Raw genomic sequence first — 72,089 nt, 5'->3', positions numbered from 1 at the left:
TTTAGCTCCTGACACGGTTTTATTAAAGTTCTCAAACTTCTTGGACTAAGATTCCAAAGTGTAACTAGGCCAACCCTGAGCTGTAAAACTATGACAAGGCAACAATAACAGATATTTTCATGGCCCAAGCACTATAGCACTGTACTATTGAGTAGAGTGATCCAAATTAATTCAAACAGCTCAAGAGAGAAGCAGAAAAAGGTTAGAAAAGTGATGAAGAATCAACACCTTGCTTGTGTATGCCAGCAATTATGGTTCTGCAGTAAGTCCTAAGAGGCAGTATCCAAGTAGCAAGGGGAGGAAAGGACTAAGGACAAGACAGGGAGAAAAACTAGCATGGCACATATATGGAAGAGAAAAACTGAAAATGTCCTGTAATTAAAAAAAAAGATTTTTTCATTATTTTCTCATTCCAATCAAAAGAGACATCCATGAATGATTCTCCTCTAAGGCTTCCATAAAAGAGGTAAAACGAAAAAGAACATAAACATTGAAAGTTTGAAAATAAAACAAAAGTAAAAGAACTTGTGTACATTTCAGAGCAGGAACACTGAAAAATGCACTACATCTGGTCAAGATGAAACGTAGAGTGGGAAGCAGGAATTAGAATTAAGAGCTGCAAGAGATAGGCAGGTGAGCAGTGACAGGAACATGGCCAGGCCTGAGAGATAAGGCTGGATCTTTACAGGGACACAGAATGAGGTAAGAAAACATTTCAAATAAAGCAGCACCTTTCCTTTCTGCTCACCTCAGTAATCCCATCCTCTAATATCCCCCATTGAAGGACTAAAATAGAAGAGTTGTGGTATGTATGTCACTCACTTCCCATTTACTTTTAACCCTGCCTCCAAAGTCAGGAAATCCAAACTTTCTAACTTCCAAGAACAAAAATACAGCACCAGGTATAAGGAGGTCCTGAGGGCCAAATGACAAACTGCAGTAAGTGAGAGTAGAGAATATGGAGATGTCTCATTCAACATAGCAGAAGTGTGACGGCCCAAGCTAAGAAAGGAAAAGGCAACCATATCAGGTAAACAAGGTCTGCTTCTCATAACATTAAACTCATTTATATTATTATTTCCTTATAAAAGAAATACTTTATTTGGGCTTATAAACCAGAATATCAGAGTCAGTGATTGATGATATCAGAGCAAAGATATACAGGCAGAGGTTGCTGACCATAAGCGGAATGTGGAGAAAACTAGATTGAAATAGCTTCAATCCTTTGAAACTTCAAAGCCTACCCCGAACAACATACCTCCTGCAACAAGGACATACCACCAAGTGAGGTTACAATTTTTGGGCATTTACATTATTCTTAACTACACTTAGTCAAATCAATTCCCAGCTCAATCTTCATTTTGAATGAAGCTGATTTTCCTGCAAAGTGGCTCTACCATCTTCTCTTCCTAATATTGGCTTTCATCATGGGGATAATAGATGATTCTGGATGCATAGGGGATGTTTTTATTCCTATATATCACTCCATATACGTACTATATGTGTACTGACATTTCAATGAGTTTCATTTGGAGAAGGTATAAATGGTTGATCTTATATATACGGTTTCAACCTCTATTAACATCTTTTAGAAAATATCAAATATCCATTCTTGGTTAATAATTTCTTCTCTCATATGATAAAAAAATAAAATTTTACTCTAATCAAAATAATTCTCTATTATTTTAATATTGAAAGATACAGAAGAATATTAAGATAATGTGGAATATTAAATCAGCTGATCTGCATGTTCATTAATTAAGAACAACTAGAATCATTTGTATGTTTTTGGAACATAATATAGTAACAAATACAAAAGCATTGAATAAATAGTGGCAGAAGACGAGTGTCATCATCTAAAATGTACCTTACCTTCAGATCCAGTGTTTTCTTTCATGTAGCAAGAATTCAATTTACCTACTCTTCCTCAGTATTTTTCAAACTCTCATTGACTCTAATTTCAAAGCTGTATCCTATAACTAGCATGATTGTTAAATTTCAAACCAAGTACAGTGCATGTGTCAATCATTTTCCGCCTTTCCTTATTTGTGTTTTATTCTGTTCCCAAAGGCCATGTTGTGTTGAAGTTATGAAGAATTTCTTGCTCCTTTGATGAAAATTTTCTGAAAGCATAGATTATTCATATTTGTAAAATACTGTTGATATGTTTAATAGTACTGGATATTATAGTTAAAATCATCTGGATTAGGAATTTTTGCATGTATATCATAACACACTAAAATACTAAAGATTAAAAGTAGAAGAGCTAGAATTTATCACATGTTTTTACTCTTCTAGGGTTTGTAAATTTACAAAATCTGAAAAATGACTTCTTTCTGTGAAATTCACATTCATGAGCTATTAAATTCTAATCAAAGAGTGTGTCAGCACCAATTAAATTGGATTAAATTATAATTGCAATACAAAATGTTTGTAGTAAGTATATGGGCAAATAATTTGTCTGAATATACTAAATAAGCATGTAATATAATCATAGGTTTGCTCTTCATTAAATAAGTACTCCCATTTATAACTTAAAAAATACAGATATTAAAGTGAGTTTTGTTATATAACAGCTAATAATGGTCTTAGTAATGGATTAAATCACCAAACAATGAACAGTAAGTAGGAATGTCTAGTGAGTTAGAGGTTCTTTCAAGCATCTTCAAGGGGCTAAAATAAATTCCTTTATAATTCTCCTAAATCCACTTACCATGAAATATTCCACATCAGAGTAAATAACACCAACATCTTTTCTTTTGCTCAAAAAAAGACATTGGGTTTCTTTTCTTCCTGCCCACACCACACTCATTCTTCTACCAAACACAACAATTTCCAACATAGCTCTCTGATATGACTCTTTTTCATTATCACTGACAGTACTTCCAGATAGACTTCAAAAACATCCTTAAAATTATTCTCTGTATCATCTCATAATACATAAGTAACCAGAGTCCCTTCTATATACATTGTGAGTTAAACAAACTTATTTAAAACTGTTCAATGATTTCTAAGACATTTACAGTAAATAAAAATTATATGTCTAATACTGTTCCTATATTCCCATATGAGACATTGCCTAAGCTTCAGCTTTATTTGGACCGCTCTTCTATCTCTTAGTCAATACAAACTACTATCATATTTACTTTTTGGAAATGTCAAGCTCTTTGTCCTTTTATCATCCTTCTATTTACTGTGATTTTGCCCAAAATATAGATCAACTATATTTCATCTAATCTAACTTAAATGTCACTTCCTTATGACAATCTCCATGACCATATTTTTAAAATAGATTCTTCAAGTACTTGCATACTATCAACTGTAACAGACTGATTTATGGATTCATTTCTTTCTTTTTCTTGAACTATAATGCAATTTTTATAAAAGAAAGTTCATAATACATTTTATTCATTCCTAATCTATACCACTATTATGGACCTGATACAGTAATGGAGACTTATTATTTATTACATGATTCAGTAAGTTTCAAAAATAAACTTTATACTATTCTTCATTTTAATAAATATGCATCCCATTCATTGGTTAGTCCAACATGTAGTAATTATGTGAATTCTTCAATATATTACAATTCAATGACCTAGTTGACATTGCCTATATATTTTAATTTGTCACAGATAGTCTGTGTCATATTCAACACAATACTGTGTGCACTGAGCAATTATCTCATCTGGCAATATATTTGACATGAAAGAATGAGATCCCATGAGGAAATAGATGGACTTCCAGGAGTGCTGACACACTCAAGAGCACGGGAGAGACTTCTTCTTCTCAGAGGTAACTTCCTGGAGTGCTCAGAACCCACGAATGGAGGTGTAGTCTGTTACAGCATACTTTTGTTTCTATCTATTCCATATAGCTGAACCTGATCCACAGTTCTTGGTACACAAAAAACTCCTAACCCAAAACATCCGGAAAATCCCAGACAAAATGACAAGATAAAACCTAAGGATAATAGGTATAGTAGAGAATGAAGACTCCCACTTTGAAGGGTCAGTAAATATCTTCAACAAAATTATAGTAGAAACCTTCCCTAACCTAAAGAAAGAGACAACCTTACACGTACAAAATTCAAAGAGAACTCCCAAAAATTTGGAGCAGAAAATAAATTTCTTCCATCACATAATAGTTAAAATATAAAGTACACAAAACAAAGAAAAAATATTAAAACCAGTAAGGGAAAAAAGGTTGAGTTACATAAAAAGGGAGACCAATCAGTATTCCACACTTCTTAAAATAGACTATGAAAGCTATCAGGTCCTGGGCATATATCACACAGATCATAAATGAACAAAAATGTCATCCCAGGCTGCTATAAAACCTCTCAACTACCATAGATGGAGATTCCAAGATATGCCATGACAAGAGCAAATTTACACAATATCTTTCCACAAATCCAGTCCTACAAAAGATGAAAGGTGGAAAATTCCAGTACAAGGCAGGAAACTACACCCAGAAAAAGAAAGAACACAATCTACTTTTAAAACACAAAAGAAGATAATGTAGGTAGCCACAGAAACATAATTCGACATCTAACAAGAAAAATAATAGACAAATCCAATCATTTGTCTCTGATATCATTAAACATCAAAGGACTCAAATGCCCCTGAAACGACATACACTAGAAATCAACTGCCCTGGAATAGAAACACTTTATTCTTCCTCTGTCTGCAATGGAGGGGTCAGAGACATAGCTATCTGATGGAACGAAATCTAGAATTGACCTTGTGACTGAGGAGTGTCTCAAACAGTCAGCCTCTGCTGTAGTGTACCTGAGACTGAATCCTTGTGAACAAGAATCCATAGGAGACTCTCACTTTGTTCGTGGCTGACTCAGGTATACCATTCAACTAATAAAGACCAGAACTTGTTCCTCAAACCTTATTGCATAGCCAATACAACTTTGACCACCAAAAAATCTCCAAGAACAATGGATTGACGTCCCATGGCCAATGAATAAAAGTTCCACCCTGGATCCAAGGCCACTTATCTAAGATACTCACCAGAAAGGTCAATATCCCTCACACCCATACCTGTGCTGCTAATAGTAAGTTTAAAAAAGGATTAGAGACAGTGACTTCACACAAGATTTCAGAATAAACCTCAGATTGCTGTCACATCTGTAGTGGAGTCCTTGGAGATAAGAATTTTCTGGAGTTCTCTGAAAATGTAGAGGCCTGGAGTGATGGGATCATTGTTTTTTATAGAAGGTAATCATGGATAGTCCCCTACTATCAAACCGGATTAAGACTTTTCTCCTTTCAAAAACATTGATATTTTTATAGGCCTTAGAGTTACCCATTTGACAAAATGGTCTCTCAGAACCATCCCTTCTGCTTGGGGCCCATGGGATATTTTACCTCGGACCAAGGAGCATTGATCCCTCTGGTGAAGGTTCACTGAAATCCAAAAGGAGGGAGCAAATCCTGGAATCTTATGCTACTTCCTTGAGTAAAGTCACATGATATGTTGTGAAGTCATCAGTCTGGTGCTCATTTCGTTTTGGTTGAATATACTTTTAGGGGGCAATCATGCTTAGGACACCTCAACTTTTCATGAATCATGTAATCTATATTCAGGCTCTTGCATATTCAGCTAAAGATGTGGATATGCTAGACTGTGAGGTATCATTAGAAGATGATGCAATGCTAGGACCTCCTGAGCTATTGTAAGCAATTTAATTTTTTCTCAAATACAAGGGGAATATGAATACTCTAATCAATTCTCCTGTCACAGGGACAACAGCAACTCATCTTTACTTGGTGGTACTCATCCATTCTTTTTTTGATTAAGGAGGCATCATGTGTTATCCCTGAAGGAAAGATTACTTCAGATCATTCTAGTTTGTCCAAAGTAGGTTTAGATATTAATTTAGGGTGAGGAAACCCACACTAGTTCCTGATATTATGGACTGTGCCACAGATATGTTTCCTAATTTTTCCCAGGTTTCTCCTTCAGTTCAAGGTAAACTTGGGTTTCAATTGGGATGCAATGAAGAGCCCCTGAAAAACATATTCTGCAAAGTAAGATGAATATATTCTACTTTCTTTGAATAAGAAAATCTAGACATACCCTGTAAGTTGAAAGGGGCTTAATACAAATTATTTTGATGAAGAACATACAGAGAATCAAATGAAATGAAATCTCACACAGTTTTTTTTTTCTTAAGGAAACTTTAAATTAATATCCCCTGACAATGGTTTCTTCTGATCCATAGGATCTCAGTTCTATTCTTCTAAGAGGTCTTAATGTTTCCTTTCTTACCTGGGTGGCCAGGCATAGATAAATGTTTGAAGGAATGGAAGACCACGTGGACATGATGTCCTCAGACATGTCAGGGCAAATCTGAGCCCTAACCTAAGTTCTGCCTTTAAGGTTTTTCACATAAAATGGAGCAGTTTCATCTTTGTTGTCGATGATTATCCTGCTTCTGAACAGCTTGTGCAAAACATAAATCCAGAGATTACCACCCAATATGTAAGAGCAAATTCCCTAATTTCTGGCCAGCACGCCTCAGAGTACCCCGACACATAGTTATTCTGGACTGTGAAAACAGTTGCACTTGACTGCCTTCTTCCAGTACCCAAGGTAAACCTTTGCCTGAAGGATGCTGTGACCTTCTCACTCTTCCCAATCCTCCTAAAATGTTCTCTCTGAATAATGGGTCCTTGACTTTCCAACAAAGTAGTCGTATCCCTAACTGATTAAACATATTTTCAAAAGTGACTCCTTCTATAATCCAATGACTCTGCTCCACTCCGGTTTGAAGTCCCAGAGTCGTAGTTTAGAATCAGAGTATATAACCCTTGCAAACTGCAATAAGACAAATCAATAAAAATGTAATAATTTCAACATTTCTGCTTAGATCTTAACAGCTGAACAAACCAGAAGAATTAACCTAGCCAGAAAAAATTATCCAAAGCCTTTGGCAGAAGAAATATGTTCCTGTCTTTTCTCTCCTGCATTAACAGAAATTATGAATATATAAACCTCTGAATGAGAATTTGAAACTTATGATTACGGCTGGAAACTTTATCCACTGTATAAGGTACCAGGAAGCTTTTCTCTTGACAGAAGTGTGTATGACACCTATATACACTATGCCTGAAGAAGTTTCTCTTCATTTTCAATAGGGCTTTAGAGTTTTCCTCTCTTACATGGGGTTCACTTTACCCAGTGTTAACTTACTCCTTCTGATTATATTGTAGAGCATGTCAGTACTCGCCTAAGTATAGCATTGCCCTAGACCCTTTATGATAAAGGGGCTTAAAACCTGTTTGAAGCCTTACATGGGCCTTTTATTTTCCTATACCCATCAAGTGGTGTTGTCTTTTCTCCTTAAAGGTCTGCCAGATCTAGGGAGTGTTATACCTCGCATCCTACATGAAAGACCATCTAGCATTCGTTGTCTTTCCAGTAGGATTGTGGGCCAATTGTCTACTTCAATCCACTAAGTCGATTTTAGACCCTCAGCTTCTGCGAATGGGGGCTAGGGAAATGAAATTCTATTGAAAGGGCTCTAAAAATTATTCTCAGTGCACATCAATTGTCTCAGAACTCCTCCCTGTGTACTATGTGAATTTTGGAGTACCTGTGGAACTAAAGAATTACTAGAGCTGCCCTTCGGCCCATGCCACTCAACACCCCTATAAAGAAAGTTTGCTTAAAACTAACCTCTTTATTCAATGTATTCATACAACACATATGCAAACAATGGTATCTTATATTTCTCTGCTTCTAAATCCTAGTTCAGAAGACACAAAGCTAAATTGACTCTTATACCATGTGCCTTAAAGTAGGTCATCAAAATATTCCTATATTTTATTCACATATGTTTGCAGCTGAACACATCCTTGAAGAAACATCACCGCTTCCTGAACCACTTATACTTTTGTTGTGACCATTGCCTGGACTAAAAGATATATATGTATACATACAGGGAACATACTTAGAAGTTACTGAAACAGAGTCAGAACATTCCTCAAGGCCCAGTGTAGCCGATAACCTTCCCCTGCTGACCATGGGTGAAGTTGATAATTCTTTTCTTCAAAATATGACTAGGGTACTCCACATTGTGAACCAATACATTCAGGATTTCACTTTAGCTAAAGATCTTCTCAGAACTTCCCATTCTGTAAATCTGTTCTCAGAAATCTCCTGTTCTGAGATACATCCTAGACTCATTCCTCTTTGAAAAGGCCCTGAGAACTACCCTGAACGATGATGTGACTCCTTCCCCATCAGTGTGGCCTTGGATCTTGCTCACCTCTTGATGGTGTACACTGCCTTTGACCAAATGAAACTCACACATTGCTTTATTCACAAGGTGACATGAGACATGCTTTTTCAAATAATAGTGTGCCAAAGCTTGTATTCTAAAGCAGTCCCTCATGACTTTGAATTACCTCACATGGATATACTCTAAATAATAGAGAATCAAGGCTTTTTACCTTTTACCATGGTGGATAGGGAAATATCTTCTTCCATCGGGTTTGAGGTCCCAGGTCCTATATATAGAATCATTGATTGATTCCAATCAAGCCAATCACTAGAAATCAAGAGCACCCTTTGTTGCTACCCATATATGGACATATTAATACAAACTGAATGAGCAACAGATCCAGAGACAGTCATCCAAGCTGTTTAAAAAAGGCTTGGGTTGTTACCTAAACTTCCCCAGATTTAATACACGATGTAAAATTTCTACCAACTAAAGAAGTATAGAAATTGAAGGGCATTGTTGGAGAAAATCCTTCACCAAATCAGGTTACAATGACATCCATGTGTCACAGGATGTTTCATGCTACCAACCCCAACTCCAAGGGTTTTCTAACACATACCATTGCACAATCAGATCTCAAAGTTTTCTCTTTCTTAAAGGCGTCGAGATCTTCCTTTTTCCCTCAGTTACCTAAGTCATTGAACAGAATGTCAGACCTCCCTCCTACAACTGAGCCTACTCTACTCATTCCCTGGTTGCCTTATGTCTTCTCAAGTACTCATATAAAGGAAAGACCCCCAAATTTTGATTATTTGAAAGTGGGCAGAAGTCACTTCACTTCTGACTAAAGAGGCCCCATGGTCTCATGGCATACCTCTGTAGAAGCCAGAATCAGATTCAATAACATGCAGTTCAATGTAGTACAAAATGGGACCTTCAACCACAAAAACTATAGGCAGTCAGTTCATGGCCAAGGGTGTATATGCTATGGAATGATGCTCACGAGATATGTCAGGTTTGGCTCCTAAGGGCAAGTCTCATTGATTCCATCTATACTTGTGAGGAGTTTCAGTTGTAGCCTCTAGCTCTGGAAGTCCCAAGAGCATCACTTAATTACAAGGACATCTTATACCTGATTTAAACTCATTTTACTTAAGTGCCAATCTTGACCAAGATTACCAGGCAATCCTGATTGCGATTTCGCAGTGGGACATCATAAGATACTTGTTGTAGATCAGAGGGCAGAGTATAGAAAGCTAAAATTAACATATATGCAATCTTACTACAGATGGTTGTCAGAAATGCAATTTTTCCATCTCTCATTTATGGATGTGTACACATGTACACTTATACTTATATATATCATATGCACATATATACATCACACACACACACACACACACACACACATATATATATATATATACACACACATTATACATAATATATATACATCATATGTATACATTTATACATCTTATTTATACACATATGATATATATACATTTATACATCATATATATATATATATATATATATATATATATATATATATCGATGGAGCATCAGAGTTCAGATAATCACTTACCCTGATGGAAGAGCATGCTAATGGAAACTGGAAAGAATAATCGGAAGAAAATTAAGCAATACCATACTGTTTTCCCACCACCAAAGGTGAGCTAGAATTTTACCTTCTTCACAGTTAGGTGACTAGATCTTTGTAATTGGTTAAAAATGGCCAGGCACTTTCTTGTTTAGCAAAGCAGTTCAGGATGACTCCATAAGTTGCAGTTATGAACACAGGTTACTAAAACTGCACCTATTTCCTAGCCATCTCAACACCATCCCCTTTAGATGAAGGGGAATCAGCACTTCACTTTGATTGGTGGCCTTCAGGTCTTTATTTTTTGACAAATAATACTTTACACCATCCCCTTCTGTATAAGATCTGTTATAAGAAGGACTGGAGTTTACTATTGAGATCTCAGATTTTTTTTTTTTTTGCCCAAGAGGACCAAGATTAAAGAGTCCTTAGAGCATACTCAATCTTCTAATAGGGAGCTTTAGATCAAGTATAACCCTCTAATAGGGAGCTTTAGATCATGTTCATCTAATAATGGCCACTAAATAAATATAGGTTTGGCCAAAGGTACTTCACCTAATTATGATCTGTGTTAGCAAATCGTGAAACTTTCATTATCTCTCCTATATACCATCCTTCATGCTTATACCCATGTCGTTGATGATTAGCTTCAAGAGGACTTAGAGACTGAAAATCATGACTGCTGAATAATACTAATGCTTGGACCCCGGTTAGAGCCTACCATGGTGTAATTGAAGATGTGAATATGTAAAGTAGCCCTAGCTTTCCTGCTCAATTTAGGCTTGAAAACTCCCTGATCCTAAAATAGGTTTGTCACTTTAAGCAGATTCTACGTCTTCTTTAATATTCTACTCTTAAACATCATTACTTTAAATCACCAATTTATGTCCACTATATATCAAATGTATATTCTGTATATAAGTGTCTGCTATCTGTCTTATAAGACTGACAGTTCCTGAGATCATCTCTGGCACCCAGGTCTAAAACTCCACTTCTAGTCAAAAAGGTCCTCAGTAGCTAACCTATTTGACAAAGAATGATTCTGAACCATTCTACTTTTGGTGAAAGATGGCACAAAATTTACACTTAACTGTGTCTCATATTCAAAACTTCCTCTAGGAAGGACATCAGAATGATACCTTTTGCTCCAGTTGTTCTCAAATTCACATCTTCTGTCCATGGGGTCTGTAAATGTCATCATTTCAAAGAAGAGATTCAGTGTCTCTCCTTTTCCCTATGGGAGTATCAACACTCCACAACTACTCAAAGTATTTCAAGTTTTTTCTCTGTATAGTGGGCAAGAACACTTTCACCAAAGGACAACATTGGCCTGAAATATCTTCTTTTGCCCAAGGGGTACTCATGCCTGCACTCTCTATTGGCCATCTTCAGCACTTCTTCTCTTGATTTTGTGAGCCTGCTACATCCCAACTGTCTAGGACTACATACAAACTTCTTCCTGCTAAAGGTATTCTGAGACATTCCTCCATGGAAGAAAGGGGTTTTGATCTTTTCTTGTCTGACAAAAGTCTTCAAAGCCCAAAGACAACTGTTGGAATAAAATGCAACCTATAGGACTGATGCAAGAATTACTACCTGGACTTTCAAATGGCATGAAAATATATGGACATTCTAAATACTGATAAAGAATAGGAAGCTGATCAAGCAATACTGGATCTTCCTCTGCTCCACGAGGTACTTACATTTTCTCCAGCATGAAATGGTCTTTCTTATTATTTTAAAATAATTTTACAGAGATTTTACAGTTCTAACAAACAGGTATAGAATATCTCCTTTGCACATTTTCTCAGAAATCCCGGTGATGTCCACGGTGCAATAACAAATTTTTCCCATGAAGTCTTGCATATTACCTTTTTGAGGACTGACACAACAGTCCTACTTCTGTTCAAGTTCCCTACCTCCACCATCTTACCCAGTAAGATTTAGACTTATACAATTAAGAAGACTCCAGGAGGCCAAGGAATTACCACAGATTCCCCATATGCCAAATGTATTTCCTCTCTTAAATTTCTAAGTTTATTGTCCTGGGAAACACTGTTCTGACCGAAGAGATCTCAGAGAAATCTGGACTGAGTTCTCAAACAAGAGTCTAAAAGCAAGCACAAATCCGACTACTGTCTTCATTGTGTTCCCTTACACAGAGGTGTCCTTTCACATGCAGAGGAATGTGTAGATGGACATATATTTGAATAAGACACTGAACCCAACACTACTCCATTAGAGCCTTGTACAAGACTTCTAAGACTGTTGACTGCCTACCATGGACATTCAAATGTGTATTCTTTACTGTGATTTCCAGTTTGGAGTTGCTGAAGTAGTGTTTGGCTGGAATGTTCTATAATTTTCAAGGTATCAATCAACCTTCAACTTCTGCTCAGTAGTGCTCCAGACATAAGAGGAAGAGAAGCTATGCACATTCCATACAGTCTAGGGGAGATCCTTTTTCACCCTTCTACTTTAGAACATCAAAAATCTATTACATTTTCCTAGAGGGACAGCAACAATTCCTCTCCTGCACACAAGGAAATTAGATATGCTTCCACCTATTCAAAGGAATCTGAGTATCCTCTTTTCATTTATTTGATTTTTTAATTTAAATTTCAAATATACCCTTTCTTGGTTTCCTACTCATAAGACATCTATCTGCTCTCCCTCCCCTTCTTCGATAATGGAGTTCCCATCCACATCATCCACCCGTCTAGTCTTTCTGACCTTCCTTACACTGGGAGTCCAAATTTGGAAGGACTAAGAGTTTTTCCTCCCCTTTGTGCCCAAAAAGGCCATCCTGTGCTACATATACATCTACAGCCATGAGTCAATCCTTGTATATACTTTGGGTGATGCTTTACTCCCTGGGACCTATCGTTGTTGGGCATTGCTGTCCTATGAGGCTGCAAGCCCCTTCAGGTCTTTCAATCGCTTCTGTAATTCCTCCAACAGGTGTTCCAATGTCAGATTAATGTTTTGCTGCTAGCATTCAAATATGAATTTGACCTCTTCTGGCTGTGTCTCTCAGGAGACAGCTATATCCAGTTCCAGTCAGCATGCACTTCTTAACTTCAACAATCTTATATAATTTGGTGACTGTATAAATGTATATGGGCACAGGTGGGGCATGAATTCCTTCAGTCTCTGCTTCTACCTGTGCCTCCACATACCCTCCTGTGAATGTTTTTTGTTCCCCCTTTTAAGAAGGAGTGAAGCTTCCATACTTTGATTATTCTTCTTGAACATCATGTGGTCTGTGGATTATATCTTGAGGAATTCGAACTTTTGGGCTAAAATCCACTTATCAGAGAGTGCATACTATGTGACCTTTTCTGTGATTGGGTTACCTCACTCAGGGTGACGCTTTCTAGGTCAATCCATTTGCCTATGAGTTTCATGAATTCATTGTTTTTAATGCGGAGTAGTAGAACATTGTACAGATGTATCACATTTTATGTATCCATTCATCAGTTGAAGACCATCTGGATTCTTTCCAGTTCCTGGCTACTATAAATAATACTGCTATGAGCATAGTGTTGCATGAGTCTTTGTTGAATGTTGCACCATCTTTTGGGTCTATGCAGAGTACAGGTAGAGCTGGGTCCTCAGTTAGGGCATTATCCAATTTTCCCAGGAAACTTCAGAATGATTTCCAGAGTTATCGTACAGGTTTGCAATCCCTCCAATAATGGAACAGTGTATTTCTTTCTCCATAACCTCACCAACATCTGTTGTCACCTGAGTTTTTGATCTTAGCCATTCTGACTGGTGTGAGGTGGAACCTCAGGAGTGTTTTTATTTTTATTTCCTTGATGACTAAGGATGTTGAGCATTTCTTGACATACTTCTCAGCTATTTGTTATTCCTTAGTTGAGAATTCTCTGTTTAGCTCTGTACCCCATTTTTCATAGGATTGTATGGCTCTCTGGTGTCTAACTTCTTGAGTTCTTTGTATATTTTTCGATATTAGCTCTGTATCAGGTGTAGGATTGAAAAAGATCTTTTCCCAATCATTTGGTTGCTGTTTTGTCCTAATAACAGTGTCCTTTGACTTACAGAAGCTTTGTAGTTTTATGAAGTCTCGTTTCTGATTCTTGATCTTACAGTACAAACCAGTGGTGTTTGGTTCAGGAAAATTTTCCCAGTGCCCATGTGATCAAGACTCTTCTCTACTTTTTCTTCTATAAGTTTCAGTTTATTGGGTTTGATGTAGAGGTCTTTGATCCACTCATACTTAAGCTTTGTATAGGGCAATAAAAATGAATCGATTTGCATACTTCTACATGCTGCCCTCCACTTGTTGAAAATCCTATCGTTTTTCATTGGATGGTTTTAGCCTCTTTATTAAATATCAAGTGACCATTTATGTGTGTGTTTGTGTTGGTGTCTTCAATTCTATTCCACTTATCAACATTCCCAGGAATCTGTACAAATACAACTTTTTTGTCATTGTTCTTTGCTTTTTAATCACTATTGCCCTGTAATACTGCTTGAGGTAAGGAATGGTGATTCCCCCAGAAGTTCTTTTATTGTTGAGTACAGCATATGTATGTTGTGCAATCACTTGTATTAAATTCTTAAAAGTCTTTAATCTTTCTTTATTTCTTGCTTGACAAGTTATCTTTGAGTAGAGCACTGTTCAAGTTACAGTTATGTGTGGGCTCACTGATGTTTTTGTGGATATTTAAGACCAGCCTTAGTTTGTCACGGTTTGATAGGATGCATGGACTTATTTCAGTCTTCTTCGATCTGTTGAGTCCTGTTTTGTGACTTGATATATGATCAATTTTGGAGAAAATACTATGAGATGCTGGGAAGAATATATTATTTTGTTTTAGGATTAAATATTCTATAAATATCTGTAATGTCCATTTTGTTCACAACTTCTGTTAGTTTGTCTAGATCTTGGTTTAATTTTTGTTTCCCTGATCAGTCCATTGATGAGATTGTGGTGTTGAAATCTCCCACTATTATTATGTGAGGAGCAAATGGGTGCTTTGAGCTTTAGTAAGGTATCTTTTAGGAATGGAGGTGTCCATGTATATGGAGCATACATATTTAGGATTGACAGTTACTATTGGTGGGATAATCTTTTGATAAATATGAAATTTCCTTCCTCACCTGTTTCGAAAACTTTTGGTTGATAGTCGATTATATTCCATAGTAGAATGGCAAATCCAGCTTCCTTCTATCAGACCATTTGCTTCAAAATTTGTTTTCTAGCCTAATACTCTCAGGTAGTGTCTGTCTTTGTCTCTGAGTTGTGTTTTCTACATTCAACAAAATACTGGGTCCTCTTTATGTATCCATTCATTTAGTCTATGTCTTTCTATGGGGGAATTCACTCCATTTTGTTAAAAGATATTAAGGAATAGTGATTGTTGCTTCTGTCATTTTTGTTGTTAGAGGAAGAGTCATGTTTGTGTGTCTCTTTTCTTTTGGTTTCATTGCAAGATTAGTTTGTTGCTTTTTCTAGGATGTAGTTTCCCTCCTTGTGTTAGAGTTTTCTACCTATTATCTTTCGTTGGGCTGGATTTGTAGAAAGATACTGTATAAATTTCGTTCTGTCATGGAATATCTTCGTAATTCCATATGTGTTAATTGAGAATTTTCCTGGCTATAGTACACTGGAATGGCTTTTGTGTTCTTTTATGGTCTAGAGTATTCCAGGATCTTCTGACTTTCATAGTATCTGGTGAGAAACCTTGTGTAATTCTCATAGGTCTGACTTTATATGTTACTTGACTTTGTCCCTTATTGCCTTTAAACTTCTTTCTTTATTTTGTGCATTTGGTGTTTTGACTATCATGTGATGTGAGGAATTTCTTTTCTGGTAAATCTATTTACAGCTCTGTTGGCTTCTGGCATGTTTTTCGGCATCTCTGTCTTTAGGTTGGGGAAGATTTCTTCGATAATTTTTTAAAGATATTTACTGGCCCTTTAAGTTGGGAGTCTTCACTCTCTTTTATACTTCTAATTGTAACATTTGATCTTCTCATTGTGTCTTTGAGTCCAAATGACAGGTAACTTGGAGCATAAAAGTTGGTCTTATCTCTGCTTTCAAGTGTGTAGGCACCCTTACCAACTGGTTTTCAGCTCTCAGCACAGCCAGAAAACAATAATGTCCTTCAGCTGAATTCTCTTAGGTCCCTGTGTAAATATTGTGTACCTACTTCAAATGATAATCTCTGAAAGCCTATTTTATCCAAAATAGTTTTGTTGCATATGTGTGTGTGTGTGGTTGGGTGTGTGACACATGTCCAGCAGACTCTGAATGGCCATTCCTTCAGTCTCCTATGAACAATCTCTCCCTACCCCTCTTATGGATATTTTATTTACCCTTTTAAGGGAGGAGTGAATAATCTGCATTTTGGTCCTCCTTCTTGAGTATCATGTGGTCTGTGCATTGGATCATAGGTAACTTGAGCATTTGCACTGATATCCAATTAAAAATGAGTGCATACTTTGTTTTTCTGTTATTGGGTAACCACCCTCAGGATGATATTTTTTTAGGTTCATCCATTTGCCTATGAATTTCATGAACTCATTATTTTTGATAAATGAGTACTAATCCATTGTGTAAATATAGGCCATTTTCTGTATCCATTCTTCTGATGAAGGACATCTGGGTTAATTCCAGCTTCTGGATATTATGAATAAGGCTGCTATGAACATAGTGTAACATGTGTCTTTGTTGTATGTTGGAGCATCTTTTGGGTATAAGCTCAGGGGAGGTATAGCTGGGTCTTCAGCAACTGCAATGACCAATTTTTGAGGAAACTCAGGACTGATTTTCAGGGAGGTTGTACCAGTTTGCAATCCCAACAACAATGGAGGAGTGTTTCTCTTTCACCATATCCTTGCCAGCATCTGCTGTCACCTGAGTTTTTGATCTTAGCAATTCTGACTGATGTGAGGTGGAAACTCATGGTTGTTTTGATTTGCATTTCCTTTATGACTAAGTAGGTTATACATAACACAAATCGTTCTAAGAAATGATGTTACCCTAACTGTTGGTCTGTATATAGCTCTGTGCCAATTGAACAATTTCTATCTCCTTCTTCAAAGTTCAAGTCCAAGGATATCCTATACCCAGTATTGCTTCTGGAAGTGAGTAATTAGCTCACAATTTCTGTAGGAAATTTAGACCAGGGTATCACAGGGGCCTCAACCGCTGAGTTGAGTTTCTTTGTTTGGATCCCAGTTGAATGACTCAGGTTGCACTCTTGGAAGAAATCTCCACACATCAGGGTCACAGTCCATGATGAAATGTATAAGTTGCTCAAACTGGTTAGGATTTCAAATAGATGATGCTGTGGCTTAACAATATTATAGGGTAAAAATTGAAAGACCATTCAATATGACCAAGGCTTGGAGAGAAACATTTTCAATAGACTAACTCTAATTGCAAATTACCAGATTTCATTGTAAAGACAATGTATACAAGAAAAAAAAACACATCCTGTTTGACTGATGCAAGGGAAAACAAGAATGCAGTTTAATAAGAGTAAAGAATATGCAGTCAGCTAGGTCATTTTGACTCTCATTTTCTAGAAGAGAGTTGTGTGCTCTCCCACAAAACTTTTCAGGACAAGAGGTAGAAACCAGAGACAGATGCATGTGGGAAAAGATGGAGAAATATTTGCCCACATACTCAATGTACAAAGAAAATAGCTAAACCCATGCGGAATGACAAAGGGTGCAAATCCATCAGGAATGTAGATTGTTATCTAATGAGGTGCTTCTTATGGGTGAAGCAAATAAGACAGGGTAGTGAAGAAGGTATTTACACATGGTTGTCTTTATAACCATAACCAGTTGTAGAAAAATGATTAATAATTGAAATCAATAATTCCTTTGTATTTTGTTAACAAAGTTTTTCTATAGATTTTTGTGTTTTCTTTCATCAATTTCTTCATCATGCAATATAATACCAATTAAGACGATACCAATGGTTTTCATATTCGTTTCAAATTTGAGATACTGAAAGAATGTGCCGTAGAACACATTTCCATCGATTCTAAATATGTATCGTGTTTTAGATTGTAGAATTGATGATTATATCACATCAGTATATCTATGATATTGTAAAATATATATTGCATTTCTATTTGGATGTAGGATCATTCTATTTTATCAAGGCACCATTATAATCTGGTTATTATTTTCATTTACAAATTATTCACAACATAAGGATATATGATGTAATTTTAAGTTGACAAGAAATAGACTTTTGATGGCTATTTTTGGTTGCCTACTTGACTAAAGCTGGAATTATCTAAAACCATAAAATAATGGCCCTACCTCTGAGGTAATGCACTTTCATTCAAAGTGAGAAGATCTACTTCTATTCTGAATACTTGAAATACAAAAACACTCCTTGAATCCAGGTATTTAATCCAGCTACAATGTTGGCAATTCCTCCTAAAGGAAGCCTATATAATGACATGGAAGTTGCTCTTATCCTGGTTGTTCTGTCTTGCTAGCAAGTCTATTTCATTACTGGCATTAAATCTTTTTTTTTTTAAATCCTTATTAACTTGAGTATTTCTTATTTACATTTCGATTATTATTCCCGTTCTCAGTTTCAGAGCCAACATCCCCCTAACGCCTCACCCTCCCCTTCTATATGGTCTTCCCTTACCAAACCTTCCCCCATTATCACCTTTACCCCCAACAGTCATCTTCACTGGGGTTCAGGCTTAGCAGGACCAAAGGCTTCCCCTTCCACTGGTGCTCTTACTAGGATAGTAATTGCTACCTATGAGGTCAGAGTCCAGGGTCAGTCCATGTACAGTCTTTAGGTAGTGGCTTAGTCCCTGGAAGCTCTGGTTGCTTGGCATTGTTGTTCATATGACGTCTCGAACCCTTCATTCTCTTCTACATCTTTCTCCAATCCCTTCAAAAAGGGTCGCATTCTCAGTTCAGTGGTTTATTGCTGACATTTGCATATGAATTTTGTGAATTGTGGCTGTGTCTCTCAGGACAGATCAGCATCCGGATCCTGTTTGGATGCACTTCTTTGCTTCATCTATCTTGTCTATTTGGGTGGCTGTATACATATGGGCCACATGTGGGTCAGGCTCTGAATGGGTGTTCCTTCTCACTTTGATCTAAATTTTGCCTCCCTATTCCCTGCCAAGGGCATTCTTGTTCTCCTTTTAAAGAAGGAGTGAAGCATTCACATTTTGATCATCTCTCTTGAGTTTCATGTGTTCTGTCCATCTAGTGTAATTCAAGCATTTGGGCTAATAGCCACTTATCAATGAGTGCATACCATGTGTGTTTTTCTGTGATTGGGTTACCTCACTCAGGATGATATTTTCCAGTTCCATCCATTTGCCTACGAATTTCATAAAGTCATTGTTTTTGATAGCTGAGTAGTATTCAATTGTGTAGATGTACCACATTTTCTGTATCCATTCCTCTGTTGAAGGGCATCTGGGTTCTTTCCTGCTTCTGCCTATTATAAATAAGGCTGCAATGAACATAGTGGAGCACGTGTCTTTTTTATATGTTGTGGCATCTTTTTTGTATATGCCGAAAAGAGGTATAGCTGGATCCTCAGGTAGTTCAATGTCTGATTTTCTGAGGAACCTCCAGACTGATTTCCAGAATGGTTGTAACAGTCTGCAATCCCACCAACAATGGAGGAGTGTTCCTCTTTCTCCACATCCTCGCCAGCATCTGCTGTCACCTGAGTTTTTGATCTTAGCCAATCGCACTGGTGTGAGGTGAAATCTCAGGGTTGTTTTGATTTGCATTTCCCTTATGACTAAAGATGTTGAACATTTCTTTAGGTGTTTCTCAGCCATTCGGCATTACTCAGCTGTGAATTCTTTGTTTAGCTCTGACCCCATTTTTCAATAGGGTTATTTGTCTCATGCAGTCTAACTTCATGAGTTCTTTGTATATCTTGGATAAAAGCTCTCTATCTGTTGTAGGATTGGTAAAGATCTTTTCCCAATCTGTTGGTTGCCATTTTTCCGAACCAAGTGTTCTTTGCTTTACAGAAGCTTTGCAGTTTCATGAGATCCTTTTTGTCGATTCTTGATCTTAGCACATAAGTCAATGGTTTTTTCTTCAGGAAAATTTCTTCAGTGCTCATGTGTTCGAAATGCTTCCCCATTTTCTTCTCTTAGTTTAGTGTATCTGGTTTGATGTTGAGGTCCTTGATACAGTTGGACTAAAGGTTTCTACAAGGCAGTAAGAATGGATCAATTTGCCTTTTTATACATGCTGACTTCCAGTTGAACCAGCACCATATGCTGAAAACGCAATCTTATTTTCCATTGGATGGTTTTGGCTTCTTTCTCAAAAATTAAGTGACCATGGTATATGGGTTCATTTCTGGGTCTTCAGTTCTATTCCACCAGTTTATTTGGCTGCCTCTGTCTCAATGCCATACAGTTTTTATCACTGTTGCTCTGGAATACTGCTTGAGGTCAGTGATAGTGATTCCCAAGGAAGTCCTTTTATTGTTGATGGTAGTTTTAATTGTTCTGTGTTTTTTTGTTATTCCAGATGAATTTATAAATTGTTCTGTCTAACTCCATGAAGAAATGATTGAAATTTTGATGTGGATTGGAATAAATCTGTAGATCTCTTTTGGTATAAAGGCCATTTTTACTATATTAATCCTGCCAGTCCATGAGCATGGGAGATCTTTCCATCTTCTGAAATCTCCTACAGATTCTTCAGAGACTTGATGTTCTGGTCATATGCTTATATTTTTTACTTGCTTGGATAAAGTCACCCTGAGATATTTTATATTATTTGTTGCTATTGTGAAGGGTTTCATATCCCTAGTTTCTTTCTCCGTTTGTTTAACTTATGTGCAGACTTATTATTATATCCGACAACTTTGCTGAAATTATTTATCAGGCTTTGCAATTCTTTGCTGGTACTTTTGAGGTCACTAAGTATACTATCTTATCATCTACAAACAGTGCTATTTTGACTTCTTCCTTTCCAATCTATATCCCTTTGACCTCCTTCAGTGTCTGCTTGTTCTGACTAAGATGTCTAGAACTATAATGAATAATTTCTGAGAGACTGGGTAGCCTTGTCTAGGACCTGATGTCAGTGTGATTGCTTTAAGTTTCTGTCCACTTAGTTTAATGTTAGCTATGTATTTGTTTTATAGGTTTAGGTATGGGCCTTAAGTTCATGTACTTTCCAGTACTTTTATTATGAAGGGGTATTGAATTTTGTCAAATGTTTTATCAGCATATAATGAAAGGATCATTGGGTTTTTATATTTGAGTGTGATTATATAATGGATTACATTGATTGTTTCCATATACAACACCATCCCTGCATGCCTGGGATAAAACCTACTTGATCATGATGGATGATTGTTTTGATATGTTCTTGGACTCGGTATTTTTGCAACGATATTCATAAGGGAAATTGGTCTGAAATTCTCTTTTTTGTTGGGTCTTTGTGTGTTTTAGGTATGAGAGAAATTGTGGCTTCATAAAAGCAATTAGGTAGTGCTCCATCTGTTTCAATATTGTGGAATAGTTTGCAGAGTACTAGTATGAAATTTTCTTTGAATTTTGGATAGATTTCTGCACTAAACCCATCTTATCCTGGACTCTTTTTGGTTCAGAGGCTTGTAATAACTGCTTGTATTTTTTTAGCAGTTATTGGTTGTTTAAACGGTTTTTCTGGTTTTTTTTTTCTGTTTTTCTGTTAAATCGCTTTGGTACCTGGCATTTGTCTAGAAAATTGTCATTTTTCTCCAAATTTACAAGTTTTGTTGAATATAGTGTTTTGTAAGACGATCTGAATACTTTTTAAATTTGCTCTGATTCTGCTGTTATGTCTCCCTTTTCATTTCTTATTTTGTTAATTTGGACACACACTGTGGGCCTTCAGGTTTGTCTGGCTATGGGTTAATGTATCCTGTTGATTTTTTAAAAGAACCAGCTTTTGGTTCTGTTCATTCTTTGTATGGTCCCCTTTTTTCTACTTGGTTGATTTCAGCTCTGAGTTTGATTATCTCCTGACTTCTACTACTCCTGTACATATTTACTTCTTTTTCTTCTAGAGTTTTAGGTGTGCTGTCAAGTTCCTGATGTATGCTCTCTCCTGTCTTTATGCAGGCACTCAGAGATATTTTTCCTTTTAGCACAGCTTTCATTTGTCCCAAAAGTTTGGGTATATTGTACGTTAATTTTCATGAAATTCTAAGAAGTCTTTAATTTCTTTCTTCATTTCTTCCTTGAACAAGTTATCATTGAGTAGAGCATTGTTCAACTTCCATGTATATGTGGGTGTTCTTTCCTAATTGTTATTGAAGAACAACCTTAGCTCATTGTGGTCTGATAGGATGAATTGGATTATTTCTATCTATCTGTATACTTTGAGACCTGGTTTTTGATTGATTATATGATCAATTTTGGAGAAAGTGCCAAGAAGTGGTGAGAAGAAGTTATATCCTTTTGTTTTATGATATTCTATTTATGATAGTATGTTCTAAAATATCTGTTAAGTCCATTTTGTTTATAACTTCTGTTAGTCTGTCTATGTCTCTGTTTAATTTCTGTTTCTGTGATCTGTCCAGTGATGAGAATGGGATATTGAAATTTCCTACTATTATTGTTTGAAATGCAATACTTTCTTTGAGCTTTAATAGGGTTTCTCTTATGTATGTAGGGGTCCTTGTATTTGCGGCATAGATTTTTAGGATTTCGAGTTCATTTTGGTGCATTTTTCCTTTGATGAATATGTAGTGTACTTCCTTATGGATTTTTATGACTTTTGGTTGAAAGTCGATTTTATATGATATTAGATCTTCAGACCATTTGCTTGGAAAGTTGTTTTCCAGTCTTTTACTCTGAGTTAGTGTCTGTCATTATCTCTGGTGTGTTTCCTGTATTGCAAAACGATGGGTCCTCATTACATATTCAGTTTATCAATCTGTGTCTTTTTAGTGGGGAATTGAGTCCATTGAAGTTGATGGATATTAAGGAATAGTGATGATCACTTTCTCTTATTTTCATAATTGGACGTTAGTTTACGTTTGTGTGCTTCTGTTTATTTTGTTGTGAAAAGAATAATTTCTTGCTTTATCTATGATTTTACTTGCCTCCTTGTATTGGGGTTTGCCACTTAGAGTCCTTTGTATTACTGGATATGTAGAAAGATATTGTGTAAGTTTGGTTTTGTCATGGAATATCTTGGTTTCTCCATCTATGTTAATTGACAGTTTTGCTGGATACAGTAGCCTTGGGTGGCGTTTGTGTTCTCTTATTGTCTGTATGCCATTTGTCCAGGATCTTCTGGCATTCAAAGTCTATGGTGAGAATTATGGTGTAATTCTGATAGGTTGACATTATATGTCATTTAACCTTTCCCTTACTGCTTTTAATTTTTATTTGTTTTGTGCATTTGGTGATTTGACTATTATGTGATGGGAGGATTTCCTTTTCTGGTCCAATCTATTTGGAGTTATGTAGGCTTTGTGTATGTTTATGGACATCTCTTTCTTCAGATTAGGGAAGTTTTATTCTATAAATTTGTTGAAGCTATTACTGTCCCTTGATGTTGGCAGTCTTCACCCTCTTCTATACCTGTTATTATTATGTTTGATCTTCTTATTGTGTCCTTGATTTCCTGTATGTTTTGGGCTAGGAGATTTTTCTGTTTTACATTATCTTTGACAGTTGTGTCAATGTTTTCTGAGGAATCTTCTGCTCCTTAGATTATATCTTCCATATCTTTTATCCTGTTGGTGACGCTCACATCTATGACTCCTGGTCTCTTTCCTAGGTTTTCCATCTCCAGGGTTGTCTTCCTTTGTGCTTACTTTATTGTTTCTATTTCCATTTTTAAATACTGGATGGTTTTGTTCATTTCCTTTTCCTGTTTTGTTGTTTTTTCAGTAGTTCTTTAAGGTACCTTTTTGTTCCCTCTCTATGGGATTCTACGTGTTTACTTCTGTATTTTCTATTGCCCTGTATTTTCTTAAGGGAGTTATTTATGACCTTCTTAACATCCTCCATCGTCATGATAAAATGTGAAGTTAAATCTAGATCTTTCTTTTCTGGTGTGTTTAGATATCCAGTTTTTGCTTTGGTGGGAGATTTGGGCTCTGATGAACCCAAGTAGTCTTGATTTATGTTGTTTGATTTCCTGTGCTTCCCTCTAGCCATCAGGTTGCTCCTGAATTTAGCTTGTCTTGCTCTTTCTGACAGTGGCTTGACTGTCCTGTAGACTCATGTGTCAGGACTCCTGTAGACCTGTTTTCCTGCTTTTTTTGTTTTTTTCTTTTTATTTTTACCCTGTTATGGGAACAGAGTATTCTGCTCTCATGTGTGCAGTTACTCCTCTCCACTGGCTTTAAGCTGTCCTTGTGGGCAGGAAGCAGAAGGAACTTCCCATATTTCTCCTAGGACCTTCTGTTTGGTGAGGTGGCATAGAAGGAACAAGGTGTTTTCCTCTTGAGTCAGGAACTTGGCAGAGTGTAGACTCCTCTGTTTTCCCAGGAGTGTCTGCTTTACTGAAGGTCTAGTTCCCTACCCTCAGGATTTGGGTGCAGGGAGTTGTTTGACCAGTTCCTTTCAGATCCAGGCACTGTCTGGCACATGATACTCCTGCAGTTTTACTCCTCTTATATTCCTTTGTCCAGAGGCACTGCTCTTTTGTCTTGGGCCAGAGATGTGGGAAATGGAGGGCAGAAGTGGCAGTCTCTGTGCCTTGTAGGCTCATTATTGCCCACACCCCTGGGTGATCAGCTCTCTCTCCCACAGCATCTGGGAGCAGGGAGCTCTGGGTCAGGAGTAGTAAAGCTCAGGAGCCAGCTAGAAACTGGAAATGCCTTCTCCCAGAGGAGTTCTGTTTTTTCGTGTCCTGAGTCCACCAATCAGGTCACTTAGAGCAGAAAATTTTGATTCACCTCTGGTCTCAGGCCTGAAGACGCTCCTCGGGCTGACTTTCAGCTCTCTATGAGAGCTGCAACCAGAAATGTTCTGCCCCTACTGCTCCTAGGTCCCTATGCACAGGAGGCCGAGATGGAGCTAGGTGTTTTTTTTTTTTTTTTTCTTAAGTCAAAAATGTGAACAGAGTTCTCAGGGGTTTCTGCCCCTCTGATGGTCTATGTATTCCCCACCCCACACGAAATTTGGGTGTAGGATGCGGTTTGGACAAGTTCAGATCCAGGTGCAGTTTGGACTGCAGGGCTCCTGCAGCTTGACTACTCCTATATTCATCCCCTTGACCAGAGGGGTCTTCTCCAACACACTTTGGAGAAGAATTGGAAAGACTGGAGAACTGTAGGATAGGGAATTAACATTTGAAACAGCTTTGGAAACTCTGTGGGACAGAGAGCTGATCACCCAGAAGAGTGGGTTCTTGTCTTAAAGGTAATCTCAGTGATTTCTCATGTTCTACAAAAGGATTAAGTCCTGCCCCCTCTCCATATGAGACTTTACTACCTTTGCCAGCTGTCAAAGCAGGGCAGAGAGTTATGTCCACTCACAAAGATAGTCAAAGATGTCCTCCATCTCCACCAAAGTCCCTTCTGCAATCTGCTTCGGGTATAATGAGTTTGAAACCTGATTCTGCTGACTAAGGGGAATTCAGAGCTTCCCTATTAAACCAAGAGGAGCTTCAGAGTCCTCCAATATTAAAAATGGGCTTAATTCATCACTTATGGTCCAAAGGGTACAAAATACTGTCACAAATCCCCACGTGAACCTCATAAGACACGTACAAGACCAAGCAGAGACAAAACTTTCTGCATGTACACCATTAGATCAAGGACCATTGCCAGTTTCAGAAGGGGCTCTTGAGAGTTCCACACCCACTCAAGATGTGGAACAAAATTCTGAGTTCACTCAAGGGACTCTTCTTCCTTCTGCACATAAAAATGTGATTTAGCACCCTCAACATCTCACCCAGTACTTCTAATGTCCCTATAAAACAGGGATTTATTCACATATGCTCTACCACCGAAAAGGATCCTCCCGACTTGTCATAAGGGCCAAAAGAGTCAAGTTTATCACAAAACACAGTCAATGAACCATGCAGACTCCATATTTATACAATGTAGAGAGAAGATAAACTATTCCCTACCTCCTCAGTGGACTGGAGTCATTCTTTCCTAAAAGGAGAGGCTCCAAAATGTTCCACATATACATCAGAGATGCTAGAATTTCCCAAAGTTGACCAGTATTCCCTGAGTAATACGCTATCTTATAAAGAGACTGTGGGACAAGAAACATCTACAAAAGGAATTCTACCCACAGTCACATCTTTAGAAATGGCTTGTGGTTGTGACACATGTACAAAAGATGTTCTAGGACATATTCCATCTGAAGAGAAGGTTACGGATCCAACCATATGTGAACGAGAGTCGGGAAACATGGTAAGCAAACACCAGTGTCTGTAGGATCCTCGACATCTGAAGAAATGGAATTCTTGGATTCCATTTGTGCAAAAGAATGCATACAACCTCCGCAAATTTCACAGTAGGCTATAGGAACTTCCTTATCTCCTCAAGATCAGCCATCTTCCCCAACTAAAGAAGATGTTTCACACTCTTCCAAATGTGCACAAAGGGTTGTCAGTCCTTCTTTATACCCACAAGCAGACTCAGAACATCTGCCAAATACCCAAAAGGCTCTGGATTTTACCTAATCTTCTGAAGGTTCCTTGGAACCTGTTTTGTCTATCAAGAAGCCTAGGGATCCTGACACTTCTATACAAAAGTCTGTTTCCTCTTCTCCAGTGAAGAAATTTTTCATGGAACTTCCTCAATTACACAACAATATCTAGAAACATCCTTATCTGCTGCATGAAGCTCTAAGACATCTCACATATGTCCATGATGCTTTAGGAGAAGTCACATCTTCAGAAGTAGCTCTAATACCTAACCCCCATTCTGACATCACAGTCAGGATTTCTACACATATACACAGCACATTAAGACCTTCCTCATCTGAGAAGGATGTCTTAGGATCTACTGCATCTAAACACCATGCTTTACAACTATGCCCATCTACCTAAGTAGATTTATTTCACATGTCCACTCTGGGAAGAAATAGTAGACTATCTCCCTCTACCAAAGTCGACCACAGGCCTCCAGTTTCTAGAAACAAAGGGTTAAGATTTGATCCTACTGAAGGAGTCTTGAGAAATTTCTCCTCTAAGGAAGACAGTTTCAACTTTCTCCCTTCTGCTAAAAGGGAACTTGTGCCATCTTCTGTTCTCAAAGATACACCAAAAGCTACAACTACTCCTCAGTTTGGTCCCACACCTTCTCAATCTATCCAAAGGGCCTTGAAATTTTCCAAAAATGATGAAATAATTTTGGAAAGTTTCCAATCCTTACAAGAGTATGCTGGACATTCCATATTTTCCCAAGATGCTCTCGTAATTCCTCCTCCAACCAAAAAGGTATGTTCACTGTCTGCCCTAGAGTTTCAGGGAATTTCTTCACCACTCTCGGGGCTCCAGAAAGTGTTCTACATCCTCAAAGTAATTTGTCATTGTGGAAATTAGATTTCAAAAATACAAAAACTTTTTTATATATCCAACGGTCTGAGGGAAAGCCCACTCTGAAAAAAAAATCAATTAGACATTGTGCCATTAACCAAAGTATATCAGAAAAATTCCTTGTCTTCTAAAGCATCTAAAAAACAATCTGGTTCTAGCATTTTTCCTGGGAAACATTTACCATCAGCCAAAAAATCCCCAGGAACATCAAAATCTAAAAAGAAACTTTTCCATCTGCCCAAAGGTCTTTAGGATGTTCAGCAACTACTCCAAGAGCTCGGTTAACCTAGAGAAAGAAAGAACTAAAGCCATCCTACCAGGGTGTTTTCCCAAGAAACACATATTTCTTCTTTTCTATTATACCATGACAGAAGGCCATCTTCCTTCTCCCCATCTCTGATCTCTTCATCCTATTTGTCCTCCCTTCCAAATGGCTCTTTACTCTGAATTAGAGGCCAATTAGTAAACCATAGAAATATGGAAGGAATATCTGAGAGGCAGTGGCTGACATGACAACACTTGTGACATCACAGATGAAGCTAGGGCTCTCCACGATACCAGAGATTTTTCAGGCAGGGCCTAATGATGAAGTCACTGAGAACTGACATGGCCTACCTGCCGAACAGCTTTCCTTACATTGACCAGATTTGGAGGCAGCCTCTCCAGGAGTGTCTCCTGTGACACAGTAGAAACCTTTACATGCTACATCTCTCTAAAGCTAGAGACTTCTCTCTGCTTCATTAGTGGTTACATGTTCTGAATGAAGAAAGTTAGTCAGGGGCTCGTCATGGTTAGAAATGATCTAGGATAACGTAAGGAAGGAGATTCTTCTGTATATTAAATTTTTCTCAAGTCCAATCCTGTGACAATAAGTTCAATTACCTAGGTTTTCTCTGTTCCCCAGGTGCCAGTATTTTCCCTACAGACCTTTAATGAGTGAATATTGTGCTACATTTTCTGATTGTACATTAATTGACAGTGCACATTATATATATTCCTGCATGTGTACTCAAAAATTTCATTTTTTCCAATTCCATTTTTGCAATGAATTTAGCAACAAACATGGCCCAGCTATAGAGTGAATATAACAGTGTAAATATTGTGTACCTCTTTCAAATGATAAACTCCCAAATCCTTATTTTACCCAAAAATTACCAGACATTACTAAAAATGGACTATAGAATGTGGTTCTGTAGTTCTATTAGATATCAGTTCTCTAATATTTACCTTCCTGTGGTCCCAGGGCAATACTTGAAGGTTTTGGATGTTTTACCATGATTCTTTCTTCAGACATTATATATATTCCTGAATATGTACTCAAAAATTCTGTTTTCCAATTGATTTTTGCAATAATTTTGTCAACAAAGGGGGCACAGCTATAGAGTGAATATAAAAGTGTAAATATTGTGTACCTTCTTCAAATCATAATCTGCCAAATTCTTATTTTATCCAAAAATTACAAGACATCATTAAAGCAAAGGACAGCATGGGCTATAGAAATTTTTTTTTTTAGTCCCAGTATATATCAGTTCTCTAATATCTACCTTCATGAGTTCCCAGGAAGAGACTTGAAAGATTTGGACGTTTTAGTATGATTCTTTCTTCAGGCCAAACAAGATTCAGGAGCATGTGCAGGATAAGGAATGGCTTGAGGTACAGTGAAACCTCAGCTTCATTAGATTCATAAGGACAGAAGAGAGTCTATTTGGCACTGCCACTTCTGGATTCTACTTTCTTGACCATGTTTCCAGGAATCCAGATAAAATTCCATCTAACCTCATATATATACATATACATATATACATATATATATGAATATATGTATATGTGTGTATGTATATGTATATGTATATGTGTGTATGTATATGTATATGTATATGTATATGTATATGTATATGTATATGTATATGTATATGTATATGTATATGTATATGTATATGTATATGTATATGTATATGTATATGTATATGTATATGTATATGTATATGTATATGTATATGTATATGTATATGTATATGTATATGTATATGTATATGTATATGTATATGTATATGTATATGTATATATATATATGTATATGTATATGTATATGTATATGATGTATATGATGTATATGATGTATATGATGTATATGATGTATATGATGTATATGATGTATATGTAGATGTATGTGTATATGATGTATATGATGTATATGATGTATATGATGTATATGATGTATATGATGTATATGATGTATATGATGTATATGATGTATATGATGTATATGATGTATATGATGTATATGATGTATATGATGTATATGATGTATATGATGTATATGATGTATATGATGTATAGATATAGATATAGATAGATACAGATACAGATACAGATATATATATATATATATGTATATATATATATATATATATATATATATCACCACCAAAAGTAGATAAGATTGATGAAGCTTCTAATTGCATGACTTGAAAAAACGGATATAGGTCTTTACTGAGAGACACAGCTAAAGCATATCAAATACAGAAGTGAATGGTAGTGGCAAACCAGTGAACTGAAAACACATCTCTGGTTGGTAGGTTTTGAGAAAGGATTACAAGAGCTGAAGGTGCTTTCAATGCGATAAGAAAATCAATGCCGACACCCGCGGATTCCGGCCCGCAGCAGCTTTCTGCCCCCAGACCCTGTGAGAGAGAGACCCAACCGCCTGGTCAAGTGGGCACTCCTGAGGCTGCAGAGCGGAAGAGACCACCAACTCTGCTCACCCCTGCCCACATCCCTGGCCCAAGGGGAAACTGTATGAGGCCTCTGGGCTCCCGTGGGGGAGGGCCCAGGAGCGGCAGGACCCCTGTGCCTGAGACACCACCAGAACCAGAAGGAAACAGACCGGATAAACAGTTCTCTGCACCCAAATCCCGTGGGAGGGAGAGCTGAACCTTCAGTGAGGCAGACAAGCCTGGGAAACCAGAAGAGACTGCTCTCTGCACACACATCTCGGACGCCAGAGGAAAAAGCCAAAGACCATCTGGAACCTGGTGCACTGAAGCTCCTGGAAAAGGCGGCACAGGTCTTCCTGGTTGCTGCTGCTGCAGAGAGCCCGTGAGTAGCACCCCAGGAGTGAACTTGAGCCTCGGGACCACAGGTAAGACCAACTTTTCTGCTGCAAGAAAGCTGCCTGGTGAACTCAAGACACAGGCCCACAGGAACAGCTGAAGACCTGTAGAGAGAAAAAACCACACGCCGGAAAGTAGAACACTCTGTACCCATAACTGAATGAAAGAGAGGAAAACAGGTCTACAGCACTCCTGACACACAGGCTTATAGGACAGTCTAGCCACTGTCAGAAATAGCAGAACAAAGTAACACTAGAGATAATCTGATGGCGAGAGGCAAGCGCAGGAACCCAAGCAACAGAAACCAAGACTACATGGCACCATCGGAGCCCAATTCTCCCATCAAAACAAACATGGAATATCTAAACACACCAGAAAAGCAAGATCTAGTTCCAAAATCATTTATGATCATGATGCTGGAGGACTTCAAGAAAGACATGAAGAACTCCCTTAGAGAACAAGTAGAAGCCTACAGAGAGGAATCACAAAAATGCCTGAAAGAATCGCAAAAATCCCTGAAAGAATTCCAGGAAAACATAAATAAACAAGTAGAAGCCCATAGAGAGGAGACACAAAAATCCCTGAAAGAATTCCAGGAAAACATAAATAAACAAGTAGAAGCCCATAGAGAGGAGACACAAAAATCCCTGAAAGAATTCCAGGAAAACACAATCAAACAGTTGAAGGAATTAAAAATGGAAATAGAAGCAATCAAGAAAGAACACATGGAAACAACCCTGGATATAGAAAAACAAAAGAAGAGACAAGGAGCTGTAGATACAAGCTTCACCAACAGAATACAAGAGATGGAAGAGAGAATATCAGGAGCAGAAGATTCCATAGAAGTCATTGACTCAACTGTCAAAGATAATGTAAAGCGGAAAAAGCTACTGGTCCAAAACATACAGGAAATCCAGGACTCAATGAGAAGATCAAACCTAAGGATAATAGGTATAGAAGAGAGTGAAGACTCCCAGCTCAAAGGACCAGTAAATATCTTCAACAAAATTATAGAAGAAAACTTCCCTAACCTAAAAAAAGAGATACCCATAGACATAAAGGAAGCCTACAGAACTCCAAATAGATTGGACCAGAAAAGAAACACCTCCCGTCACATAATTGTCAAAACACCAAACGCACAAAATAAAGAAAGAATATTAAAAGCAGTAAGGGAAAAAGGTCAAGTAACATATAAAGGGAGACCTATCAGAATCACACCAGACTTCTCGACAGAAACTATGAAGGCCAGAAGATCCTGGACTGATGTTATACATACCCTAAGAGAACACAAATCCCAGCCCATGTTACTGTATCCAGCAAAACTCTCAATTAACATTGATGGAGAAACCAAGATATTCCATGACAAAACCAAATTTACACAATATCTTTTTACAAATCCAGCACTACAAAGGATAATAAATGGTAAAGCCCAACATAAGGAGGCAAGCTATACCCTAGAAGAAGCAAGAAACTAATCGTCTTGGCAACAACACAAAGAGAATGAAAGCACACAAACATAACCTCTCATCCAAATATGAATATAACGGGAAGCAATAATCACTATTCCTTAATATCTCTCAATATCAATGGCCTCAGCTCCCCAATAAAAAGACATAGATTAACAAACTGGATACACAACGAGGACCCTGCATTCTGCTGCCTACAGGAAACACACCTCAGAGACAAAGACAGACACTACCTCATAGTGAAAGGCTGGAAAACAACTTTCCAAGGAAATGGTCAGAAGAAGCAAGCTGGAGTAGCCATTCTAATATCAAATAAAATCAATTTCGAACTAAAAGTCATCAAAAAAGATAAGGAAGGACACTTCATATTCATCAAAGGAAAAATCCACCAAGATGAACTCTCAATCCTAAATATCTATGCCCCAAATACAAGGGCACCTACATACGTAAAAGAAACCTTACTAAAGCTCAAAACACACATTGCACCTCACACAATAATAGTGGGAGATTTCAACACCCCACTCTCATCAATGGACAGATCATGTAAACAGAAATTAAACAGTGATGTCGACAGACTAAGAGAAGTCATGAGCCAAATGGACTTAACGGATATTTATAGAACATTCTATCCTAAAGCAAAAGGATATACCTTCTTCTCAGCTCCTCATGGTACTTTCTCCAAAATTGACCATATAATTGGTCAAAAAACGGGCCTCAACAGGTACAGAAAGATAGAAATAATCCCATGCGTGCTATCGGACCACCACGGCCTAAAACTGGTGTTCAATAACAATAAGGGAAGAATGCCCACATATACGTGGAAATTGAACAATGCTCTACTCAATGATAACCTGGTCAAGGAAGAAATAAAGAAAGAAATTAAAAACTTTTTAGAATTTAATGAAAATGAAGGTACAACATACCCAAACTTATGGGACACAATGAAAGCTGTGCGAAGAGGAAAACTCATAGGGCTGAGTGCCTGCAGAAAGAAACAGGAAAGAGCATATGTCAGCAGCTTTACAGCACACCTAAAAGCAGAACAAAAAGAAGCAAATAAACCCAGGAGGAGTAGAAGGCAGGAAATAATCAAACTCAGAGCTTTAATCAACCAAGTAGAAACAAAAAGGACCATAGAAAGAATCAACAGAACCAAAAGTTGGTTCTTTGAGAAAATCAACAAGATAGATAAACCCTTAGCCAGACTAACAAGAGGACACAGAGAGTGCGTCCAAATTAACAAAATCAGAAATGAAAAGGGAGACATAACTACAGATTCAGAGGAAATTCAAAAAATCATCAGATCTTACTATTAAAAACCTATATTCAACAAAACTTGAAAATCTTCAGGAAATGGACAATTTCCTAGACAGATACCAGGTATCGAACTTAAATCAGGAACAGATAAACCAGTTAAACAACCCCATAACTCCTAAGGGAATAGAAGCAGTCATTAAAGGTCTCCCAACCAAAAAGAGTCCAGGTCCAGACGGGTTTAGTGCAGAATTCTATCAAACCTTCATAGAAGACCTCATACCAATATTATCCAAACTATTGCACAAAATTGAAACAGATGGAGCACTACCGAATTCCTTCTACGAAGCCACAATTACTCTTATACCTAAACCACACAAAGACACAACAAAGAAAGAGAACTTCAGACCAATTTCCCTTATGAATATCGATGCAAAAATATTCAATAAAATTCTGGCAAAGCGAATTCAAGAGCACATCAAAACAATCATCCACCATGATCAAGTAGGCTTCATCCCAGGCATGCAGGGATGGTTTAATATACGGAAAACCATCAATGTGATCCATTATATAAACAAACTGAAAGAACAGAACCACATGATCATTTCATTAGATGCTGAGAAAGCATTTGACAAAATTCAACACCCCTTCATGATAAAAGTCCTGGAAAGAATAGGAATTCAAGGCCCATACCTAAACATAGTAAAAGCCATATACAGCAAACCAGTTGCTAACATTAAACTAAATGGAGAGAAACTTGAAGCAATCCAATTAAAATCAGGGACTAGACAAGGCTGCCCACTCTCTCCCTACTTATTCAATATAATTCTTGAAGTTCTAGCCAGAGCAATCAGACAACAAAAGGAGATCAAGGGGATACAGATCGGAAAAGAAGAGGTCAAAATATCACTATTTGCAGATGACATGATAGTATATTTAAGTGATCCCAAAAGTTCCACCAGAGAACTACTAAAGCTGATAAACAACTTCAGCAAAGTGGCTGGTTATAAAATTAACTCAAATAAATCAGTTGCCTTCCTCTATACAAAAGAGAAACAAGCCGAGAAAGTAATTAGGGAAATGACACCCTTCATAATAGACCCAAATAATATAAAGTACCTCGGTGTGACTTTAACCAAGCAAGTAAAAGATCTGTACAATAAGAACTTCAAGACACTGAGGAAAGAAATTGAAGAAGACCTCAGAAGATGGAAAGATCTCCCATGCTCATGGATTGGCAGGATTAATTTAGTAAAAATGGCCATTTTACCAAAAGCAATCTACAGATTCAATGCAATCCCCATCAAAATACCAATCCAATTCTTCAAAGAGTTAGACAGAACAATTTGCAAATTCATCTGGAATAACAAAAAACCCAGGATAGCTAAAGCTATTCTCAACAATAAAAGGACTTCAGGGGGAATCACTATCCCTGAACTCAAGCAGTATTACAGAGCAATAGTGATAAAAACTGCATGGTATTGGTACAGAGACAGACAGATAGGCCAATGGAATAGAATTGAAGACCCAGAAATGAACCCACACACCTATGGTCACTTGATTTTTGACAAAGGAGCCAAAACCATCCAATGGAAAAAGATAGCATTTTCAGCAAATGGTGCTGGTTCAACTGGAGAGCAACATGTAGAAGAATGCAGATCGAACCATCCTTATCACCCTGTACAAAGCTTAAGCCCAAGTGGATGAAGGACCTCCACATCAAACCAGACACACTCAAACTAATAGAAGAAAAAATAGGGAAGCATCTGGAACACATGAGCACTGGAAAAAATTTCCTGAACAAAACACCAATGGCTTATGCTCTAAGATCAAGAATCGACAAATAGGATCTAATAAAACGGCAAAGCTTCTGTAAGGCAAAGGACACTGTGGTTAGGACAAAACGGCAACCAACAGATTGGGAAAAGATCTTTACCAATCCTACAACAGATAGAGTCCTTATATCCAAAATATACAAAGAACTCAAGAAGTTAGACCGCAGGGAAACAAATAACCCTATTAAAAAATGGGATTCAGAGCTAAACAAAGAATTCACAGCTGAGGAATGCCGAATGGCTGAGAAACACCTAAAGAAATGTTCAACATCTTTAGTCATAAGGGAAATGCAAATCAAAACAACACTGAGATTTCACCTCACACCAGTGAGAATGGCTAAGATCAAAAACTCAGGTGACAGCAGATGCTGGCGAGGATGTGGAGAAAGAGGAACACTCCTCCATTGTTGGTGGGATTGCAGACTGATAAAACCATTCTGGAAATCAGTCTGGAGGTTCCTCAGAAAATTGGACATTGAACTGCCTGAGGATCCAGCTATACCACTCTTGGGCATATACCCAAAAGATGCCTCAACATATAAAAGAGACACGTGCTCCACTATGTTCATCGCAGCCTTATTTATAATAGCCAGAAAATGGAAAGAACCCAGATGCCCTTCAACAGAGGAATGGATACAGAAAATGTGGTACATCTACACAATTGAATATTACTCAGCTATCAAAATCAACGAGTTTATGAAATTCGTAGGCAAATGGTTGGAACTGGAAAATATCATCCTGAGTGAGCTAACCCAATACAGAAAGACGTACATGGTATGCACTCATTGATAAGTGGCTATTAGCCCAAATGCTTGAAATACCCTAGATCCCTAGAACAAACAAAACTCAAGACAGATGATCAAAATGTGAATGCTTCACTCCTTCTTTAAATGAGGAAAAAGAATACCCTTGGCAGGGAAGGGAGAGGCAAAGATTAAAACAGAGACTGAAGGAACACCCATTCAGAGCCTGCCCCACATGTGGCCCATACATATACAGCCACCCAATTAGACAAGATGGATGAAGCAAAGAAGTGCAGACCGACAGGAGCCGGATGTAGATCGCTCCTGAGAGACACAGCCAGAATACAGCAAATACAGAGGCGAATGCCAGCAGCAAACCACTGAACTGAGAATAGGTCCCCTATTGAAGGAATCAGAGAAAGAACTGGAAGAGCTTGAAGGGGCTCGAGACCCCAAAAGTACAACAACCTTAAGCAACCAGAGCTTCCAGGGACTAAGCCACTACCTAAAGACTATACATGGACTGACCCTGGACTCTGACCCCATAGGTAGCAATGAATATCCTAGTAAGAGCACCAGTGGAAGGGGAAGCCCTGGGTCCTGCTAAGACTGAACCCCCAGTGAACTAGACTATGGGGGGGCAGCAATGGGGTGGTTTGGTAGGGGAACACCCATAAGGAAGGGGAGGGGGGAGGGGGATGTTTGCCCGGAAACCGGGAAAGGGAATAACACTCGAAATGTATATAAGAAATACTCAAGTTAATAAAAAAAAAAATAAACCTTAGAGGTACTAAAGGAATGTCTGAGAGGCAGCTGCAGTCACGACATTACTTTTGATATCACAGAAAAAGCTAGGGCTCTCTAGGTTGCAAGAGATTTTTTACATACGGCCTAATGACATTATCCCTGAGAATTGCCATGGCCTACCTGCTAAAGATCTTTCTTAATATTGACCAGATTCTAGGGTGCCCTTTCCAGGAGTGTCTCCTTTGACACAGTGGAAACATTTATGCAGAACATCTCTCTAATGCTAGAGAGTTCCCTTTGCTTTATGAGTGGTTACCTGCTCTGAATGGACAAAGTTATTCAGGGTCTTGGCATGTGTAGAAAATACCTAGTAACATGGGATGTAGGAGAGTCTTCTGGATAATTTTATTACCAGGTCCATTCCTGTGAAAAACAGTTCAATTTCCTAAGTTCTATCTGTTTCCCAAAGGGCATTGTTTCCCTACAGATATTAAAATGAGTGGATTATGTATTTAATTTTCTAATTGTTAATTCCTTGATAGGGGACTTTATAGATATTCCTGAATGTGTACTCAATAATTCTGTTTTCCAAATCTAGTTTTTTGCAATGATTTTCGCAACAAAGCTGGCCAAGCTAAAGAGTGAATTTAATAGTGTAAATATTGTGTACCTACTTCAAATGATAAACGCCCAAATTTTTATTTAATGCAGAAATTACCTGACATCAGTGAATCAAAGGACAGCATGGACTATAGAATGCAGTTCTGTAGTCACATTAGATATTATTTCTTTAATATCTACCTTCCTGTGTTCCAAGGGTGAGACTTCAGGCTTTTGGATGTTTTACAATTATACTTTTCAAGCCAAACAATAGATACAGGTTGATGAGAAGGGAGAAGAATGGCTTGAGTTCCAGTAAAACCTCAACCTCAATAGGCTCATAAGAACAGGAGGGAGTATATTTGGTATTGTCATTTGTGGATACTCCATTCTTCACCTAGGAGCACAGAATCCATATTAAAATTTCACATAATTTCATAGATGTAGAAGCCACCAAATATATATATATATATATATATATATATATATATAGAGAGAGAGACAGAGACAGAGACAGAGACAAGGATAGATATCTAGATAGATAACTAGATAGATAGATAGATAGATAGATAGATCAGCCACCAAAATTAGATATGATTAAGATTAATGAAGCTTAGAAGTGCATGATTCCAGGGACAGGTTATATATATTTCCTGAGAGACACAGCTAGAGCATGTTATTTACACAAGTGAGTGCCAGTGGCAAACCAGAGATTTGTAAATGGACCTCTTCTTGGTAAATTTTGAGAAAGGTTTACTAGAGCTGAAGATGCTCTACCCCATCAGTAGAACAATGACAATGAACAAGAACATTCTGGTACTATACAGGTATTCAAAGACTGTACATGGGCAGACCTATGGGTCCAACTGCATATGTAGCAGAGGATTGCATTGTTGGACACCAAAGGAAGGAGAGGCCCTTGGTTCTCCCTAGGTTTGACTCCCAGTTCAAGGAAATGTCGAGGGGCAGTAAGGGGGGTTTAAATGTAAAGGAAGGGAAACGTTCAGGTCTCTTATGGAGAGGATACTGGGAGAGGAAAAAAACATTTAAAATGTAGATATAGAAATATCCAAAAAGTATTAAAATTAACTTAAAAATTAAAAAAAATCAAAGAAATATAAGTAAATAAAACTGCAAGGTAATCAGACATATTGATTCAGAAATCTAGAGGGACACTGTCAGGGAATGGTAGTCAGCATAACACTAGTGGAAAGAATGAGGTGATGAAGTTTAAAATAGAAGTGTTTCTCTCTCCCAGATGTCAGTGTCAGACAGAAACTGTACTATAGGAATCCAAAGCTGGAGGAGATTACTCTGAGCTGAGCATACAATACTTGTCTTTCCCTTCCTCCTTAGGTCTTTTTCCTTTTGGGGGAAAAAATAAAAGGCATGGGCTCTCAGAAAAAAAAACACTATACCTGTCCCAACACCTGACTTTTGGAATAATAAAATTAATGATAAAAAATCTCTGATTCCCAGGAACCATAACAAGCAAGGAAAACCAGATGCTACTGAGAGGTTCGCACTTCCTGAATCCCATATATGGAAGGCTCAGATCAAGGCTATGTGTTCAGTGAACCCTCACAACCCCTACACAGCACTCACTGTGCTTTCCCATGTACCACATATTTCATTTTTTTAAACTAAACAGAAGGCCAACATTCTTCTACTCATTTCTGTTATGTACATACTCTTTGTTCTCCCTCCCAAATGACTGTTTGTACTGAAATAGAGGCCATTTAGTATTCCCTAGGTGTACTGCAGGAATATCTGTGATGCAGTTCCTTGTGACATCACAAAAGCTAGTGCTCTCCAGGGTACAATAAATTTTTCAGGGAGGGCCAAATGATGATGTCACTGAGAACTGCCATGGCCTACCTGCTTTCCTTATATTGACCAGATTCAAGGGTGCCTATTCCAGGAGAGTCTCCTGTGACACAGTGGTAACCTTTGTACTATATCTCTCTACAGCTGGAAACTTCTCTTTTCTTCATCAGTGGTTACAGGCTCTTAATGGACCAAGTCCGTTAGGGGCTTGTATTGGGTAGAAAAGATCTAGGAACATGGGTTGTAGGAGATTCATCTGGATAATAACTCTATTACCGGGTCCATTCCTGTTACAAACTGTTCAATTTTCTAGATTTTCCCTCTTTCTCAAAGGCCATTTTTTTTCTCTACAGGCATTTAACTGAGTGAATTTTGTATTTCATTTTCTAATTGTTCATTCCTTGTTAGGGGACTTTATAGATATTCCTGTATGTGTATTCAAACATTCTGTTTACCAATTCTAGATTTTTGCAATGATTTTGGCAACAAAGGTGGCCAAGCTATAAAGTGAATTTGCAAGTGTAAATATTGTGTATCTACTTAAAATGATAAACTATCAAATTTTTATTTTATGCATATACATAGCTGCCTGAGTAAATAAAAGGAGAGCAGGGACAATTGAAAATGTTTCTGTAGTCCCATTAGATATCATTTCTGTAATATCTACCTTCCTGTGTTCCAAAGGGTGATATTTCAGCATTTTGGATGTTTTAAAATGATTCTTTCTTCTGGCCAAAGATAAGATAAAGGATTGACAGGGAGGGAAGAACTTGAGGTCCAGTGAAACTTCAAATTTAATAGGCTCAAAAAACAGGAGCGATTCTATTTGGCATTGGCATTTGTGGATTCTACATTCTTGACGTAGCTGCTCAGAATCCATGTTAAATATATATATAAAATCAGCCACCAAAACTAGATAAGATTGATAAACCTAAGAAGCACATTCTGTCTGGAACCAGATGTAGATCTTTCCTTGGGACACACCTAGAGCATGTCAAATACAGAAGTGAATGTGCTGTTGCAAAAATATAAAAATAAAAGTAGTCTTTTACCCCGCTAACACTGTCACTGTAGTTTCCCAAGCCTCTGCTAGATATCTTGGTTGAATACAGCCCTACTCCTCATCTGCCCAGTGTCTCTTACTGCCACACACATTCTTACACTCAAATCCTCACATAAAAGAACACACAACAAAATAATCTTTGACCCAATTGATAAGATATAATAGCCCACTTAAGCATACCAAGCCTGGTACCATCCATACCTTTGGAACATTAATAACAACAAGTAAATACACAGAGCAGAATCTTAACTTCACCTGCCGTGGCTTCTCACCTCTCCTCTTTCTGTCTCTCCTTTTTCCTCTAGTCTCTTCTACTTCCTTCAAACTTCTTTCCTGTCCATCCTTCCTTCCTCCAATGATAGGCCTCCTTCTATACTGGACCTGCCCCTCACCTGTACTTCACAAATTTAATGGTAAAGTGGTTTTGCAGAATTCACCTGAGTTCTGAGTACAGGACAAGGCAGCTGTCCTTAGAGCAGTGGATTAGCATCAAAATACAGATAACTTCAGTGTAAACAATGTTTCCCCCTTTTTGTCCAGTTAAACAGACTTTTCATTTATATATCAATTGAGTAAGATTATTACCATTCAACAATTTATAAAGCATTTGATATATTCAACACCCAGTCTGTTACTATATCAGTTAGAAATAATATTTAGTTCTTCATTTCAGCTTGAGAAAGGCTTAAAATCTATATTATGTCTTGGCTAGCTTGTATACTATCTGATAACTATCCAAAAAATATCTATATCCAGATTTATACGGCCTGATAAGCAATGAGACTATAATCAGTCTCCAAACGCGCCAGAAATCTGAGAAAGACCAAATATCTATACACATAGGAAGCCTAAGACGACTTCTAGTACTGAGAGGTTGTAGAGACAAATTTCCACTAGCACAGTCCACTGTTAGCAACATGTGAGTGGGATACTTCCTACACTTTTCAGTGTTTTTTCCTAAATATTGACTTTAAAATGCATTTAGCATAATAAATATTGAGGAGGATGGAGGGAGGGAGGAAACTGAATGGGAGGGGAGGTAGGGAAGGGAGTGGGCTTTGGAGGAATTAGTTATAGGGAAAGCAGGGAAAAGAGAATGGAAATCACAAGTGTGGGGTGCATATCTCAAGGAAGATCCAGAGAACTGGGAAAGGCGAGTCCCCAGGATGTCTATTGGGGTGACTGTAGCAATGAGGGTACAGATCCTTAATTTGCCAATTCTGTAGCCAGGAATGACTCACAGTGATGTGACAAGGAAAAAAACCCACCCATTAAACCTTCAATCAAAAGTGAACACAGCCTACAAGATCTTCAGAGACAAAGACTGAAACAGTAGACATGGAAGGAATTTCCAACCAATGGTTATTACAGATTGAGACCTACCGCGTGAGCAATCACCTATCTCTGATACATTAAAGATATTCTATCATGCTTGCAGACAGATTCCTAGTATAACTTTCCTCTCTGTGACTCCACCCTATAGCTGAGAGAAACAAGTGTAAAGATTCACCACCAAACATTAGCTGGAGCTCGGGGAGTCTTTAAAAAAACAGGTGAAGAATCGAGGCCCAGATAATATGAGGGACTTCACAGAAAGACCAATAGAATCAACTCATGGGGACTCTTGGGGTTTGTCAAAGACTGAACCACTAACCAGAGAGTGAATATGGACTGAGCCTGAGCCACCAGGACATAGGTAGGAAATATATAGCTTTGTCTTTTTATGGGTTCCCCTGACAATGGGTGTTGGCGTACCTTGAAGATGGAGCACCGATCTTGGGATGTAAAGTGAGTAAATAAATGAATGAATTTTAAAGAAACAGATGTCCCATCTACATACAACATGTTTTGGGGAAACCCAATTCTAGTTGTTCGGTACCCACATGAAGACAAAGCCTGTGGATTGCCTATATCCTTAGAGGCCATAATCCTTTTCATTCTGTTCTTCCATCTGTGTCCCCAAGCACCACCCCTGGTATGGCTAATGGATGTCTGCTTCTGTCTGAGTCAGCAGCTTAGTGGAGTGTCTCAGAGGGAAGCCATGTTAGACTCCTTTCTCCAAGCATAACAGAGTGTCAGTAATAGTGTCAGGGATTGGTGCTCATCCATGGGATGGGTCTCGATCTGCACTAACCATTGGTTGATATTTCCTCACTCTCTGTTCTATGCACGGCGCCTTCATTTCTTGTGGTCAGAATAAATTTTGGGTCAAAAGTAGGTGTCTTTATCACTCCATTTGGGTTGCTCTCTGGCTACCGGAGATTGCTTCTTCAGGTCCATATCACTGAGGCTGTGAGTCTCAACTAAGGAAACACCCATTGATTCATGGGCATCTTTTACCCCAGCTCTCTGCCTCTTTCTGGATATGACCTCTACCTCCTCAACCCATTCATCTAGGCTGCTGTGTCTGTCCTCACTAGCAGATGGTGTGATCACAGAGACTAGATATGCAAGGTGAGGAGATACCCGAGGGTTCCCCTCCTGCTCAGAGGAGAAAAGGCTGGGAGAAGGATTGTGAGAGGGGTGAACTGGATGGGGCAGTGTGCAGCATGTAAAGTGAATAAATAAACAAATAACTATGAAAATAACTAAGTCTACTTGAAGGTAAGAAGAAGGTGTATGTGTGTAAGTAAGTAAGTAAACTTGAATGTAAGAGCAGTGTGTGTGTGTGTGTGTGTGTGTGAGTGTGAGTGTGTGTGGCTGTGTATGTATTTGTGTGTGTATGATATATATATATATATACATATATACAAATACATACATATATATATACATATATATATACATATATATATACATATATATATATATATATATATATATGAAGTTAAGAACAGGTGGGTGTATGTTTAATATTAAATTATCACATTTGAGAAAACAGTAGTCTATGCAGAAGACAGGACAATTTAGTCACTATATTTACAAAAAATGGTGTTTGCTGCAGATGAATGAATGATTCGGTGATTAATAGCATTACCTGTTCTTCCAGAGAACCCGTTGACAGCTCACAAGTGGCTGTAATTTCAGCATCACGGAACCTCACACCTTCTTCAACCTCCTGGACAGTAGGCATGCATGTGTTGCACATGTGAACAAGCATATGTACAACTAAAAGTATAAAAACAGAAGAGCAGTTCCTGCTTGACATAATTTGATTTTCGTGAATATTCATAGTAATGATCACAGTCAAATAAACACTTTATTGTTCTATAGTGCAATCAAAACCACTAAAATGTAATGATCACATAAGTCACTTAAAATCTATTTATTTAAAAAATTGCAATAAAAATTTGCAGAAATGAAATTAAAATTTTATTAATATACGAATTAAAAAATATTAATATTCTCATATAGAGCTGAAAATAATACTTTACACATATTTCTTTGGTTTGTATAAACATTGCAGTTTGTGGTTAATTTGCTGCTGGTTTTTGTAGGAGTTCTTTTCCAGGTATTAGCCCATAAACTCTATAAACTCATGAAGAATACACTACAGGAACGTAGGCTCTATTGTGTTGAATCCAGGAAGGTTGCTACATGTTTTCCTTCTTGTCTGATCAATTTTCTCTACGTACATTACAAGGATATTTTTGTTCATGGATTCTTCCACTTTTGTCAAGCTGATAGCTGATAGCTGATTACTGGAGAATATTTAATTTTTGAAGATCATTTTTGAAGATATTTCCTAATGTCTGCACTATCAATGATATAGATTTTCAAATGTGTGGCCAAAGGAACAGCTATCAAGGGACTAAACATGACTTTTAACTAGTGTTGCTTTGTCTTTTTGAAAGAAGTAATCGGAAAGGGATGCTGTTTGTTTTAAGGGACTCTGGGGGGAAAACAGGAAGGAGGACAGCATTTGAGACATAAATAAATTAAAAAAATAAATAAATACAAAAAATAAAGAAGAATTCAAACTATACAGGAAAAACCGATTTAATTGCTAGGAAACAGTATGGTTTTATGTCGTGTCCTAATTCCTGAATTTTTATACTTTAAGCAATCTAATGACTAATTCTCAAAAATCAGAAAATTGAAAAAAAATTGTTACAAGTAACACAGTAGGTTTACCAAATCATAACAACAATGTTTCTAGAACTGTACACTTTCTATGCCCATATCCAATCCAGAAATCCAGTTAACATTTACTTATTACATATCTTAAGTCATTCAGTTTTGTGATAATTCATTAATATTTTTATCTTCTGTGACCACACCTTTGAAGATAACTACTTACCTTGCAAGAATGTCTCTGAATTTGGATTTGCCCAGTGGTTTTCCTCTTTTAGGTTGAGATTATATGTACTTGCCACAGATACCACAAAGTGTTTCTTGCTTCGCTTATCGCAGTTAAGCATTAGGAGGATATCTGTCATCTTAACAAGAACCAAATATGGAGCAATGAAATTATTTTAAATTATTTTCCTTTCATATTTAAAATATTTTAATGTATTTTCTTTTGTATTTCCTTTTAAAGTAATAGAAGTTAAAAGAGAATTACTTAATGCCTATGGAAAGACTGTGTGTCTCTTCAATACTTTATGCATTGCTTTCAACATCTCGTCATTTTTTTACCAACATTTTGACCTGAATGGTCCTTACTCCATGTAAGTAGACTCAGTACAATGAGTCTGAGGAGAATATAATTACTGTCTTTCTTATGGGTGACTCATGCCTAAAACAATACTGTAGTTTTGGTGTCATGGTAATTTGTCAATGTCTTCAATATTTTCAGCACACTTAAATGGAATTTTATTTTTGTTTCATTATACTCATAAAGACTCAAGATTCTAATTTTATATTATTTTATTTTACTGTTGAATAGCAACCTGAATCTAATTATATAACTCTAGCTGACTTTTATATTTGTATTCGGTCACTTGTAAACCCACTTCAGTTCCTGTATGTGAATGCATATTTGTGTGTGTGTGGATGTGTGTGTGTAAGTGCATGTGTGTATGTGTGTGTGCGTGTGTGTGTGTGTGTGTGTGTGTGTGTGTGTGTGTGTGTGTACGTGTGTGTGTGTTTATCTGAAACTATGATATTGATGTTGAGAATCACCTGGCTGAAATTCTTTTCCACAGCCCTTTTAGAAATCAAAAAGTGGAGGAAAGACTACTCCTGTTCCAAAATAATAGACACTGGGTGAACAGAACTGAAGTATGGACTGATCAAATGGTACACAAAGCAGAGGTTAACAATTCACTCTCCTGAGAACTAATTAGCAGTTCCAGTCCAATGCAAAGAATTTACATGTACTGAGGAATATGGAATTGTATCATAACGAGCTGAGATCATGTACAAACAATTTCTGAAAGATTTCCAAATAGCTAAGAATGGATACAGAGAATTTTCAAGACCCTGAGACATTAACATGTGGTTTAAACTCTGTCCAGAGGAAACCACTTAAGTACAGGATTAATCTACTAAAGTAATTTAGTAGCAAGCATACTTTACAATTGTTTGCAATTAAGCATGGTGGTGAATAAAGAGAACACTTTAAAGAAAGGTATGTTTCTTAAAGTTTGTTTCAAGACAGCAAGAAAACACACAGTTATTATTTTTTTTCTTTCTTTCACAGACTTTGCACCTTTTTGAAAGATCACTTTGGGATCCTTAATTATCTATTTATTATCAGAACTTTCTTCAGACCCAGAGTTCTTTTCAGTCCTGTCTTGACTTCTTCATACTTTAAGCAAAGATGATGGGTTCAGCATGGATATCACTGTGGTATGGAAGATGACCAATAATTTTTCAACTCCTTGTGTGTGGTTAGATTTGGATCTCAAGTAGTTTTTTCCCAACCCTACAAGGCAACCTATTCCCCGTGAAACACTTGCCATGTGGGAACATACCTCACTACTCATTTGGGCTGCAGAATGAAGCAGGGCCATACAGTGGACAAAGGCCATGGCTGGCAATAGGCAGCACTGAATTATACAAAAAGTGTGAAGAAAAACGTCTGTGTGGCACATCCCTCCTGAGAGATTCCTCAGATCTCACTTTCAAGTCTCTCCATATATTGTGTATGACAGAACTAGTGTAACCAAATTTCAGGATAAGTAAGTTCATCAGAAAAATGTACATGGGGGTGTGTAGAGATGGACTGGTGCAGATAACAAAGGCCATGAGAGCAGGATGAGGATGAACAGGAGGAAGCATTCTCCAGGTACCTCAAACTTCTTGGCGATTGAAAAGCATTTGACAGACAAGCCCTTTTCCTGCCAAAAAGAGCAATTGACACAATTAACACTCATCTTCTGGAAGACAGAGCAGTAAGCCACTAAAAGGATTCTTGCAGATAAGAGATATTGATTTTTTAATACTTTTAGACACTCAGTTACATCAGAGTCAAAGTCTTTCTCTGTAGTCGCAAAAATCAAAGCTTAGGAGTGATTTATTCTCACAGATTTTCATATCTAATACTTTCTCTCTTAACACCAGGAGATTTTCCAAAGTGTGTTAAGCATTGAGTCAAGTGTCCAAATATTTACAAAGCTGGTGCAAACTTGTAGTCTTTGCACTAATGCAGTTCAGGCAGAAATTTTCCCATGGGTGAGTTCAGTTTCACATGCTCTATAAGCAATCATTGAAATTAAGGAAAAGAAAACCTTGACTGTATCTCAACTTTTTCCCCATTCTAATCAGTAACTAGTTATAAATGTTAAGCAGAAAAACAGATCAACCTACTTATTTCTATGCTTTCGTATTGCCACAGGTATAGTCTCTCCAAAAACCCTGTGTGTGTGTTGGGCCCCGATTATTCTCTGATTGCTATTATGAATATTCAAACCCACACAATAAAGGTATAAATTCCTCAAGACCCATTATTTTTGAAGATAATGCAAAATCAAATAGTCATTTGATAAATAAATTACTGGTTTTAATACATAGAATTAAAGGCAAGGCACATATCGATGTCTATACAGTAAGGAGGTCATCAGAGAAGCTTTTTAAGATGTGTAAAATGAGACATGGAAGTGAAGAATGATCAACCAAACAACACCATACCCCTTCATGCCACAACCTTCAATATGACAGCTGGTATTTGTAACTTAATAATTAACGTCTCTTTATAGAACATGTTTTCTTAGCAGGAGTATCACTGCATAGGCGTTAAATTTCTATTTTCTTAATATTGTTCGTGATATTCTATCAACCAGACTTTTGATTTAAATAAAGAAAAAAAGAATAAAAGATGTATTGTCTTGATATGTAGTTCGGGCTAACCTGAAATTCCTAACTTCTCTGTCTCAGTCTCTTGAATGTGAGTATTCTAAGAACAGGATATGGTGCCTGACTTGATAGAAATTCCTTCCTATTCTTTCATCTCAACATCATAGAATTCCAACAAACTACCTGTATTTCTGTACACATAGTATTTATACAGTTAATCTTTGCTCATTTTTGCATTTGGCACCTGTGGTGTGATTGCTTGGTTACTTTCATGGAAAATTGTTCAGTTCCAGCAGAGCCTAGTCTGTTTTCAAATATCTACCTTTTCTTCTCTCTCCAGTTATACTCTGTTTTTCACAATACCACTGCTAAAGTAGCTGTTAGTACTGTAGTGGTGACTACTTTTCATCTTGTTCACATTGTTGCCTTATATGGAGACTGAGTATGGACTGCAAAGTTCTTATCATTATGTTTACCATCCTTACCAATATCTGAGCTCTCATGTAATGAGGAACTCCAGTGCTAAGCGTACTTTGGTTCCTTAGGGATTCTGCCTGTCCCTTCCCATTATATCTTCTGAAGTTCAGTCTCATGTCCCACAAATATTGGAATGTGGCAAACTCATTTTTCTCACACTCTGATAACTTTTCCTTTCAAATGAGATGTCCTTTCCTGTTTTGTGGAGTGTATATGTCTTTGCTGAAGTTTGGGTTTTCTTGACAAAAAATAGACCACTTTTTCCTGACAAGTGTAGAGTAGGAGATATCACCAGCCTCTTGGCTCTCTCTCTATTCACTTGATATAATAAAATATCAGAGATATGTGAGTAGATCAGCACATGGTTAATCCACAAATCAAATGTGATCTTCAGTATTTCCAAATTTTAAATAAATAAACATGTTATCTATGTTTATAAATACCATATAAGACACACACACACACACACACACACACACACTCATACACACACTCACACACACACTTGTATGCCTATATATTCATGGAGAGACAGAGACACAGAGAAACACAATAGAAAAAAGCACGTAGAGGTTGTACATAAATTAAACTGTTAAAATAAGCAACAATGAAGGATAACAGTATTTGTTTACATCCTGCTTCACCATTTGATCACTTATAAACACGGCTAAGAAAAAAAGCATTCCCCATGAGTTTGCTTCTGTATGAATAAGTTAATTTCCCAAATCACTAAAGTTGATCAGGTGTGGAATGCTTGTCAGCTACATGAGTCATGAGCTTGTGTGCATGTCTAGCCACAAACATTTTAGATTTGCATTTGGGTACACTCTATTTTGGGGAATTTCTCACCACAATACATAATTTTCGTTTCTGTTCAATAATTGATCACTATATTAATTTTCTATTTGGGTTAATGAAAAAACACAGCTCTCCAAAACAACAAAAACAACAAAAAAAAAAGAAAAACAATACACGATTTTCTTGTGGGGGCAGGGGACATAGTCAGGTATAATACTTTATTAGATCTATTAGATTAGATCTGACCCATTCATATAAAAGTTATAAAAATCTAAGTGTAGAGAACATAGGGTAGACTTAAAGCTCTGAGAATTATGAAGCGAGAGTGCTGTTGAACATACTTGACCATTCAGTGGACTCCCTTCTTGTAGAAAAAAAAATGCTGGAATGCATAGGATTCTATTGTTAGGCATTTCACACTTATTTTGATGTAGTGTAAATATTTGTCCATATTAAAATAAAAGAAACAAAAAACAAAAACAAAAACAAATAAACAACCTTCCCACAGCCAACACAGAGAATGACTATATTTTAATTTGAAATATTTTTACAGCAACTTACTTTTCATTAGTAATTTCTGTATTTGTATAGTTAGCTCTCTAGTTAGAGAGTGAGGCCTTTCTTCTCCCAGGTAAATTTCCAGAATATTAACTCAAGAACTAGAATGTTGTATTTACATTTGGATTTGTGCAGTAAAAATGACTCACGAGAAATCCTGAGGTTTCATAAAAGAAAACTTACTAAAGCTAAAAGCACACATTGCACCTGACATGATAATAGTAGGATATTTCAACACCCCATCCTCATCACTGGAGAGATCTTGGAAACAGAAATTAAACAGAGATGTAGAGAACATAATAGAAGTTATGAACCAAATGGATTTAACAGATATTTATAGAACATTCCATCCTAAAATATAAGGATATACATTCTTCTCATAACGTCAGGGAACCTTCTTCAAAATTGACCACACAATCGGTCCCTTAGCAGACCTTAACTGATACAGGAAGATAGAAATAATCCCATGCATTATATAAGATCACCACACACTAAGACTTGTCTTCAACAATAACAATAATGTCAGAATGCTCACGAATACATGGAAGTTGAAAAATGCTTTACTCCATGACAAATTGGTCAAGGAAGAGATAAGGATAGAAATTAAAGACTTCTTAGAACTTAATGAAAATGAAGACACAACATTCCCAAACATACGTGACACAATGAAAGCAGAGCTAAAAATAAAAACTTATAGATCTGAGTTCTTGCGAAAAGAAACAGGAGAGAGCATATATCAGGAGCTTGATAGCACATGTAAAAGCTCTAGAACAAAAAGAACTAAGTAAACCCAAGGGGGGTAGAAAGCAGGAAATAAAACTCAGAGCTGAAATCAATGAAGCAGAAATGAAAAGCACCATACAAAGAATCAACAAAACCAGGAGCTGTTTCTTTGACAAAAACAATAAGATAGATAAACCCTTAGCCAAACCAACCAGAGGTAAAAGAGACTGTATCGAAATTCACAAAATCAGAAAAGAAAAGGGAGACGTAACAAGGGAATCTGAAGAAAGTAAAAAAAAAAAAAATCATCAGATTCTACTATAAAAGCCTATATTCAACAAAACTACAAAATCTGGAGGAAATGGATAATTTCGTAGACAGATAGCAGGTAGCAAAGTTAAAACAGGAACAAATAAACTATCTAAAGAACCCCATAACTCCTAAAGAAATAGAAGCATATATTGAAAGTCTCCCAACCAAACAGAGCCCAAGTAGAGATGGTTCAGTGCAGAATTTTATCAGACCTTCTTAGAAGACCTCATACAAATATTATCCAAACACTTCCACAAAATTGAAACAGACAGAGAACTACCACATTCCTTACATGAATCCACAATTACTCTTATACTTAACCCACACAAAGACTCAGCACAGAAAGAGAACTTCAGACCAATATCCCTTATGATATTGATGAAAATATGAATATTTCATATTGATGAATTATGAATATTGATGAAAAATACTTATAACATTCTTGCAAACCGAATCTAAGAACACATCAAAAAAATCATCCATCATGATCAAGTAGACTTGAACCCAGGAATGGAAGGATGGTTTAATATAGGAAAATCCATGAATGTAATCCATCATGTAAACAAACTCAAAATTAAAGAGCACATGAACATTTCATTAGATGGTATAAAAGCATTTGACAAAATTCAACAACCCTTGTGGCTAAAAATCCTGGAAAAATCAAGAAATGAAGGCTCATATCAAAACATAGTGTGGGGCTGGGGATTTAGCTCAGTGGTAGAGCGCTTACCTAGGAAGTGCAAGGCCCGGGGTTCTTTCCCCAGCTCCGAAAAAAAGAACCAAAAAAAAAAAAAAACATAGTGTAAGAAATATACAGCATACCTGTAGCTAACATCAAACTAAATGGAAAGAAACTTGAAGCATTCCCAGTAAAACCAGGAACTAGAAAAGGCTGCCCAACTCTCTCCCTACTCTTTCTAAACAGGACTCCATGCCATAGTCAGAGAAATCAGACAGCATAAGGGGTTCAACCAGATACAAATTGGAAGAGAAGATATCAAAATATCACTATTTGCAGATGATATGATTGTATATACTTATTGACCCCAAAAGTTCCACCAGAGAATTTCTCAACCTGATAAATAACTACAGCAAAGTGTCAGGGTATAAAATTACCTCAAACAGACCAGTAGCCTTCCACTCCTCAATGGATAAACACGCTGAGAAAAAATAATGAAATCACACACTCCACCATAGTCCCAAATATTATAAAATAACTTGGTGTTAGTTTAAACAAGCAAAGGAATGATCTGTATGACAAGAAGTTCAAGTATCTGAAGAAAGGAATTGAGGAAGATCTCAGAAGATAGAAAGAGATTCCATGCTCATGCATTGACAGGATTAATTTAGTAAAGATGACTATTTTGCCAAAAGCAATGTACAGATTCAATGCAATTTCCATCAAAATTCCTACTCACTTCTTTAATAAAGCTAGAAAGAGAAATTTGCAAATTCATTCCAAATAAGAAAAAAGCCATGTAGCTAAAACTATCCTCAACAAAAAAAGAACTTCTGGGGGAATCATCACCCCTGAACTCAAGCAGTATTACAGAGCAATAGTGATAAAAAACTGCATGGTATTGGTAAAGAGACAGATGGATAGACCAGTGGAATAGAATTGAAGACCAAGTAATGAACCCACACACCCTATCGTTTGATATTTGGCAAAGGAGATAAAACCATCCAAATGAAGAAACATAGCATTTTCCAGAAATAGTGCTGGTTCAACTGGAAGTCAGCATGTAGAAGAATGAAAATAATCCCAATTTTATGACCATGTACAAAGCTTAAGTACAAGTTAATCAAGGACTTACACATAAAACCAGATACACTCAAACTAATGGAAGAAAAGGTGGGGAAGAATCTTGGACACATGGGCATTGGAGAACATTTCCTGAGTAAAACACTAGTGACTTATGCTTTAATATCAAGAATTGACAAATAGGAGATCATAAAACAGCAAAGCTTCTGTAAGGCAAAAGACACCGTCATTAGGATAAAACTGCAACCAACGGATTGGAAAAGATTTTTGCCAATCCTATATCTGACAGTGGATAATATCCAAAATATACAAAGAACTTAAGAAGTTAGACTCTAGAAAGCAAAAATACCCTATTAAAAATGGGGTAGAGTGAGTTACAAGACATTCTCAGCTGAAGGTTTTCAACTGGTCAAAAAACACCTAAATAAATTTTCAACATTCTTAGTCATCAGGGAAATTCAATCAAAACAAATCTGAGATTCCAGCTCACAGCAGTCAGAATGGGTAAGATATAAATCTGAGGTGACAGCAGATGCTGGCAAGGATGTGGAGAAAGAGGAACACTCCTCCATTGTTGGTGGGATTACAGAATGGTACAACCCTTTTGAAAATCATCTGAAGTTTCCTCAGAAAAATGGACATTCCATTACCTGAGTACCCAGTAATACCTCTCTTGGCCATATAACCAAAAGATGTTCCAACATACAACAGTGCAATATAGTCGAATATGTTCATAGCAGCCTTATTTAAAATAGTCAGAAGCTGGAAAGAACCCAGATGCCCTTCAAGAAAGGAATGGATACAGAAAATGTGGTACATCTACACAGTAGAATATTACTCAGCTATCAAAACAATGACTTCATGAAATTCATAGGCAAATAGAATAAACTAGAAAATATCATCCTACATGAGGTTATTCTATCAAAGAAAAACATACTTGGTATGCATTCATTGGTAAGTAGATATTATCCAAAAAGCTGGAATTACCCATCGTGCAATACACAGACCACATGAAACTCAAGAAGGATGATTAAAATGCAGATGCTTCACTCCTTCTTTAAAAGGGGAAACAAAATACCCATGGGAGGGGATAAGGAGGCAAAGTTTAGAACTGAGATTGAAGGACCTGCCGTTCAGAGCCTGGCTCACATGTAGCCCATACATATACAGTCACCAAAACTAGATAAGATGTATGAAGCTAAGAAGTGCAGGCTGACGATAACTGGATATTTATCTCTCCTGAGAGACACAGCCAGAATATGTCAAATACAGAGGCAAATGGCAAGAGCAAACCACTGAACCAAATCAGACCCCAGTTGGAGGAATTAGGGAAAGGATTGAAAGAACTGAAGTTAATAATAACAATCTCAACCAAACAGAGCTTCCAGAGACCAAATTTCCAACAGCAAGACTATACATGGCCTGACCCATGGTTGCAACTGCATGTGGCAAAGGATGGTCTTGTTGAGAAACAATGGAATGAGAAACAATTTTTTTCGGACAATGTTGTACCCCCAGTGTAGGAGAATGTGGGGAGGTGTAGGGAGGCTGTGAGTGGAGAGGTGAACTCCTTTATAGAAGGGTAGGGGGAAGGGCTAAGGGGCTTGTGGACTGGAAACCTGGAAAAGGGAATAACATTCGAAATGTAAACAGGAAATATCCAACAGTGAGAGAGAGAAAGAGTGAGAGAGAGAGAGAGAGAGAGAGAGAGAGAGGAGGAGGAGGAAGAATAAGAGGAAGAATAAGAGGAAGAAGAAGAAGAAGAAGAAGAAGAAGAAGAAGAAGAAGAAGAAGAAGAAGAAGAGGAAGAAGAAGAAGAAGAAGAGGAAGAGGAAGAGGAAGAGGAAGAGGAAGAGGAAGAGGAAGAGGAAGAAGAACAAGAACAAGAACAAGAACAAGAACAAGAACAAGAAGAAGAACTAGAAGAAGAACAAGAAGAACAAGAAGAAGAAGAAGAAGAAGAAGAAGAAGAAGAAGAAGAAGAAGAAGAAGAAGAAGAAGAAGAAGAAGAAGAAGGAATTGAAAGAGAAAGAAAAATAAACTTCCATTCTTCCCCATTCCCTCTCTTCCTCAGCTGTTGTTTAGGCAGTCATGTTAGTGAGATGCTATAAGTGTAATTTCTGGTGTTACTTTGGAACACCATCTCATAGTATACTTTAGTCTCTTACAATCTTCTTTCCCCTCTTCTGTAATGTCCCTCAGCCTTGAATCAAGTGACGTTTTATAGATAGATGCATTGAGACTGCACCTGAAATTTCTATCCTGCATTTTGAAAGGCTGGGATTTTTACTGTGATCTTTGTTGCAGAGACTGTAATTAATTCTGTATATAAGGACACATGACTTTGATTGATGTTAGGTATGGTACTGGCTTAAGTAAGTAAGGGACTGTATATACTCCCCCATAGTCACAGCTGCAATAGCCTTATTTATGTGGCTAAATTACCAGTACCATCCATGTTCATTGAACAGGACTTAAGCAAAATTAGAGAGCTGTTGGCTATCAGCAAGCTATTTCTGCCACTGCACTGCCCTTATGTTTATCCTGTCATGTTGATCATTGTGTTTTACAGGCATGATGTGAACAATCACTTGAAACTGACAAGACTGGTGATTGTAATTACATGCTATACTAGAAATTAGACCTGTGCCTGGCACATCTTTCTCTTTAACAGTTACTTTCTGATACTCAGGAGAATGTAAAAGTTAAATTTAGTCTTAAACTAACAAAAGGAAATTAAACTTTTTCCTGCTATAGAGCGTTTTTTAATTGAAGCAAAATAAATATTTACTTTATGTTGGGGATATATAATTTAATAGTATAATCCAAACACCTTTTAAGTGATTGAAAGTCACATGTAGTTGGTAGCTGTCATACTTTTTAAAATTGGCATCAGGATTATAACGATGAAATATTCTCTGCTTTATGCAAATACATAGGAATAATGAACAAAATTACGTACCAAGCTTCATGCTTTAGGTAAATAATTGCATTTATTCAATTGTATATAAGATTATATCATATTAGCTAGGTTTCAATTGCATTATAATCATGATTAAATTATTAATTAAATATTAAAATAAGCATACTTGGGTTACCAAGTATAAATGGAAAATAAAATATATTAGAATAACCATAAATATTTATTAAAAGCAAAATGATGAAAATATTGTTTACATAAAAGCAGCCTGGAGCTATATGTCACCTTAAAGTTTTATAGTGTGTTCCAGTGAGGTGTCCCAGCAGATAAAATTTCATGCCTTGAAAAACCAAGAACCTAAATTTGATACCTACACATATATGTTTTGAAGACTTCAATATTCACCACAACACCTGCACACATAAAAGGCTACACAGAATATTAATAATGAGACTAATGAGAACAATAATAATAAGAAAAAGAAAAAAAACAAAACTATAGGAACATTTTAAATAAATAATATATTGTATTGGTCTTAAAATAGGAAATTAAACACTTTTTCTTAGTACACTAACTATTCAAAGGAAAACTAACAGGCTTTTACTTCATTCTATATGAAAGCAAAAACACATGAGATCGATTGTGCAGAGGACAGAAACAGACACTTATCCAAGGTTCTATAAGAAAAATTTGAAAGATCTACAGTATAATATTAACATATTTAATCAAACACATCTTACGATGATAAAGGAAAGAAAACTGGAAAAAATGATGGCTGAGTGTAGTCTCAGCACCTAGAATGTGCCAAGATGTCTCAAATACAAAGACACCAGAAATACATGAGAAAATGATAAATAGGTTGATTTTATTATGGAATAAGTATTGTAATATTAGCTTAGTGGTTAAGAGCACTTATACTCTTAAGAGCAAACACATTCAGTTTCCAACATCCACGAAGCCACTTGCAACCAGCTGTAAAAGCAGCTCCAGGGGATCTGACATCTCCTGGTCTCCCCAGGTGCCTGTGTCCATGTGCACAAATCTATTCATACGCATTCACACATAACAGATCATTCAAATAAAAAAGATTCATGAATGTATTTTCTGCACATATTATGAATAGTAAGCATTCTACATATGCAAACACAATTGCTACAATATAATAAGAAAGAAGACAATTCGCAAATAGTATGAAGAGTAAATTAAGGATTAAAGCTTACACAGTTCAGTAAGGATAAAATGTTAAACTTCACTATTGAATTGCAATATGGATGTTAAAAAAATCTAGCATTTGAATTTATGAGTAAAACTATTTTATAAATTATTTTATTTAAATACATTCCTTCCATTGTACAATCTCCTTGTCCCCTCACACAGTTACTCATCCCATTCCACCTCTTCCTTCCCTGACTCCAAGACGATGTTCCCCAGATTCTGCCAGGCCCCATAATCCCTGGGGCCTCAAAACTCTCAAGGATTAGGCCAGACCAGGCAGTGCTCAGCTATACATGTGTCAGGGCATCAGAACAGATAGTGTATGCTGCCTGGTTGGTGGCTCAGTGTCTGGGAGATATCAACGGTCCAGAATAGTTGAGACTGCTGGTCTTCCTATAGAGGTTGCCCCCCACTTCAACTTCGTCAATCCTTCCCCTAATCCAACAACTGACAGAAATCAGAGACTGATACCGTTTTAAAATATATGTATCATTTAATTTTGAATGGTATACTATGGGTTCTTTCACAAAAAATTGATAGCATTATGTATTTATTATAGTCTTCAGAGATGGAAATTTGGCAGTATTTATACAAGTATTTCATTACTTTACAGCATTGAGATCATTCCAACAATGTGTTTTGTAATTTAAACAAAATATATTGTAAATAATCACCACTGAGTACAGTGCCAGAGTAGTGTCCATGCTGATTTTCTGTAGCGAACTTTACTTAATGAAAACGAAAATAATCTGAATACCACAATTAGGTTATTATTTAAACAAATGAGTAATCTACCATTTATTAAATGCATGATATTCCATGAAGAAATTCCTCATGCACATGTATTCAAGATATATTGTTAAATGAAATACAAATGACAGAATATTGCATTATGTAATTAAACTTTATAAACAGAAGATTTACATATATTCTATAATTTTGTCAATATAGAGTAAACCTGATACAAGAGCATGGGAGGCAGTAGAAAGAACACTGGGAGTTCTAGGTCATTTTGAGCTACACAATGAGATCCAATTTTAAAGACAAATAGATCTGATTTGAAAGAATATCTGCCCAACCGATCTTAGTGGTTACATTTGGAAGTTTTAAGAAAGCAAGTTATTCTTTGACAATTCCATACATGCACAACACATGTATGGAAGCCCACTACACTCCCAATCCCTTATCTTCCCCAACCAACATATCCTCTTTAGACCAAATCCCCTCAGCACATGCATGTCTTTTATTTTTCTTCATGACCCCCTGGATTTACCCTGAGTCACTTCTGTGAAAAAGACCATGAAGCTATACACTTAACAACTGGTAAGACACCAGTGGCTACATCATTTTCTATTCTCCAACACTTCGCTTAGTTCCTTTGAAAAGGCAGGGACAATATTATATAGGGTCTGTTCAGATAGATGTAAATATTCTGAGTTCCTGAGTGCCACAACTGTATCAATCTCAGAAGACAGCACCTCACAGATCTCCTTACCTATTAATTAGCCCTTGAAAGAGGCCAAGCCATGCATATCACCTTATCTCTACACTGGAAGTTATCTCCGGTGGGTAATCATTTGAAAGTGAAAACTTAGTTTTCTCCAAGGGAATCTCACTGGGTAACCAAACTAATTTTAAGGGTAGAATTCGTATAAAGAAATAAGGGAACTGAACAACATCTTTGGGGGATCCTTGTCTCATAATATGACAGAAGTTTTATTCGGAATGTCTTTTTCCTTTTGTTATTTATTTATTTATTTATTTATTTATTTATTTATTTATTTATCTATTAATTTTTACTCTGTATGTTTTGTGTATATATTTTTTCCTGGTTTTCTGTTTCCATGAAATACCTGATTGTGTGAATGGAAGTCTGTGTCTCTGTGTCTGTATCAGATTTTTGTAGCCTGCATTGGCTCTTTTCTATCTGTTGTTTTGTTCTATTCAAATTCATTAACTTTCATTTTATTTTTATCCCTTAGATGACTGTTTGTTTTCTAGTGAGAGTCAGAAGAATGTAGATACAGATGACTGTAGAGGAATAGAAGAAGGAGGGAATAGATGAAAGGGAAATCATAATTCAAATATATTGCATGAAAAAGTCAAATTTTAAGAAAAGAATTTTAAAAACATACTTTCTAGTGCCTGTCTGCCCACTTTTCTCAAAGTCTTAACAAATTTCATATTAAAAGTTAATGAAAATATTTTAAACCCTTTCCAAGGCAAGGAAAATTATTTGTTTACAGCCAATCTGGAACTGCCACTATGGGAGTGAAGCTTCTGTAGAGTTGCAATATTGCAGTAGGAAATTCTTTAAATGCTTTCAGAGATATTAATCCACTGAAGTCCAGTGGGAGTTTCACATGATGGATGTTAGAAATTTTCAATGGGAAGATATACATTTTCGATACTTCAGTTTTCATGCAACTCTTCAAGATCAAATTAAATGTATGGGATACAATAATGGAAGAGGTATGATCCTTTGAAATTTTCACAATTAACCCAAATAAAACTAAAATACCATTAATAATTCAGAATATATTGTATCCTAAGCCCACATCAGCATGACAATTAAGAAATAGAAGTAGATGTGTATCAGTGGATAAAAGCTGTTTCTGGAGAGGCACTATTTTATTTCTGGGACAATTTCACTTCGTTGGTAGATGGGTTAAATTAAGGTCTGATAATGAAGGTCTTGCTGTAAAAGATCATTCTCTCTCAACAGGAATTTCAAACCCTGATGTACAGCGCGCTAGCATTTAAATCAATCATCTGAAGAAACCTTGATAATGTCTTTATAACATTAAAATGGCTGTACAGGAGTTAGTGTTAATCAACATCTCTTCTTCAAGCAATATACATCTCATTTCATCCTTCGGTGTAACACGATTCCAAATTCAATTTCATGTAAATTAGATGAAGATGATGATGGTGATGTTGATGATGGTGGTGGAGGGGGTGGTGGTGTTGGTGGTGGTGTTGGTTGTGGTGGTGAATATGATGAAGAAGTCAAAAACGATCTTTTGGGACAGAGAACAAAGCCCATACTATATTCAGTGTTTTTCCTATCTTTATTGTGTCTAGGATCGAGAGTGAAAAATAATCTATTGTAAGTGCTATGTTGGGAAGGAAGAAGTTTAAGCTCATCAATAGCCCACTATCCATTACAAGAGAAAGCAAATTTGTCATGAGAAATTTATATATATATATATATATATATATATATATATATATATATATTCTCACATGAAACCCTTACCATAACCATAGCAATGAATCAATTTAATTTTGTGAGGCAGCAAATTGCCTTTCAGAGTTTAGCTAATTAATATAAAGTGATCATGTACAGAGTGCACTCCCTGGCTGTCAGGAACAAAGCCAGTGAATTTTAGATCTTGTTGTCCTAGGATTTTAAAAGTGAATGACATAATTGATAGCAATGTGCAACTCTAAAAGTCTTACCATATAAGTCACAGAGACACCATAATATATGCTGAGTATCAGGTTAGAACTTTTATATTCATAAGTATTTGAAGTTTCAAAGAGTAAAATTGTTGAGGTTAAGAACAGGGCATTTTTAGGTTTGCATTTCAATCTCTAGTGTGCAGTTTGGTTTTGGTGGATCATTAGACAGTGTTTTATTTTATTTTATTTGAACAGGTGATATAAGTTAACTGTACAGATTAATGAGCCTAAGTTTGATATTTCCATAATGCAGACAGCATGCACTGAACTAATGTAACTACATATTTTCACTGAATTTTCTGCAACTTACAAAAAGGATTCTCCATTCTATTTTTGGGAAAAAAATGACTTCCATAGGATATAAAAATCCTTAATATATTTTCAGAACTTTTTCTTATTTTAGAATTTTATTTATTCTTCACACACGTATACAATGTACCTTGATCACACCGATCCTTAACTTGGTTCTACTCTCTCTGGATACATTCCATTTCCAGCTTCATGTTCTTTATATTTTCCTGTTTTATTTTCTTTATAATCTATTGGTTCACTGATTACTGCCTGTTGGGATCTTCCCTAATTCATTGTCTTAACTGTGTATAGGACTTGTGCATACGACTGTAGATGCAGTGAGTCCATTGGTCCAACAACTGTTTCATCTCTAGATGTCACGGTTGGATCCTCTCACTCCCCAAGTTTGGCCTTCTCCTTTTCTGCTGTTTCCCCATCCTTATGCTCAGCTTTCTTTTTCTCACGGTCTTAGCACTTATATAACTTACATAGATCAACAGTAATTACGGCACAGTACACCTATACATTTCTCTGACCACAGATCATAAAAGTAGTAATGTATGGATAAAAACAGTAAGTATTGGAAGTCAGTTTAACAACATGGCCATTTAGCAAAACAGGAATAGTAGGATCCTCTCTATGGCCATGTGAGCCATGGGGAAAATGTGACCGTGTTTACAACATGACATCTGACTTTCCTTCTATAGTAGAGGCTTCAAAGTCAAACAAACAGCAGTTGGCCATTTTCATAAAATTTATATAATTGTCTTCATATTTCTGGATTTTCAACTGGCACAATGATATCAAGTTTCATCAATATCCATGCCAATGATATAATTTTGCTCTTTTGATGGTTAAAAAAAAGGTCTGGTGCCTATATAAATTATTTTTCCAATTTTGTAACATGGATATTTTGAACAGTGAGAAGGTAAATACAGTCATGGAGTTATACCTGGAATAGACATATTCCTCAAGGTACATATTCCTTCAGTGTTACTATTGAATCACAAATAATTTCAGTTTTCAGTTTTATATTAATTTCTTTAGTAGCTATATTGAATTTTAGATCCAACAAACATATACCAGGGTCCTTTGTTCCAGCAACACTATTCAAACACTGTCATTTGTATTTGTACTTCATCAACGATTTGTGGGTTTAGTAATTTTCATATAATTTTTGATAATTACTGTGCCATTATTTTAAGCATTTAATCAACCATATTGCATATTTAATTGCATTACTTTATTTCTGATGAATAACGTATTTTGTGTCTTATAGATATGATCCATACATCAGATAAAGAGCCAGTAAAGTTTCTCCATCGTTATTTAGTTGGTATCTCTTAATGACACTCCATTGTGAACATGTGCCATATTTTCTGTATCCATTCTTCTGTTGATAAGCATCTAGGTTCTTTCCAGCTTCTCCTATTATAAATAAGGCTGCTATGAACATAGTGGAGCACGTGTCTTTGATACATGTTGGGGCATCTTTGGATATATGCCAAAGAGAGGTGTAGTTGGGTCTTCAGATAAATCAATGTCCAATTTTCTGAGGGACCTCCAGACTGATTTCCAGAATTGTTGTTCCAGTCTCCAATCCCACCAAAAATGGGGGGTGTTCCTTTTTTTCCACATCCTCGCCAGGATTTGCTATCAGCTGAGTTTTTGATCTAAGCCATTCTGACTGGTGCGAGGTGAAATATCAGGGTTGTTTTGATTTGCATTTACCTTATGACTAAAGATGTTGAACATTTCTTTAGGTATTTCCCTGCCAATCGATATTCTTCAGATGTGAATTCTTTGTTTTGCTCTGAACCCCATTTTTCAATAGGGTTCTTTGTATCCCTGCCGGCTAACTTCATGTGTTCTTTGAATATTTTGGATATACACTCTCTATCTGTTATAGGATTAGTAAAGATCTTTTTCCAATCTGTTGGTTGCCATTTTGTCCTAACAACAATGTCCTATGCCATACAGAAGCTTTGCAATTTTATGTGATCACATCTGTCAATTCTTGATCTTAGAGCATGAGCCATTTTTGTTTTATTCAGGAAATTTTCTCCAGTGCCCATGTGTTTGAGATACTTACCCAATTTTCTTCCCTTAGTTTGAGTGTATCTGGTTTGATGTGGAGGTCCTTGATCTAATTGGACTAAAGGTTTCTACAGGGCAGTAAGTATGGATCAATTTGCCTTCTTCTACATGCTGACCTCCAGTTGAACCAACACCATTTGCAGAAAATGCTATCTTTTTTTCCATTGGATGGATTTGGCTCCATTCTCAAAAGTTAAGTGACCATGGGTTCATTTCTGGGTCTTCAATTCTATTCCACTGGTTTATATGCCTGACTCTGACTTAAAGCCATATGGTTTTTATCACTATTGCTCTGTAATACTCCTTGAGTTCAGGGATAGTGATTCCCAGGGAAGTCCTTTTATTGTTGAGGACAGTTTTAGCTATCCTGGGTTTTTTTTTCCAGAAGAATTTATGAATTGTTCTGTCTAACTCCATGAAGAATTGGACTGAAATTTTGATGGGGATTGGAATGAATCTGTAGGTTGCTTTTGGTATAATTGCCATTTTTACTATATTAATCCTGCCAGTCCATGAGCATTGGAGATCTTTCCATTTTCTGAAATCTTTTTCACTTTCTTCGGAGACATGATGTTCTGCTCATGTGCTTATATCTTTTACTTGCTTGGATAAAGTCACCCTGAGATATTTTATATTATTTGAGGCTATTTTGAAGGGTGTCATATCCCTAGTTTCTTTCTCCGCTTGTTTAGCTTTTGTGCAGAGTTATTTTTATCCCCAGGCCCTTTGCTGAAATTGTTTATCAGGCTTAGTAATTCTCTTGTGGAACTTTTGAGGTCACTAAGTATACTATCATATCATCTGCAAAGAGTGCTATTTTGACTTCTTCCTTTCCAAACTTTATCCCTTTGACCTACTTTAGTGTCTGCTTGCTCTGGCTAAGACGTCTAGAACTGTATTGAATAAGTTGTGAGAGAGTGGGCAGCCTTGTCTAGTCCCTGATTTCAGTGTGATTGCTTTAAATTTCTCTCCACTTAGTTTAATGTTAGCTATGTATTTGCTGTATATATTTAGGTATGGGCCTTAAGTATCTGTCCTTTCCAGGACTTTTATCATCAAGGGATGTTGAATTTTGTCAAAATCTTTCTCAGCATCTAATGAAAGGTTTTCATATTTGAGTTTCTTTATGCAATGGATTAGATTGTTGGTTTTCTGTATTAAAACATCCCTGCAAGTCTGGAATGAATCCTTCTTAATCATAGTGTATTATTGTTTAATGTGATGTCGGATTAGGTTTGCAAGAATTTCTTTGAGTATTTTTGTGTCGATATTGGTAAGAGAAATTAGTCTGAAGTTCTCTTTCTTTGTTGGGTCTTTCTGTGTTTTAGTTATTACAGCAATTGTGGCTTCATGAAAGCAATTCGGTAGTACTACATCTTTTCAATTTTATGGAATACTTTGGACAGTATTGTTATGAAAATTTCAGTGAATTTTGGATGGATTTCTCCCTTAAACCTATCTGATCCTGGACTCTTTTTGTTTGGGAGAGTTTTGATGATTGCTTGTATTCCTTTGGGAGTTATGAGTTGTTCAAATGGTTTATCTTTTCCTGATTTAGCTTTGGTACCTAGTATTTGTCTAGGAAATTGTTCTTTTTCTCCAGATTTTCAAGTTTTGTTGAACATAGGCTTTTGTAGTAGATTGATTTTTTTTTAAATTTCCTCTGATACTGCTGTTAAGTCTCCCTTTTTAATATTTGATTTTGTTAATTTGGACACTCTCTGTATCCTCTGTTTAGTCTGGCTGTGGGTTAATATATACTGTTGATTTTCTCGGAGAGCCAGGTATTGGTTCTGTTGATTCTTTGTATAGTCCCTTTTTTTCTACTTGGTTGATATCAGCTCTGTGTTTGATTATTTCCTGACTTCTACTCATCCTGGGTGTATTTGCTTCTTTTTAATCTAGAGGTTTTAGGTGTGCTGTCAAGCTGCTGATGTATCCTCTCTCCTATTTCTTTCTGTAGGCACTCAGAGCTATGGGTTTTCCTCTTAGAACAGCTTTCATTGTGTCCCAAGAGTTTGGGTGTATTGTACCTTCATTTTCATTGAATTAGAAGAAGTCTTTAATTTCTTCCTTTAATGTTTCCTTGACCACGTTATCATTGAGTAGTGCATTATTCAACTTCCATGTATATGTTGGTGTTCTTTCCTGATTGTTTTTGAAGAACAGCCTTAGCCCATGGAAGTCTGGTAGAGTGCATGGAATTATTGTTATATTTCTGTATCCTTTGAGGCCTGCTTTTTGACTGATTATATGATCAGTGTTGGAGAAAGGGCCATGAGGTGGTGAGAATAATGTATTTCCTTTTGTTTTGGATAGAATGTTCTCTAAATATCTGTTAAGTCCATTTGGTTTATACCTTCTGTTAGTCTCTCTATGTATCTGTTTAATTTCTCTTTCCGTGATCTGTCCAGTGGTGAGAATGGGGTGTTGAAATCTCATACTCTTATTATTTGTGGTGCCATATGTTCTTTGACTTTAGTAAGGTTTCTTCTTTGTATATAAGTGCCCTTGTATTTGCAGCATAGATATTTATGATTTCGAGTACATCTCGGTGGATTTTTCCTTTGATAAATATGAAGTGTCCTTCATTATGCTTTTGAAGGACTTTCGGTTGAAAGTTGATTTTGTATGATATTAGAATGGATACTCCAGCTTGCTTCTTCAGACCATTTCTTTGGAAAGTTTTTTTCCAGTCTTTTCCTCTGATGTAGTGTCTGTCTTTGTCTCTGAAGTGTGTTTCCTGTAGTGCAACACGCTGTGTCCTCAATACATATCCAGTGTGTCAATCTGTGTATTTTTAGTGGGTAATTGAGTCCATTGATGATGAGAGATATTAAAGAATAGTGATGGTCGCTTTCTGTTATTTTCATAATTGCAGGTTAGAAAATGATTGTGTGCTTCTCTTCGATTTGTTGTGAAAAGATTAATTTCTTGCTTTGTCTATGATGTTACTTGCCTCCTTGTTTTGGGGCTTGCCAGTTAGGGTCCTTTGCAGGACTGGATATGTAGAAAGATATTCTGTAATTTGGTTTTGTCATGGAATATTTTGGTTTCTCCATCTATGTTAATTAGGAGTTTTGCTGGATACAGTATCCTGGGATGGTGTTTTTGTTCTCTTAGTGTCTGTATGACATCTGTCCAGGATCTTCTGGCTTTCGTAGTATCTGCTGAGAATTCTGTTTTAATTCTGATAGGTCTGTCTTTATATGTTACTTGACCTCTTCCATTACTGCTCTTAATATTTTTATTTGTTTTTCGATTTTGGTGTTTTGAGTATTATGTGATGGGACGATTTCCTTTTCTGGTCCAATCTATTTGGAGTTCTGTCGGCTTTGTGTATGTTTATGGGCATCACTTTCTTTAGATTAGGGAAGTTTCTTTCTATAATTTTGTTGAACATATTACTGTCCCTTGATGTTGACAGTCTTCACTCTCTTCTATACCTGTTAAGCTTAGGTTTGATCTACACATTGTGCCCCGCATATCCTTTATGTTTTGGGCTAGCTGCTTTTCCATTTAAATTATCTTTGACAGTTGTGTCAATGATTTCTATGGAATCTTGTGCTCCTTAGATTATGTCTTCAATCTCTTATATCCTGTTGGTGATTCTCGCACCTGTGACTCCTGGTCTCTTTCCTAGGTTTTCCATTTTCAGAGTTGTCTTCCTTGTGCTTTCTTTATTGTGTCCATTTCTATTTTTAACTCCAGGGTGGTTTTGTATATTTCCTTCTCCTGTTTTGCAGTTTTTCCAGTAGTTCTTTAAGGTACTTTTGAGTTCACTCTTTCAGGGATTCTACTTGTTTACTTCTGTATTTTCTATTGTCCTTTGTATTCTTAAAGGAGTTATTTATGACCTTCTTAACACACTCCCCCGTCATGATAAAATGTGAATTTAAATCTAGATCTTGCTTTTGTTTAGATATACACTGTTTGTTTTGATGGGAGAATTGGGTTCTGTTGTGCCTAAGTAGTCTTGATTTCTGTTGCTTGTGTTCCTGACTAGCCATCAGGTTGTCTCTGTAGCTAGCTTCTCTTGGTCTTTCTGTCGGTGGTTGACCGCCCAGTAGGCTTGTGTGTCAGGATTGCTGTAGACCTGTTTTCCTGTTTTGTTTTACCCAGTTATGGGAACAAAGTATTCTGTTCTCAGGCATGTAGTTGCTCCTGTCCACTCCCTTTCATCTTTCCCTGTGGGCGGGAACGAGAAGGAAGTTCCCATACTTCTCCTAGGTCCCACTGTAGGGTGGGGACACTGATGGCACAAAATGTTTTCCTCTTGAGTCAGGAATCTTGGCAGAGTGTAGTCCTCTCTGGTTTCCCAGGAGTGTCTGCTTCTCTGAAGGTCTAGTTCCCCCACACTCAGGATTTTGGTACAAGGAGCTGTTTGACCAGTTCAGTTCAGATCCAGGCACAGTCTGGAACATGGTGCTCCTTTAGATTTACTCCTCCTATATTCCTGTTTCCAGAAGCACTAGGCAGTTTTGTCTTGGGCTAGAGGTGTGGGCAATGGTGGGCAGAAGTGGCAGTCTCTGTTCCTTGTACGCTTGGTATTGCCCACACTCCTGGGTGATCAGCTCTCTCTCCCACAGCATCTAGAATCAGGGAGCTCTGGGCCAGGACCACAGAAGTTCAGGAGCCTGCAAGAAACTGGAACTGACTGGTCCCAGGGCAGTTCTGCCTTTGTGTGTCCTGAGACCACCACTCAGCTCACTTCAAGCAGAAAAGTTTGATTCACCTCTTGTCTCAGGCCTGAAGTCACTCGTTGGGCTGACTTGCAGATTTCCATGAAGGCTGCAACCAAAAATGTTCTGCCCCTACTGCCCCTAGGTCCCTATTAACAGGAGGCCCAGATGGAGCTAGGTGTTTTTTCTTGAGTCAGGACTGTGAGCAGAGTTCTCAGGGGTTTCTGCCCCTCTGACAATCTAAGACTTCCTCAACCCACATGAGATTAGGGTGTAGAATAATGTTAGGACCAGTTCAGATCCAGGAGCAGTTTGTACTGCAGGGCTCCTGAAGCTTGACTACTCCTATATTCATGTGTCCAGAGGCACTCTGCAGTTTCTTCTTGGGCTAGGAATGTGTGCACCGGTGATCAGAAGTGGCAATCTCTCCTTCCCTGTGGTCTCAGTATTGCCCACTCTTCTGGGTGATCAGCTTTCTGTCCCACAGAGTTTCCAAAGGAGATTCAAATGTTCATTCCCTATCCTACAGGTCTCCAGTCTTTCCAATTCTCCTCCAAAGTGTATTGGAAAAGACCCTCTGTTCAAGGGGAGTACAACAAATCCCATCAGACAAAGAGGGCTGCAAAAGTTCTTCTCTTAAAGGTTATCTCTGTGATTTCTCATATTCCACAAATGGATTAAATCCTGCCCTGTCTCCCCATGAGACTTTACTACCTTGGCCAGCTGCCAAAGCAGGGATCAGAGCCATGTCCACTCACAAAGACAGACAAAGATGCCTCCAATCTCCACCAAAGTGCCTTATGCAATCTGCTTCGGGTAAAATGAGTTTGAAACCTGATTCTGCTGACAAAGGGAATTTCAGAATTACCCTATTAAACCAAGAGGACCTTCAATGTCCTATACTATTAAAAATGGGCTTAAATAATCACTTATGGTCCAAGGGGGACAAAATCCCCAAGTGAACCTCATAACACACATACCAGCCCAAGCAGAGACAAAATTTTCTGCATTTACACCATTAGTTCAAGGACCACTGCCAGTTTCAGAAGGGGCTCTTGAGAATTCCAAACACACGTAAGATGTGTTAGAAAATTCTGAGTCCACCCAAGGAACTCTTACGCCTTCCGAACATAAAAAAATATGTTCTAGCACCCTCACCATTTCCCCTTGTACTGCAAATGTCCCTATACAACAGAGAATTATTCAAATATCTTCTACCACTGAAAAGGACCCACGTGACTTGTCATTAGGCTCAAAAGAGCCAGGTTTATCACAACACACAGTCAATGAGCCATGCAGGCTCCATATTTATACAATGTGCAGAGAAGATAAAACATCTCCTACATACTCAGGGGACTCTAGGTCATTTTGTCCTGAACGGAGATGTTCCAAAATTTTCCACATATAAATCAGAGATGCTAGAATTTCCAAAACTGAGCAGTATTCTCTGAGTAGTACTCTATCTCATAAAGATTCTGTGAGACAAGAAACATCTACAAAAGAGTTCTACCCACAGCCACATCTTTAGGATTGGCTTGTGGATTGGACACATGTGCAAAAGATGTTCTAGGACATATTCCATCTGTAGAGAAGGTTATGGGTCGAGTCATATGTGAACCAGGAGTAGGGGAACATGATATGCAAACACCAGTGTCTGTAGCATCCCAGAAATCTGAGGAAAGGGATTCCTTGGATTCCATTAGTGCAAAAGAATGCATATGACCTCCGCAAACTTCACAGGAGTCTATAGAACTTCCTTATCTCCTCAAGATTAGCCATCTTCCCCAACTACAGAAGATGCTACACACTCTTCCAAATATGCAGAAAGGGTTGCCTGTCCTTCTTTATACCCACAAGCGGACCCAGAACATTTGTAAAATACTTCAATGGCTCTGCACTTTTCCTTACCTTCTGAAGGGGCCTTGGAACCTGTTTTGCCTGTCAAGCAGGCTAGGGAAACTGACTCTTCTATACGAAAGTCTGTTTCCTCTTCTCTAGCAAAAGAAATATTTCTTGGAACTTCCTCAATTAGTCAACAATATGTAGAAACATCCTTATCCGCTCATGAGGCTCTCAGCCCTCTCACATATGCCCATGATGCTGTAGGAGAGGTCTCATCTTCAGAGGTAGCTCTAATACATGCACCCCATTTTGATGTCAGTCAGGATTTCTAAACATGTACAAGGTACATTAAGACCTTCCTCATCTGAGAAGGATATCTTAGGATCTACTGCATCTGAACAGCATGCTTTACAACTATCCCCATCTACCCAAATAGATTTCTTTCACATGTCCACTCTGGGCAGAAATACTCGATATTCTCCCTCTACCAAAATGGACCACAGGCATCCAGTTTCTAGAAACAGTGGTTTAAGGTTTGTTCCTTCTGATGGAGTCTTGAAAAATTTCTCCTCTAAGGAAGACAGTTTCAACCTTCCCCCTTCTGCCAAAAGAAATCTTGTGCTATCTTCTTCTGCAAAAGAGACACCAAAAGCTACAACTACTCCTCAGGTGAGTCCCACACATTCTCCATCTGTCCAAAGGGCCGTGGAATTTTCAAAAAATGACGAAGGAAATGTGGAAAGTTACCAATCCTTTCAAGGGAATGCTGGACATCTCATGTCTTCCAAAGATGCTCAAAGTGATTTGTTATTGTGCAAATTAGACTTCAAAAATACAAAACCCTTTTATATTTCCAAAGGTCTGACGGAATGTCCACATCAAAAAAAAATCATTTGGACCTTATGCCATTAGCCCATGCATCTAAAAATCAATCTGGCTCTAATACTCTTCCTGGAATACATTGACCACCAGCCATACAATCCCCAGGACAATTGAAATCTAAAAAGGGGTATCTAGAAACTTTACCATCTGCCCAAAAGTCTTTAGGATGTTCAGCAACTTCTCCAAGAGCTCGGTGCACCTAGAGAACAAAATAACTATAGTCATCTACCCAGGGTATTTTCCCTAGAACCACATATTTCTTCTTTTATTTTATATCAAGACAGAAGGCCAGCTTCCTTCTCCCCATCTCTGATCTCTTCATCCTATCTGTTCTCCCTTCCAAATGGCTCTTTACTTCGAATTAGAGGCCAAATAGTAAACCATAGATATATAGAAGGAATATCTGAGAGGTAGTTGCTGTCAAGATAAACCTTGTGATGTCACAGAGGAAGCTAGTGTTCTCCAGGATGCAAGAGATTTTTCATGGAGGGTCTAATGATGATGTCACTGAGAAGTGCCATGGCCTACCTGCTGAACAGCTTTCCTTACATTGACCAGATTTGGAGGTGCCCTCTCCAGGAGTGTTTCCTGTGACACAGTAGAAATCTTTACATGCTACATCTCTCTAAAGCTGGAGACTTCTCTCTTCTTCATTAGTGATCACATGCTCTGAATGAAGAAAGTTATTCAGGGGTTTGTCATGGGTAGAAAATATCTAGGAACAAGGAAGGAAGGAGATTCTACTCGAGATTTAATTTACTCCACTTTCCAACCTTCTGACATAAATTTCAATTCCCTAGGTTTAATCTGTTTCCTAGTTGCCACTATTTTCCCTAAATACCTTTAATTGAATGAATATTGTGCTACATTTTGTGACTGGAAATTCATGGACCATGGGCATCATTTATGTTCCTGCATGTGTAATCAAAAATTTCATTTTTCCAATTCCATTTTTGCAATGAATTTGTCAACTAATGGGGCCCACTTATAGAGTGAATATAAGAGTGGAAATATAGTGTACCTACTTCAAATGATCAACTCCCCAATCCTTATTTTATCTATAAATTACCAGACATCAGTTAAGCAAAGGACAGCATGGACTATAGAATTTGGTTCTGTAGTTCTATTATATATCTTTTCTCTAATACCAACCTTCCTGTTTGTCCAGGGAAAGACTTGATGATTTTGGATGTTTTACCATGATTCTTCCTTCAGGCCAAACATTAGTTTCTGGGTGATGGGCAGCAAGAGGAATGGCTTGAGGTCCAGTGAAACCTCAACTTCAGTAGGTTATGAGAACAGGAGGGAGTCTATTTGGCATTGTCATTTGTGGATCATATATTCTTGACCTAGTTAGGCACAATCCATGTAAATATTCCATCAAAAATCGTAGTTGTAGGAGCCACCAAAAGTATATATAAGTTTAAAAGTATATATAAAGTATATATATATATATATATATATGATAGATAGATAGATATAGATATACGTATAGATAGATATAGAAATAGGTATAGATATAGTTATAGATATAGATGATATAGATATAGTTATAGATGATATAGATATATATTTTAGGTATAGATATAGATGATATAGATATAGATAAAGATATAGAGATAGAGATAGAGATAGAGATAGATAGATATAGATAGATATAGATATATAGATATACCAGGCACCAAAACTAGATAGGATGATTGAAGCTAAGAAGATCATACTGCCAGGAACTGGATATAGATCATTCATGAGAGAACCAGCTAGAGCATGTCAAATACAGAAGTGAATGTTAGTGGCAAACCAGAGAACTGAAAATGGACCTCTTGTTTTAAGATGATAAGAAAGGATTACAACTGAATGGACTTTCAAACCCATAAGAACAACAATTCAACTAAGTAGAGATTTCTGGTACTAAACCAATATTCAAAGACTGGGCATAGACAGACTATGGCTCCAACTGCATAGGTATCAGAGTATGGTCTTGTTGAGCCCCAATGGAAGGAGAAGCCCTTGCTCCTCCCTAGGTTTGCCTCCCAATTCAAGGAAATGTCAAGGTACAGTAAGGGGGGTTATAGAAGAAGGTTAGTGGGACTCTTTAGGGATCTCATGGACAGGAAACTGGGATAAAAATAACATTTGAAATGTAAATATAAAAATATCCAATTAGGAAAAGTAATAAAAATTGCTTAAAAAATAAAAAAAAAATATGACAGAAAAAAAGAAAAGTTAACTGCCAGCTAATCATACCTATTGACTCAGAAATCTAAATGGTAACTGTCAGGGAATGGTAGTCAGAGTAATACTAGTGGAAAGACTGAGATGAAGAAATCTCAAATAAAAGCACTTCTCTCTCCCAGTTATCAGTGTCAGACCCAAACTTCACTATAGGAATCCAAAGCAAGGAGGACTGTACTCTGAGCTGAGGACACAATACTTGTCTTTCCCTTCTTCCTTAGGACCTTTCTCTTCTGGGAAAAATTATAAAAGCCATGAGCTCTCACAGAACAACTGGGCCCTTTCCAACACCTGGATTTTGGAATAAAGAAATGAATGATATAAACTCTCTGACATCAAGGAAACATAACAAGAAGGGATGTCCAGATGCTTCTGGGAAGCCCTCGTTCCTGGTTCCCTTATGATAAGATTCAGATAAAGGCTATCTCTTCAGCAAACCAAGTCAACCCATAAACAGGGCTCACTGAGCTTTCCTCTGGGCCAAGTATTTTTTTTTATTTTTTTATACAAATACACTCCCAATTGGTTCTTTATTCTGAATTGAAGGCCAATTATGAAACCCTGGAGGTACTGAAGGAATATCCAAGAGTCTGTTGCTGTCAGCACAACACTTGTGACATCACAGAAGAAGTTAGGGCTCTCCAGGA

The 72,089-nt window shown here is 37.1% G+C and overlaps 1 protein-coding gene across 1 annotated transcript; it reads right to left on the bottom strand.

Annotated features, from left to right (window-relative positions):
* Nucleotides 1-37,273: 37,273 nt before the first annotated feature.
* On the bottom strand, nt 37,274-46,228 carry LOC147998118 (uncharacterized). The gene is made up of 4 exons (XM_087600935.1): nt 45,863-46,228; nt 44,245-44,383; nt 42,982-43,112; nt 37,274-37,511 (listed from the first exon to the last, which is right to left on the bottom strand). The coding sequence occupies exons 1-4, from the start codon at nt 45,980-45,982 to the stop codon at nt 37,341-37,343; spliced, it is 561 nt and encodes a 186-aa protein (XP_087457061.1). The 5' UTR covers nt 45,983-46,228; the 3' UTR covers nt 37,274-37,340.
* Between the last annotated feature and the right edge of the window lie 25,861 nt (nt 46,229-72,089).

The sequence above is a fragment of the Rattus norvegicus genome, chromosome X (genome assembly GCF_021556685.1).
Source record: "Rattus norvegicus strain SHRSP/BbbUtx chromosome X, alternate assembly SHRSP_T2T, whole genome shotgun sequence".
Classification (NCBI taxonomy): domain Eukaryota; kingdom Metazoa; phylum Chordata; class Mammalia; order Rodentia; family Muridae; genus Rattus; species Rattus norvegicus.
This window is presented reverse-complemented; position numbering and strand designations above follow the sequence as displayed.

Bases quoted from the DNA above. Each gene is read 5' to 3' on its own strand.
- LOC147998118 (XM_087600935.1), bottom strand. From the start codon at position 45,982: ATGTGCCACACAGACGTTTTTCTTCACACTTTTTGTATAATTCAGTGC. The intron at 44,384-45,862 runs GTATGTTCCCAC...GTTCTTGTTAAG, and splicing joins CAGCCCAAATGAGTAGTGAG to ATGACAGATATCCTCCTAAT. The intron at 37,512-42,981 runs GTAATGCTATTA...CTGTGCTCCTAG, and splicing joins CGGGTTCTCTGGAAGAACAG to GTGAAGAATGGAGTATCCAC.